The sequence below is a fragment of the Oncorhynchus gorbuscha genome, linkage group LG13 (genome assembly GCF_021184085.1).
Source record: "Oncorhynchus gorbuscha isolate QuinsamMale2020 ecotype Even-year linkage group LG13, OgorEven_v1.0, whole genome shotgun sequence".
In the NCBI taxonomy this organism is placed as follows: domain Eukaryota; kingdom Metazoa; phylum Chordata; class Actinopteri; order Salmoniformes; family Salmonidae; genus Oncorhynchus; species Oncorhynchus gorbuscha.
In genome coordinates this window covers 50,193,919-50,255,779 of record NC_060185.1, presented here as the reverse complement: position 1 = coordinate 50,255,779, position 61,861 = coordinate 50,193,919, and the positions used below count along the sequence as shown (strand labels likewise).

The 61,861-nt window shown below is 43.0% G+C and overlaps 4 protein-coding genes across 5 annotated transcripts in view; 3 read left to right on the top strand and 1 right to left on the bottom strand.

The window, feature by feature from the left end:
* Positions 1 to 1,826: 1,826 nt before the first annotated feature.
* Positions 1,827 to 15,791, bottom strand: LOC123993102 (porphobilinogen deaminase-like). The gene is made up of 14 exons (XM_046294885.1): positions 15,610 to 15,791; positions 15,358 to 15,411; positions 14,813 to 14,885; positions 13,865 to 13,914; positions 13,606 to 13,661; positions 10,896 to 10,973; positions 10,206 to 10,283; positions 10,028 to 10,103; positions 9,773 to 9,886; positions 7,980 to 8,018; positions 6,012 to 6,131; positions 4,330 to 4,383; positions 4,136 to 4,222; positions 1,827 to 4,000 (listed from the first exon to the last, which is right to left on the bottom strand). Exons 1-14 carry the CDS (start codon positions 15,634 to 15,636, stop codon positions 3,827 to 3,829), a joined length of 1,080 nt encoding a protein of 359 aa, XP_046150841.1. The 5' UTR covers positions 15,637 to 15,791; the 3' UTR covers positions 1,827 to 3,826.
* An 8,497-nt stretch (positions 15,792 to 24,288) lies between these two features.
* On the top strand, positions 24,289 to 34,561 carry LOC123993100 (coatomer subunit delta-like). Its single transcript, XM_046294884.1, has 10 exons — positions 24,289 to 24,610; positions 25,785 to 26,048; positions 26,324 to 26,503; positions 26,611 to 26,816; positions 29,987 to 30,148; positions 30,311 to 30,476; positions 32,094 to 32,241; positions 32,377 to 32,485; positions 32,741 to 32,945; positions 33,095 to 34,561. The coding sequence occupies exons 1-10, from the start codon at positions 24,608 to 24,610 to the stop codon at positions 33,182 to 33,184; spliced, it is 1,533 nt and encodes a 510-aa protein (XP_046150840.1). The 5' UTR covers positions 24,289 to 24,607; the 3' UTR covers positions 33,185 to 34,561.
* A 4,050-nt stretch (positions 34,562 to 38,611) lies between these two features.
* Positions 38,612 to 46,537, top strand: LOC123993099 (latexin-like). Of its 2 annotated transcripts, none has more exons than XM_046294883.1 (8): positions 38,612 to 38,630; positions 40,097 to 40,305; positions 44,397 to 44,561; positions 44,984 to 45,046; positions 45,244 to 45,418; positions 45,498 to 45,634; positions 45,901 to 45,963; positions 46,063 to 46,537. In XM_046294883.1, the coding sequence occupies exons 2-8, from the start codon at positions 40,144 to 40,146 to the stop codon at positions 46,180 to 46,182; spliced, it is 885 nt and encodes a 294-aa protein (XP_046150839.1). In that variant the 5' UTR covers positions 38,612 to 38,630; positions 40,097 to 40,143; the 3' UTR covers positions 46,183 to 46,537. The 2 variants fall into 2 exon arrangements, with proteins under 2 accessions (XP_046150839.1, XP_046150838.1); XM_046294882.1 differs by lacking the exon at positions 38,612 to 38,630 and adding an exon at positions 39,254 to 39,418.
* Positions 46,538 to 59,356: 12,819 nt separating this feature from the next.
* LOC123993096 (inositol-trisphosphate 3-kinase C-like) overlaps positions 59,357 to 61,861 on the top strand; it is an 18,185-nt gene continuing 15,680 nt past the window's right edge. Inside the window, exon 1 of the mRNA XM_046294878.1 lies at positions 59,357 to 60,677. Within this exon, the coding sequence (XP_046150834.1) occupies positions 59,451 to 60,677 (1,227 nt within the window). The 5' untranslated portion in view covers positions 59,357 to 59,450. The remainder of the gene's footprint in view (positions 60,678 to 61,861) is intronic.

Sequence of the window (61,861 nt, the reverse complement as noted above, 5' to 3'; positions counted from 1 at the left end):
GGCCGCACACAAGCCTAAGTTCACCATGTGCAATGCCAAGCGTCGGCTGGAGTTTTTTTATTTTATTTTACTAGGCAAGTCAGTTAAGAACAAATTCTTATTTTCAATGACGGCCTAGGAACAGTGGTGTAACAGAGTGGTGTAAAGCTCGCTGCCATTGGACTCTGCAGCAGTGGAATCACGTTCTCTGGAGTGATGAATCATGCTTCATCATCTGGCAGTCCGATGGATAAATCTGGGCTTGGAGGATGCCAGGAGAAGGCTACCCTCCTACCTTCCCCAATGCATAGTGCCAACAGGGGCTGTTGTGCCTGACCTCACTAATGCTCTTGTAGCTGAATGGAAGCAAGTCATCGGGGCAATGTTCCAACATCTAGTGGAAAGCCTTCCCAGAAGAGTGAAGGATGTTAAAGCAGCAAATGGGGGGGGGGGGCAAATAGCTGATTTAGATGTCCCATTAAGCTGATGGTGAGGAACTGCATGTCATATTGCCGCCAGCCTATACGACCGGAAAAAGGGATCTGACAAGGAGCCATGTGGAAACTGCAGGGAGTAACTTAAAGTCAGTAGACAATTAAGCCTTGTTCATACTGCAGGCCTTAATGCTAAAATCAGTTTTGTTTCTCAAATCCATTTTGGAATACTGACTGTCCAAATAGCAAGTTTCAAGTGACAATATCGGATTTGTGTGTTTTCAGACAGCAGTCATTTGCTTACTTGGCTATGCTAGTTGGTATAGCAATTAAGGGTGTGTGGTCAGTGGTGTAGGCTGATTGGTGGTGGCGCTCGTGCTTCCTATCACTCAGAAGTTATGTTGCAAGCTAAGGTGATAACAATGCCTGCCATGGACGTTTACCAGTTGCTTTGAATGTTAAAAAGCATAGTGTAAGAACACTTTGAAAGCCTCAAAGGATAAGATTATTCAAGTTTCAAAACGAGTACTTTTTGGCTATCCACAGCAGTGAACTAGCTAGCCACAGCAGTCAACTAGCTAGCTGGTTAGCGGTTTAGCTTTCAAGCACATTCACTAATTTGTTTGTAAACAATTAACAAGCTAGTTAGCTACCACATGTTCTTGTCAAACTGTCAACAGATGTGAATCGGACATGCAAGAAAATATTATTTGAGTCACTTCAAACTGCCAATGTGAACAAGACGTTTCCATTGTCTGATGAACCTGCTGTGGTAGCCCCCACCACTTCTGTTGATTTTTAGCTTCGGTGGCCAAAGTTATCTTAAGTTTGTAGTGGCTAATTAAAGAAAACCTAAACATGGATTAGCTTCTCCTAGGCCAGATCACTTTCAGGGTAAGGAAATTTGTAAAATAGTGAACTTTCCCTTTAAAGCTACAATCAGCAGTTGAAACAATAACAATGTGTTTTCCCCACGCCTGTTTTGGTAAAAAGCTGAGGGATAGGGTTGTAACCACTCTCAAATTCATAGACAGAGCTATGGATGCAAAGACTGACCATCCATGATATTACAATTATGGTTTTACCCATATTTTGAGGCATGTTTGTTGATTTTTACTTTGTTTACAAACATTGGAGTGAAAAAAGCTTATATTATGGTTTCTAATGGGGTACGACAGTTGAACTAAGCTTGTGAGGCATTTCTAAGTTATATTCTTCAACAATCAATGGGTACATTTAATTAACTCAGAAGTCCCAAAATGGTTGAAGCGCTTGCAGATTGCTCCTTTAAGACCCGAGAAGAACGAAGAGGATTAAGAAAATGAAAACGCTTATTTGAAAACTCTGCTGCTCCACCAAACATTGGTTGAATAATAAACTACGAATCAAATGAAATACTTTCAATGTACAAGCTAGAGAGTAACAAGTGGCTTTAATTGAGGCTGCCTCCTTTTAATGACACAGAATTAACGAAGGTGGCAAAGCAAAAGCATCACCCTTTCAGATTGCAATACATTTCCACATTCTGTCATATCATGCTGAATGCTGCAATATTGAATGACTAGATGGTATGGCAAGTATCATTTGACCAGCGTCTCCTTAAAATGTCTGAGCACAACAGCGGAAAGCAGAAAGCTGCAGAAACAGAAATATGGCACAACCACCCTCTCTACGCCTTCGAGTATCGATAGTCAAGACAACATAACGCCACTTAATATAACACGATGCAACATAATTGAATTCTGCAAAAATATAAGTTAGAGGGCTCACAATGGGGCGACACCCAGGAACACCTGTGCATGTTCAAGGGATACAAGGGAAAATGCCTATTTGTAGTTCAAGGTAATACGTTTGTAAGCAAAGCTATACACACAGCAGCCATATAGACAGAAACTAAAGTAAGGCACAAAACTATGCTATCTGACAGCATAAGGTTTGTTAACAAATGCCACAACATATCTAAAAGATAGCCTACAACTATAGTATGGTCAATTAATTTCTCTATTTTATTAATAACACACACACACACACATAGTTACCATATGAGCAATATCTAGTGGGATGGTTATGGAATTCTTGTTCAATTCTGAAGTCGTGGAGTGGTAGGCTGGATCAAGTACACACAGTGAAAATACCACACCTGATCTAGGATCAGATTTGAACATCATGAATAAGACCACATGGCCGGGGAGTACCTGGTCAGCTCTCCTACTCTGAGACGCTTCATGAATACAGGCCCTGTTTTGAAGTATGCGGAGGACGTTTGTTGGGTGTCATTTTACGCTGCTTTTACGTTCTTCAAATTGGTACAGCAAAACATTGTAAGCAATAAAAATCCTCCCAGGATCAAAACACATGAAACTTATGTGAACACGCTGAAAGGAAAATGCCACAAGTATCCAACATTTAGTTTTTGTACGGCATCCAGTGTTTAGCGTTTGTTTATAGGCAGCGCTTTCCTAATTGTCTTGCCATAGTATTCCATCGATCAAGGGAAATAAAAAATATATATACACGTAATAATAATATTGGCGCTGGTGTTGTAGACAGGTGGCCTTAGACTTGGTCTGATAGTAATCATAGGCTAGAGTTTGTCACTGTAGCTTGCATGTTCTGGGTCTGTTAAATAGACATCACTAATATGTCACACACGTCATTCACCAAACAAGATTATCAGAGCTCTGTTGATGAAAGAGGTAGCATGATCCCAACAACAGTTAGAAATGGAGTCCCTCAACGTGTGTACAGGTAACTGCCAAAATAAAGGAAACACAAAGTGTTTTGAGAGGGCGTTGGGCCACCACGAGCCAGACCAGCTTCAATGCACCTCTATTAGCAGGAGGCGACAACCTTCTTCCACGATAAATTCCATCATTTGGTGTTTTGTTGATGGTGGTGGAAAACACTCTCAGGCGCTGCTTCAGAACCTCCCATGTGTTCAATTGGGTTGAGATCTGGTGACTGAGATAGCCATGGCATACGGCTTACATTGTTTTCATGCTCATCAAACCATTCAGCGTACATTCGTGCCCTGTGGATGAGGGCATTGTGATCCTATGGCCTGCCCAGTATTTTTATACATGACCCCTAAGCATGATGGGAACCTAATGACTTAATTAACTCAGGAACCAAACGTCTGTGGAAGCACCTGTTTTTAATATTAATATACTTTGTAGCCGTCATTTACTCAAGTGTTTCCATTATTTTGGCAGTCACCTGTACATTAATGTTCTGGCGCTGAAAGCAGGCTAAATCAAACTCTAAATGAAAACACATACTATTCGAACCCAGGTCTAGTGGTGCTATTCTATATCATGAGTCTTCAGTCAGGCATGTGTGGGCTTTAATATTAGTATGGACTACCGGTAAGTGCAGGTTACACCTCCAGACCCAGCTGGGGGCACAGAGTGAGTTTATCGCGCATCGTTGAGCTCCCTGGCCACGGTAAGGATCTCCTTAGCCCCTTTACTCAGCAGTAGATTGGCCAGGTCTAGACCTAGCTTCTCAGAAGCATCCTGGGCCGGGCCTGGCATGTTGTTCGCTGTGACGCCAACTCGCTGGACCCACTCATCCACTCGCTCTTCCACCTACCACAGAGAAAAGACGGCTTAAATAAACTAAATAAATATGCCCTGAGAAGGGAGCCCCTTGGTGAGCTGACACGTTTAATGAGAAGAGGTTCATTTGTGTTCTGACTGGGAGTGAGAAATCAGTAGTCGGACCTTATTGTCTGAAGCAATGCTGGTCTGCATGGTCTCCTTGAGGCTGTCTGAACCATCCAGGCTGTACACTGCACCCGTCAGGTAGAGCTGGGGTAAATAAAAAACAACAGTTGCAAAAGGCACACACGCAAGAACGCAACCATGGATATGCGATGACACACGCATGCACGTTAGCAAATGTCATAAGCCCTCACCTGAGAGCCCTTGACTTCAGTGTGGACAGCAACTGGTACACTGCAACCCCCCTCCTACAACAAACAAAAGTGATTACACTGGAGTGTAGACAGTCAAATATAATGGGACATTCAAGAAAACATTGACATTTGGTTAAAGGGGGTAATCTGCAGTTGCTGCATACATTTTTTTAAATGACAAATTCATGAAATAAAATGAAATTGTATTTGTAACATCCTTCGTAAACAATAGGTGTAGACTAACAGTGAAATGCTTGATTACGACCCCTTCCCAGCAACGCAGAGACAAATAAAATTGAGAAATAATATAAAAGTTACAACAAGTAATAATAAATACACAATGAGTATTGATAACTTTGCTATCTATATACAACCAGTACCGAGTCGGTGTGCAGGGGTATGAGGTAATTGAGCTAGATATGTAATAATAATATTAATACGGTATAACTAGGAATAAAGTGATTATTCAATGGGACAGATAATAAACAGTAGCATCGGTATATGTGATGAGACAAAAAAATGGTCAGATCGTTAAATAGTTAACCAATAGCTACCTGGACTAACTATACTGAACATAAATATAAACGTAACGTGCAACAATTGCAAAGATTTTACTGAGTTACTGTTCATATAAGGAAATCAGTCAATTGAAATAAACTCATTAGGCCCTAATGTGTGAATTTTACATGACTTGCAGGGCATAGGCCCTCCCACTGGGGAGCCAGGCCTTGCCAATCAGAAAGAGTTTTCCCCCACAAAAAGGGCTTTATATTACAGACAGAAATACTCCTCAGTATTTTTGTTCAGTTTATTGAGCAGTCTTATGGCTTGGGGGTAGAAGCTGTTCAGGGTCCTGTTGGTTACAGACTTGGTGCATCGGTACCATTTGCCGTGCGGTAGCAATGAGAACAGTTTATGACTTGGGTGGCTGGATGCATGAAGTTTTGGGGCCTTTCTCTGACACAGCCTGAATGGCAGGGTGTTCGGCCCAGTGATGTACTGGTATACTGATGCACTGTAATGATTTATACCCATTTATTATTGAGGAATGTAATTTAGAAATGCCTCATGAGCTTAGTTCAACTGTCGTACCCAATCAGAACACAAAATATAACCGTTCTACTCCAATGTTTGTAAACATTGTATATATATATATATATATTTAAACACTGTATTGCCTATAAACATGTTTAAAACTATAATTTTTAAATCTTAGATGGTTAGTCATAGCTCTGTTTACAAATTTGTGAGTGGTTACATTTCTCCAGACCCCTCCATCAGCTTTTTACCAAAAAGAGGTGGGGTGTACGCGTTGTGATTGTTTCAACTCCGGATTGCCCTTTTAAGTACTGTTTATGTGACATAATTTTAAAGTCTACCATTACTTTATTATTTTTTTTAAATGTAAAGACTTCTACTTTCACTTGAAATTGTACCTCAAATGCCGGTTTCCTAGGCAAAGATTAAGCCTCGTCCTAGACTAAAAAGCCCTTTCAATGATGATTCTCCGTTGAGCATACTTTTTAGTCCAGGATTAGACCGAGGCAAATCTGAGTCTGGGAAACTTGTCCTATACGAGTATCAACATTAAGTAGCATCAACAATTCACTAGCAGCCAACAATTCACAGATACACTGGACAAACACTATAATAAAACATCTAGGAGACAGAGTGAGACTTGCCAGTCGTCTGAGGAAGGCTCGCTCTGCTATACAGCGCAGGACCGTGTTGGGGTCGTGCAGAACAGACACCATCTCCAGGATGTCCTTGTCCTTGGCCCGCACCTCAATGGCAATAGCCCCCTGGAACACAGCCAAGCATTGGACCCTCAGTCAGTTAAGACCACGCTGAAAATTCTTACAGTTGAAGTCGGAAGTTTACATTCACTTTAGCCAAATACATTTAAATTCAGTTTTTTCACAATTCCTGACATTTAATCCCAGTAAAAGTTCCCTGTCTGAGGTCAGTTAGTATCACCACTTTATTTTAAGAATGTGAAATGTCAATATCAGTAGAGAGAATGATTTATTTCAGCTTTTATATCTTTCATCACATTCCCAGTGGGTCAGAAGTTTACATACACTCAATTAGTATTTGGTAGCATTGCCTTTAAATTGTTTAACTTGGGTCAAACATTTCACGTAGCCTTCCACAAGCTTCCCACAATAAGTTGGGTGAATATTGGCCCATTCCTTCTGATAGAGCTGGTGTAACTGAGTCAGGTTTGTAGGCCTCCTTGCTCACACACGCTTTTTTAGTTCTGCCCACACATTTTCTATAGGATTGAGGTCAGAGCTTTGTGATGGCCACTCCAAAACCTTGACTTTGTTGTCCTTAAGCCATTTTGTCACAACTTTGGAAGTATGCTTGGGGTCATTGTCCATTTGGAAGACCCATTTGCGACCAAGCTGATTTCTGGGATGTTGCTTCAATGTATCTACATCATTTTCTTTCCTCGTGATGACATCTATTTTGTGACATGCACCAGTCCCTCCTGCAGCAAAGTACCCCCACAACATGATGCTGCCACCCCCATGCTTCACGGTTGGGATGGTGTTCTTCGACTTGCAAGTCTCCCCCTTTTTCCTCCAAACATAACGATGGCCAAACAGTTCTATTTTTGTTTCATCAGACCAGAGAACATTTCTCCAAAAAGTATGATCTTTATCCCCATGTACATTTGCAAACCGTAGTCTGTCTTTTTTATGGCGGTTTTGGAGCAGAAGCTTCTTTCTGAGCGGGCTTTCAGGTTATGTCGATATTGGACTTGTTTTACTGTGGCTAGAGATACTTTTGTACCTGTTTCTTCCAGTATCTTCACAAGGTCCTTTGCTGTTGTTCTGGGATTGATTTGCACTTTTCATACCAAAGTACGTTCATCTCTATGAGACAGAACGCGTCTCCTTCCTGAGCGGTATGACGGCTGTGTGGTCCCATGGTGTTTATACTTGAGTACTATTGTTTGTACAGATGAACATGGTACCTTCAGGCATTTGGAAATTGCTCCCAAAGATGAACCAGACTTGTGGAGGTCTCCAATTGTTTTTCTGAGGTCTTGGCTGATTTATTTAGATTTTCCCATGATGTCAAGCAAAGAGGCACTGAGTTTGAAGGTCGGCCTTGAAATACATCCACAGGTACCACCTCCAATTGAGTCAAATGATGTTAATTAGCCTATCAGAAGCTCCTAAAGCCATGACATCATTTTCAAGCTGTTTAAAGGCACAGTCAACTTAGTGTATGTAAACTTCTGACCCCCTGGAATTGTGACACAGTGAATTATAAGTGAAATCTGTCTGTAAACAATTGTTGGAAAAATTACTTGTGTCATGCACAAAGTAGATGTCCTAACCGACTTGCCAAAACTATAGTTAGTTAAGAAAGACATTTGTGGAGTGGTAGAAAAACAAGTTTTAATGACTCCAATCTAAGTGTATGTAAGCTTCCGACTTCAACTGTATACAGTGCCAAAAGGGGTCTCGGACGAAGGCCTGGAGATAATGGGTTAGCAACTATGATATACCCTTTCAAGGTAAAATGTTCAGTTTTAATAACAGTTTAGCGTTTTTTGTTATTACACAATGGAATAAGGACCACAGGTATAGGAGCTAAAGTTGTACATTTCTCCTTCATAAAATAAATCTACCCACCTGTCCAACAGCGTACATACAGTCCTCAGGGCCCAGGATCTTCAAATGCAAAGACACAAATTAAAGATACTATGAATTCGTAAAGTTTTCAGACCCCTTGACTTTTTCCACTTTTTGTTACGTTACATCCTTATTCTAAAATGGTTTCAATCATTTTTCCCCCCTCATCAAATCTACACACAATAACCAAAAATGACGAAGTAAAAACTGTTTTTTATTTTATTTCTGCAAATGTATTAAAACAAAAAAACGGACATATCACATTTACATAAGTATTCAGACCCTTTACTCAGTACTTTGTTAAAAAGCAGCTTTGTCAGCGAATATAGTCTTGAGTCTTCTTGGGTATGACGCTACAAGCTTGGCACACCTGTATTTGGGGAGTTTCTCCCATTCTTCTCTGTAAATCCTCTCAAGCTCTGGCAAGTTGGATGAAGAGCATTGCTGCACAGCTATTTTCAGGTCTCTCCAGACATGTTTGATCGGGTTCAGGTCCGGGCTCTGGCTGGGCCACTCAAGGACATTCAGAGACTTGCCCCGAAGCCACTCCTGCATTGTCTTGGCTGTGTGCTTAGGGTTGTTGTCCGGTTGGAAGGTGAACCTTTGCCCTAGTCTGAGGTCCTGAGCACTCTGGGGTAGGTTTTCTTCAAGGATCTCACTGTACTTGGCTCCGTTCATCTTTGCCACGATCCTGACTAGTCTCCCAGTCGCTGCCGCTGAAAAACATCCCCATAGCATGATGCTGCCACCACCACCATGCTTCAAAGTAGGGATGGTGCCAGGTTTCCACCACACATGACGCTTGGCATTCTGGCCAAAGAGATCAATCTTGGTTTCATCAGACAAGAGAATCTTTTTTCTCATGGTATGAGTGTTTAGGTGCCTTTTAGCAAACTCCAAGCAGGCTGTCCGGTGTCTTTTACTGAGGAGTGGCTTCCATCTGGTAACTCTACCATAAAGGCCTGATTGGTGGAGTGCTGCAGAGATGGTTGTCCATCTGGAAGGTTCTCCTATCTCCACAGAGGAACTCTCTCTGACTCTATCAGAGTCACCATCGGGTTCTTGGTCACCTCCCTGACCTCCCTTCTCCCCCGGTTGCTCAGTTTGGCTGGGTGGCCAACTCTAGGAAAAATGTTGGTTAATTACAAACTTCTTCCATTTAAGAATGATGGAGGCCACTGTGTTCTTGAGGACCTTCAATGCTTCAGAAATGTTTTGGTACCATTCCCCAGATCTGTACCTCGACACAATCCTGTCTCGGAGCTCTACGGACAATTCCTTCAACCTCATGGCTTGGTTTTTGCTTTGACATGCACTGTCAACTGTGGAACATTATATAGACAGATGTGTGCCTTTCCAAATCATCATGTTCAATCAATTGAATTTACCACAGGTGGACTCCAACCAAGTTGTGGAAACATCTCAAGGATGATCAATGGAAAAAGGATGCACCTGGCCTCCATTTCTGGTCTCATAGCAAAGGGTCTGAATACTTATGTAAATAAGGGTTTTCTGTTTTTATTTTTAATACATTTGCAAACATTTCTGAAAACCTGTTTGCATTTTGTCATTATGGGGTAGTATGTAGATTGGTGAGAAAAAAAGATGTAATCAATAAGGCTGTAACATAACAAAATGAGGAAAAAGTCAAGGGGTCTGAATGCTTTCCGAAGGCACCGTATACAGTAGGGCTTACATATTTTCTATAAACCACATACAACTGAATCTTTATGCATTAAGATAAATCTTGGTATGGACAAGGTGTTGTGAAGTGGAATGTTGTAAGTAGCTACCTGGCTGACTCGGCTCTCCCAGCCCATGCGACGGAGTCCAGCTGCAGCCAGAATAATGGCAGAGAAGTCGTCCTTTTCATCCAGCTTCTTCAACCTCGTGTTAAGGTTTCCTCGCTGGAAAAAACCCCACTAAGGAAACAAACTCACAACCCTCTACAGATATAGTCATTACTGATATGATGTGCATCCGATTTGAAATGAAGATCCTGTTTTGACATTTCGCTATACTGTGGGTGGCGGTGAGTGAAAGGATACAATATCTTTAAACTCAAGGTGGGGGAATCGTTTCTTTAGCTGAGCAGCCCGTCGCAGCGAACTTGTGCCTATCACACTATAAAAATAAATCAAGATCAATGTCAAGCCACTCCTTTAAAAAAGATAGGAAAAGAATCTTCAAACAGTGTCATGAGTAAAATTCAACTGTGTTTCGTACCTCTTGTCGGGCAGGGTGTCGAGGGATTTGCCCGTGTTTTTGGGATGCAAGACCACTGCATCATGGGGGTTCTCCCGCCTTAAAAGAACAGGAAGCAAAACAAATATATATATTTAAAATACCTTTATTTAACTAGGCAAGTCAGTTAAGAGCAAATTCTTATTTTCAATGACGGCCTAGGAACAGTGGGTTAACTGCCTGTTCAGGGGCAGAATGACAGATGTATACCTTGTCAGCTCTGGGATTCGATCTTGCAACCTTTCGGTTATTAGTTCAATGCTCTAACCACTGGGCTACGCTGCCACCACTCAAAACAAATATTTACCATTAAAATATCGGAGGCTAATTCATTCCACAGTTGTGGTGAAGACAATCCTACTTCAATAGTAGATATTCAGAAAGTGATACACTCGAGTGCGCTCGGAGTATTCAAAATAAATGTCTACACACGTAGCTAGGCTAGCTAGATCATGATTTCAAATCTATATTGTCAATGAAATCTATGTGTAGGAACCTGTATACTATTTAAAAGAAAGATCTTTAAATATATTACAATATCTGAGTTAAACTGATAGTGTTTCACACCAAACCAGTGTAACGTCTGAACACAAACAAAAGAAGCCCAGATGAATTAGGACAGTGTGTTTTTTCTCTGTGGATCCTTACAGAGGCACTATTGTGTTGACTTACTTTAGCACAGCTCCTATGGTAAAGCCAGGAGGCAGAGCCGTGGGCAAATCCTTCAAAGAGTGGACCACCAAGTCTACCCTATAGGAGACATAGTACAACAGAGTCATTTATTTTGCAAAACTTCAGAGCGAAGACTCTGGACATTAACACCGGCACAAATCAAAGTCTTGAAGACATCAATGGTTTTGTCTGAAGTGTTGAAGCTACTCAAAATGTATGCCATTAAGTTGTAATAAAGAAAGTACTTGGACAGTAGTATCTTTCCAGGTTCGGACTAATAATAATGTAGCCTACAGTTTGAATGTACAGTATGAATGTACAGTGCTTAGTGAATGTCTACACACCCCTTGCACAGTCTCCACATTTTGCTGCCTTTAAATTACATATGAAAATGTATTAAATTATATATTTTTTTCCTACAGATGTGCACAACCTACTCCACATTTCCAAAGTGAAAATATTTTCAAAATGTATAAAAAAAAAAAAACTAAGATGTCTTGATGGCATATGTCTTTACACCCCAGAGTTAATACTTGGTGGAAGTACCTTTGGTAGTAATTACAGCTGTGAAAGAATTTAAATCAGATTCTACAAACTTTGCACAACTCTTAGGGCAACATTTATCCACAGTTAAAATTTGTCAAGCTCAGTAAATTTGGTTGGAAGTCATTGATGGACAGCAATATTCCAATCTTGTCTCAGATTTTCAAGCAGATTTACGTAAGGACTGAGACTGGACCATTCAGGACTGGACCACTCAACAACTATTGTAAAGCCATTTTGATGTGTCTTTGGCATTACAATTGATGTAATTGTCCCGCTGAAAAATAAAACTATATCCCAGGATTAGGTATTCAGAAGACTAAGGCAATGTTTTGTGTATAACTTTTTATCTGGGCTTTTCTCCTTTCATATTATATATATTTTTTTTCTCCCCAATTTTAATCTTGTCCCATTGTTTCAACTCCCCAATGGGCTCGGGAGGCGAAGGTTGAGTAATGCGTCCTCCAAAACATGATCCGCCAAACCGTGCTTCTTAACACCCGCCCGTTTAACCCGGAAGCCAGCCGCACCAATGTGTCGGAGAAAACACTATTCACCTGAAGACCGAGGTCAGCCTGCAGGCTTCCGGCCCGCCACAAGGAGTCAGTAGAGCGCGATGAACCAAGTAAAGCCCCCGGCCAAACCCTCCCCTAACCCGGACGACGCTGGGCCAATTGTGCACCGCCCGATCACGGCCGGTTGTGAAGCAGCCCGGGTTCGAACCTAGATCTATAGTGGCGCCTTAGACCACTGCACCACTCGGGAGGCACCATTCATATTTTTTTCTCCTGAAAAACTCCCCAGTCCCTGCCGGTGACAAGCATACCCATAACCTGATGCTGCCATCACAATACTCAAACGCATATGATCAACAATATTGTATTTACTCCACATTACTGACCTGTATGACAAAGTGAAAAAAATGAAGCCTATATTAGAAAACCCACTTCAAATCATCCATTCTGTTTGCAACAAGGCTGTGAAGTAATACTGCAAGACAACACTGCCAAGAAATTGACTTTTTGGCCTAAATTAAAAACTACAGGCTTAGGTCAAATCCAATACAAACACAACACAGAGTCAAGCATTGTGGTGGCAGTATCATGTTGTGGGTATGCTTGTCACCAGCAGGGACTGGGGAGTTTGTCAGGATAAAACAAATTATGAAAGGAGCAAAGAGTTAAACCTAACCCTAACCCAGGTAAAACGTTAGAGGAAAACCCTTCTCAGTCTTCTAAAAAGCTAACCCTGTGATAGAGTTTATTTTTCAGTGGGAAAATCACAGAATTTTTGGTCAGACACACCAGAATGGCTTTTCAAAAGGTGTCAAGTGTTCATGAGTGGTCCAGCCTTAGCCCTGACTTGAATTTGCTTTAAAATCAGATACAAGGTTGGAATATTGCTCCATCAATGACTCCCACTCAAATTTACTGAGCTTGAGTCATTTTGACAAAAACAATGAATAAATGTTTCCCTAAGAGTCGTTGGTAGAAAAGTTGGTAGAATCTTATTCAAAATCTCTGGCTCCCCAATGGTGGAACAAACTCCCTCACGACGCCAGGACAGCGGAGTCAATCACCACCTTCCGGAGACACCTGAAACCCCACCTCTTTAAGGAATACCTAGGATAGGATAAAGTAATCCTTCTCACCCCCCCTCCCTCCCCCTTAAAATATTTAGATGCACTATTGTAAAGTGGTTGTTCCACTGGATGTCATAAGGTGAATGCACCAATTTGTAAGTCGCTCTGGATAAGAGCGTCTGCTAAATGACTTAAATGTAAATGTAAAATGATTCACCGGTGTAATGGCTGCCAAAGGTGCTTCGACCAAGTATTAACCCTGGGGTGTGAAGACATACGTTATCAACACATCAACAATTTTCTTATTCATTTTGATTTAACTTTGAAAATGTGGAGTAGGTTGTGTAGCTCGATAGGAAAGAAATCAAATATATTCCCATTTGAGATGACATTTTAAGGCAGCAAAATGTGAAGACTGTGCAAGGAGTGTGTGGACTTTCACTAGCGATTGTGTATTACAAGGCTTATTCACACACAAGAGACCACTATAATCACCATTCTTGACAACATTTCTCTTGACAACACCCAAGCCTGACAAGTGGATCCAACTGAAATGCCAGTTCCAAATGACAAAATTAGACTTACTCGTTCCTCTCCAGAGCAGTCTCCAGTTCTTTGGTGAAAAGGCTCTTCTCTCCGATCTGCATTTAGAAAGCAAATAGGTTACTAACTGTTAACCCCATAACATTTTCAGTTCAGACCATAAGTTTATATGTACACGATGGAGAAAACACTATATTTTAATGGCAGTGGTTTTTTGCACACTACTGAGTCATGTAAAATGAACAATTTGGGCAACAATTTAGTTCTCATGAGGCACGCTTTAGTATATAAATAGATGTACCTTTGATAACGCTGTGTCAAGGATTTTGTCCCCTGTTGTTGTCATGCCAACTGAAACAGAAAGACAATGACATCATCAAAGTGACAGTCATTTAATTACTGTATTGTACATATCTTATTGGTGATGCATCTCTATAGTCAAATGAAAAGTACTGCACTATAAGTAACACAACATACAGGTAACTGCGAAAATAAAGGAAACATCAACATAGCGTGTTTTAATAGGGCGTTGGGCCAGAACAGCTTCAATGCACCTTGGCATATATTCTACAAATGTCTGGAACTCGATTGGAGGAATGGAACACCATTCTTCCACAAGAAATTCCATAATTTGGTGTTTAGTTGATGGTGGTAGAAAACGCTGTCTCAAGAATCTCCCATAACCCTTAGATTGGGATGAGATCTGGTGACTGAGACGGCCATGGCATACGGCTTGCATCATTTTCATGCATTTTCATGCTCATGAAACCATTCAGTGACCGCTCATGCCCTGTGTATGGGGGCATTGTCATCCTATGGGTGCATAGCCATGGTAGCCCAAATATTGCCTAAATAATGGCCAAGCCCAGCCTTTTTATACATGACCCTAAACACATCTGTGTGGAAGCACCTGCTTTCAATATACTTTTTTTATCTCTCATTTACTCAAGTGTTTCTATTATTTTTCCAGTTACTTGTATATACTCTATAAAACCTTTTTTTCAAACATTTAGAAAAAAGGGTTCCAAAAGGTTCTTCAGCTGTCCCCATGGGAGAACCATTATTGGTTTCAGAGAACCCTTTTGGGTACCAAGTAGAACTATTTTGGTTTCCAAGTAGAATCCTCTGTGGAAAGGCTTCTACGGGGAACGGAAAAGGGTTCTCCTATGCGGACCGCCGAAGAACCCTTTTTAGGTTCAAGATAGCACCTTTTTTTTCTAAGAGTGTATTGCGGGACACCTGGACTCACCTATTTCTATGTGGACATCGGGGTACAGTCCCTTCAGCTTTTCTGCAACGCTGTCCGTCTGAATACAAGCCAGCTGAGGAAAACAAACAAATGAACAGAAATCAATTGGATTACATCATTTGTGTGTCTGCATTTTGGATGGTTGGTTTCTAGCTAGTTCACTTCTTGGATAATATTGAATATCATAGGCTATTCAAGAAGCAAATGTTCAGCCGTGAGTTACCAAATCAGTGGGACATGAGCATAAGAGGCTGTAGTAAAAGGCTAGAAATTACTGGAGTCGTGAACGATCTATCTCTGATGCAGGAGGTGCAGACGTCCCTGACTGCTGTATCAGAGGGAACAGAGAGGGGAACCTTATCTGATAAGGAGTTGCCATGCTCTCTGCCCCCTCATTCAAAAGCTGTTTCGCCATTCCAAAGTGTAACTCTACAGTAGTTTCACTGACACTGGGAAAATAGTTCAAGTGAGAAATGATATTACCTGAAATCAACAACAACAACAAAATGCCATTTGGTTCCACTCAACCACCAACGGTATCATACCTGGCTCTTTCGGGTTCCAATTCGTATGACCCGGCTAACTTTCCCATTCCCATCCTGTTGGGAGAACATGAAAGCAATACATTTACAACAGACATTTTTTCCAATAATGGAGTTTTTAAACTTCTACTTGTAGTTGCAGTTCATGGAGGTTATTCCCTTCGTATTGTGTCAACTCCTTTCACTATAAACCACATATAACTGCTCCATACAATAACATTTATATAAGCTCTGCTTGAATTGCTTTCCTCTTACCCTGATGTACTTATAAGGTCCATCCATAGTTCTCAGTAATCCTTAGCTACTACAAGCAGAGCAGCACGTTGTGTCGTCTGTAGAGCTGTGAAAACCTACTGTGTCTATGTGGGGAGCAGTGGCAAGTCATGTAGCCTAGCCCGAGAGATACGGAACAACTATGCATCTTAACTTCCTACACCCCCATTTCCCTGGTCCTAGCTGATAAGTCAAGAGTGCCGATTCATTGTGTCAGTTATTATGAGCAGGGAGGGGTAGTGATGGACTTTAGAAAGATAATTTGTTTTAGGCATTTTCCAAATGGTTACGAAATTGGCATGTACTGTATGTATGTGGAAAGCAACAATGTGAAAAGAGTTTTCTGTTTAAATCTGATCCCGTTCAAAGCTGGCAACCTTTAGGTTTTATAGGAGAAGATAGGAGTCGACCGACTGGATATTCCAGGCGCGTAATACAGCAGCTGTAGAAACTCTGACAGGCAGCAACATCATATTATGCTGTTATTTAGAGTTAGTTTAATGAATGAACGCACATCATTTGTACTGCAGGAACTGTCAATCTGCCATTTAGAAAGGGACAGCTAAGACGTAACATGACATTAGCTTCTAATCTACAGGTTGTTGAGGCAGATATTATTTGTAATGAAACCCTTTGATATGTGAGATGTATTGTCCAATGGTAGAGCTCCGAGGTGCAGAAAGGCGCGTGAGTGAACCAATCAGAGCGTTCCGGCTTGGTTGTAAAAACGGCGCATGGCTCACTGCGCGGAATATTATCAGTGAGGTATGACTGTTAATGCAGAGTGCTAGCTAACAAGCCAAGTCTCTCACCTGGGAATTCTCCTCTCTCGACATCTCAGTGTAGCAATAACGATCCGCGAGTATTGTCTTTGTCAGTGACAATTGTTCGCGACATGCAATCCATGAGAATATAGCTAATTCCTTGTTAACAGGGATGAAAATGGCATTTGTAACTAGGGTAATTTATTTTTAAATGTTTGTATTATTCATAATACAAAAATCAACTTACATTGCTACATCGTCTAACAAAACAAAACACAGGTATTAACAAGAAAACACTAAAACATACATACTAAAAAAATATCAATAAAATATATATTTTTAATTAACAATTCTAGTGCAATTGTATTCATTCTGAAAAAAATCGAATTATAAGGATTCAGGAAGATGTTATTATTGTTGTTATTAACTAGGGATAATGTCTTAACAAGTGATTAAATTCAATCAAAAACATGTGTAATTTTGGTATAGAATTCTGTACTTTTTGTTTGCGTAGAAATTATTTGGCAACAAGAATAAGAAAAATCACTATTATTTCAATGGTCTTGTTATCATTGCAAAAGTAACATACTGTATCCTTCGTGTTAAAAACATTGGTAGTGTTCAAAATGATAAATAAGTATTCTGCAAGGTTTTCCCAAAATGATGACACAAATTTACATTCAAAGAACAAGTGAGTCAGATTCTCACCTTTTTCACAGAAAACGCAGATATCAATAGGCACAAATATGGACAACATATAATTACATGGATATATCTTATGTAGAATTTGAAAGTGTACTTCCTTACATTCTTTTGGTATACAATATTTGCAAGGCCTTAACCAAGCTTTTTTTCCAGACAGTTGGTTCTGTCACGTCCTGACCATAGAGAGTCCTTTTTTTCTATGGTAGAGTAGGTCAGGGCGAGACTGGGGGGTTAGTCTAGTTTATTATTTCTATGTGAGGTTCTAGGTTTGTTTTTCTATGTTGGTGATTGTGTATGATTCCCAATTAGAGGCAGCTGGTAATTGTTGTCTCTAATTGGGGATCATATTTAAGTAGCTGTTTTTCCCACCTGGGTTCATAGGGTATTGTTTTGAGTTAGTGCACGTAGCATCTCTGTTGTCACGGTTCGTTGTTAGTTTATTTGTTTATTTGAACTCAACATCGCTGCGCCTTGGTCCGATATTCATTCCAATGAATGTGACAAGTTCTGTGAACGGAAAATTTGTCTTATATATTTACTACAACAAGCTTTCTCAAGTAAGCCCACGCCTTCCAAACTAAGTTCTGGATCAGATTTGTGATCATTACCAAAGCTTAGATTAGTTTTCATTAGTGTAGTTAAACCACTGGGAATGGCTTTGATCACAGAAATAAACTCTGAAAGGTATTGGAAACTCATTCAATGTTATGAATTGTTCATATGTAAGAATATTACCCCTGAGTAATGTCTGCTTTCAACTTACACTCTCAAAAACGTAGATCCCCTGAACACACTCTCCAGATCCCAATCACCTGAATTCTGACCACCTGTTCACACACCTGTATGTCATTTACACACACTATTTGGTTCAGTTCTTTGCACCCCATCAATGTGAGGTATTGTTTGTTTTTATTACAAGGTCTACTTGGAGCGCCGTCCTCACCAACGACGCCTTTTTGCCTTTTCCCTGCCTGTCAGATTTCCTGTCGTATACCTCTTGCCTGCTCTCCAAGACTTCATTAGCCTTTTCGCTGCATGTACTGTTTCCATTTTGGAGTCCCTGTGTATGATCTTCTGTCTGTCCCTGGACCCAGCTACCTGCCTCTTCCTGGGGTCCTTTGCTAATAAACACCTGCTGCGCCTTGCGCTAGAAACCAGCACTCTGTCTCCCATCGTATTCATTACACCCTGTTGTCAAAAACATCAAGAACAACGTCAACATTCCTCTTCCTTACAGTTATGTCTGAATTATTTCACAAAAGAGCTTTTTGCTGGGAAAAATTGTGCAGGAAACATATTTTCCAGGCCATTAAAGCTTATTGGTGAAACCTAGCCAATTTAGTGGGTAATCTTTCAGGAATATAATTGCGTTTCAGTACAAATTGAAGGAACGAAATACCATATTGAATCAATTTTGATCAAACATCCTTTCAACCAGTTGATCTTAAATGTTATTTATGTCAACAAAACCCAACACTTCCAAACTGCCTTCAGCTCTTCTATTGGAGAGGACTGGTGGCCCGTTCCTGTAGGTTCATGCTCTACAACATCCGCAGAGTACGACCCTGCCTCACACAGGAAGCGGCACAGGTCCTAATCCAGGCACTTGTCATCTCCCGTCTGGATTACTGCAACTCGCTGTTGGCTGGGCTCCCTGCCTGTGCCATTAAACCCCTACAACTCATCCAGAACGCCGCAGCCCGTCTGGTGTTCAACCTTCCCAAGTTCTCTCACGTCACCCCGCTCCTCCGCTCTCTCCACTGGCTTCCAGTTGTAGCTCGCATCCGCTACAAGACCATGGTGCTTGCCTACGGAGCTGTGAGGGGAACGGCACCTCAGTACCTCCAGGCTCTGATCAGGCCCTACACCCAAATAAGGGCACTGCGTTCATCCACCTCTGGCCTGCTCGCCTCCCTACCACTGAGGAAGTACAGTTCCCGCTCAGCCCAGTCAAAACTGTTCGCTGCTCTGGCTCCCCAATGGTGGAACAAACTCCCTCACGACGCCAGGACAGCGGAGTCAATCACCACCTTCCGGAGACACCTGAAACCCCACCTCTTTAAGGAATACCTAGGATAGGATAAAATAATCCTTCTCACCCCCCTTAAAATATGTAGATGCACTATTGTAAAGTGGCTGTTCCACTGGATGTCATAAGGTGAATGCACCAATTTGTAAGTCGCTCTGGATAAGAGCGTCTGCTAAATGACTTAAATGTAATGTAAATGTGACTGACTTTTTCAGTTTGTGAGACTTATTTTCCCAGATGAAGTAAAGAAAGGTCTTATTGATCTCTTTACAAGTAGAGGGATTCACAAATAAAGATAATGAGGGGTACACAAAGCGAGACAGTCCCTCTGCCTTGGACAGAAGCACTCTCCCATGTACAAAAAGATCCCTTTGTAGCCAATTCTTAAATATATTTAGGGTTTTCTTAATTTTAGGAGAGAAATTCATAAGTGTTTTTTTTTGACAGATGTATTCCTAAATATTTAATACAGTCCTTTTAAAGGAATATTTTCTATTTCTCGTCAGAGTCGTATAAACATGTGATTTCACCTTTAGAAACATTCAGTTTGAATCATAATGCAATAGAGAATGCAGTGATCGCATTAAGGGCAACCTGGTCTTGGTCTCTTAAAAACAGTATCATCAGCCAGTTGGGAAATGTTGATTTCTTTGTTAAAAATGGTTAAGCCGTACAGATTTGCAATATTCAGAATATCTAGACATAGAAGTTCCACAACCAAAATGAATAGAAAATGGCGAAATTGGTCATCCCTGTCAAACACTTCTGTTGATACTGAATCTTTTGGATGTATTAAGGTTAAGTAACGCAGAACTATTTATGTGTTTGTAAAACATGCGAATGACTTTAACATTTTCACCAAAGCCAAAAAGTTTAAGTGACCTGAAGAGAAATGAATGTTCAATTGTGTCAAAGGCTTTACAGAAGTTCACAAATAAGAGAACCACATCTGAGTCAATTGCATCTGAATAATCTAGAAGGTCCGAGACTAAATGAATGTTAGAGCATATGTGACGGCCCTTCATAAATCCTGTTTGAGTCTCATTTATAATGGTACATATTCCTTAAATCTTTTGGCATAAACCAGAGCAATCAATTAGTAATAAATATTTAATCAAGTAATTGGTCTCCTTGCCATGGCTAGCTAGCATGCCTGCCGTCTTCTGTTGAGGCTTGGATATTCCATCTGCTGCCTACTGTGTTCTAGGGTACTGTGTAACTAGGGTACTGTGTAACTAGGGTAAATTCTGCCCTTCTGACGTCACGCCATGGAACGTCATTTAACTTCTTTGTACTTTGGCTGCGTTCACGAACATCTAAAAATGGTACTTGCAAATGTGTTCTTGGTCACACACTGAAACCTTTTGGAAACAGAACCTAAACTCAACAAAAAAAGAAAAGGCAGGTCCTCACCAGACATCACCGGCAACAACGTCGCCTATGGGCATAAACCCACCGTCTCTGGACCTGACAGGACTGGCAAAAACTGCTCTTCACTGATGAGTCGCGGTTTTGTCTCAACGGGGGTGATGGTGGGATTCGTGTTTATCATCAAAGGAATGAGCGTTACATGTACTCTGGAGCGGGATCGATTTGGAGGTGGAGGGTCCATCATGGTCTGGGGCGGTGTGTCACAGCATCATCGGCCTGAGCTTGTTGTCATTGCAGGCAATCTCAACGCTATGCGTTAAAGGGAAGACATCCTCCTCCCTCATGTGGTACCCTTCCTGCAGGCTCATCCTGACATGACCCTCCAGCATGACAATGCCACCATCCATACTGCTCGTTCTGTGCGTGATTTCCTACAAGACAGGAATGTCAGTGTTCTGCCATGGCCAGCAAAGAGCCCGGATCTCAATCCCATTGAGCATGTCTGGGACCTGTTGCATCGGAGGGTGAGGGCTAGGGCCATTCCCCCCAGAAATGTCCGGGAACTTGCAGGTGTCTTGGTGGAAAAGTGGGGTAACATCTCACAGCAAGAACTGGCAAATCTGGCGCAGTCCATGAGGAGGAGATGCACTGCATAACTTAATGCAGGTGGTGGCCACACCAGATACTGACTCTTACTTTTGATTTTGACTCCCCCCCTTTGTTCAGAGACACATTATTAAATTTCTGTTAGTCACATGTCTGTGGAACTTGTTCAGTTTATGTCTCAGTTTTTGAATCTTGTTGTGTTCATACAAATATTTACACATGTTAAGTTTGCTGGTTTTCTTGTTGGTGTTTTATCGATTTAAAGTACATTTCACTAGAATGGACTTTTTTGTGCATTGACAATTTATGAGTAAAATGTGTGCAGTTGACCACTGTCTTCTTCAAGACCAATGTCATTGAGCTATAAAAGAAAGGGTCAAGACTGGAGAGCAAGCTACTTTCCAAGCCCAATCCTCTTTTCTGAAATGTTGGATTATCTATCTAGCCTATTTCTAGTTTTTTTCTCTGTTCAGGCCATAGAGATAGTAGTAGTTATAAACTGTTTAAGCATGGACATTACCATTGAGGGCTTCCACCATTTAAAGTTATCATGATTCGACCTTGTTTTTTTCCGAGTTCCAAGTTGTCTTGAAAGCACCATAAATCCAGAGCATGCCAGACTTTGATTACAAAATTTGCCCACGAAGGACCGCCTCGGCACCTTTCTGATCAAGTAAGTACAGCACAACAAAGTGAGTCCAAAAATGTCTTATATGCAGCTGCATACATTATGTAATATACCAGAGAGATATTTATACTGTAGCTAAGAAATTAATACTAAGTGTATGTTCTGTTGTAAGCTGTTAGTTGCCTGTGTGCTTCACCCTAGTAATGTTGTATATTTTCACCTCTTCATTTCACCTACTGTTCTGACGTTGTAGTGCATGTAGCCTATAACCTTTTTTAGAGAAATGTGATCATCGAATATTGTTAAAGTGCTGAACAAATTGTTCTGAATTCTGTCTCTGTACATTTCAAAAGTGCTGAACAAATAGTTATTTTGATTATGTCATCCTAGCTCGCTCATTAATGTCTTAATCAAAATTATGGATCACCTCTTATCTGCTTGTCATCCCCTTATGCCATAGTTTGTAGATCTCAATTGTCAGTAGAAACCACATTTGTTTAAGCAAGTCAGCCATATCAGCCATGTTTCTTTTAAAGGCAGTAAATTAGACTGAATGAACTGTTTCGCTGCCAGACAAGGCTCCGCTGATAGCCAGGTGTATCAGTGGTAAGGTGTTGAGACTGCTGTTCGGACATCTTTATGTACAGTTGGCCCTAACAGTTTGTGGGCATCGTTTGTCACTGTTTTCATGCGATTAATGTATTGTTTAGTGTTGTGTAGTGGCTTTGCTGGCATGCATCCCACATTTTTTTGTTTTTGTTTGCCACTGGCATCATGTGCAAAAAGAGGGATACATGCTCCAGTAGTTCAGAGACGGAACCTGGCGAAGGTGAGGATGAAGTACCTGCGGTGAGGACCGCCGAGTTCAGTCCTCATCCTGGGGAGAATAAGGATGATTCTGGCTGAATGCGAGTGAGATTTATAGAGTGAATGAATCCTTGCATTTTGGCTGATCCATATGTGGTGTCAGATTGGGTGGAGAAGAGGTTGGTGAAGGTGACTCGGAGTGGACTCGTGATGATTTATCGTGTTTCCTTCGCCCAGAAGGAGCGGGCGCTCTGGATTACACGATTAGGGACAAGATTTGCAACTTGCTTTGCTCTTCGGAGCAGGGCGCCGTTGAAAGGAGTGATAACGGGGTTGCATTAAGTGTTGAGGAGGAGCAGTTGAAATGGAAGATTCCCGGTGTCTGTAACGCCCACCATTTGGTGAGACGTAGATCCGGTGGACAGCATGGGGAAACGGAGAAGACATTATCTGTCATGTTGAGTAAACCAGATTATGTCAAGGTAGGAAGTGTCAATTTCCTGTGAGAGTTTTTGTTCCGACAACACACACACAAAAAAAAGTGTTCTAGGTGTCAAGTTTATGGGCATGTTGCAGCAGTGTGGAGGGAGATGCCTCAATGTGAGAAGTGTGCCGGTGGGCATGAGATGAAGGATGTGTGGTATCGGTGGAGAAAGTTATATGCCTCAGTTTTGGGGGTGCCCATGAGGCTGGCGTTCGGAGGTGTCCGGTGAGAGAAAGGCAGATTGAGGTAGCCAGAGTTATAGTAGTACAGAAAGTGTTGTATGCCGAAGCAGTGAAGAAAGTGGTAGAGAAAGATGGGTACAAGGTGAGGGATCCTGAGAGGATTTGTGTGAGTAGTCAAAGACCAAGAGAGAGTGATGGGAAGAATATGTGCCTCAGTAAGGTGGACTTTATAGCATTTATAGCCATGGCTGTTAATTGTATTGCAGAAGTGGATCGAAAGTCACGGAAAATAGAGTTTGCTGTGGCGAAGAAGTACTTGGGATTGGGGGATTTACTGCAGAACAGTTGTATAGGGTGTTAGTGTCATGTACTCTCAGACCATCGGTCTGGAGTAAGACTAGATATGGTTAAATAGTGGAAATGGGGTGGTGGATTTTTTTAGAGTGCTAATAGTTGTCAGGGCAAATTTCCTTTTCCCCAACTTGTATTACCACATCAAATAATTGAATGTTGGTAGTACATGAATTACCTCACGGACCAGTACAGTAGGTGGCGTTGTATGCATTTACAAGTTGGATGTGATCCAAAGAGTTTTATAACTAAACCAAGGTAGTCATTTCCAATGGGAACAAGTGCGTCATCGTGGGAAGAACAAGTAAGGAGGTGGGCAGAAACAAGCATGAGCTAGTGAGATCCTATTGGCGCGTTCTAGCATGTATCTGCATATTTCCGTTAGGGAACGCTTACTCTGTGAAGTGCACACGTGCAATAACTCAATTCCCCTTTGCACTCCTTCTAAATAACGCAATTTAAAAAAAAAAATACATGTTGTAAAGGGTAAAGTCTACAAAACTTACTCCACTCTGTTCATAACAGATTTTAGTGTTGGGAACAGAAAACTGTATTGAGCTCAAATGTTTCATCGATGAGAAAATGTGCAGAATCTCGGCCAAAATCCACCTGGTTCCATCTTCTCCCACTGCTGGCCAGTGGGCTTCCTCTCACTACCATATTTGTAGTGAGATGAAACGCCAAGCGGATGCTTCACATTTCTACATCCGGTGAAATATCGGTCTCGTTCTATCTGTGCTCGATCTCTTTGGTTCAAGCACACATCGCGCAACTTTTGACGTTCTGAAGTTTTCTACGACAAAGCGAACGAGTGGTTTATCAAGGAAGCAACTCCGCTGGTTGGAGACGTGGCTCTGCTTGGCTGCCATATTGAAGTAACTCACAGTGAAGCACTACAAGCAACAAGCAGTTTAGCTAGCTATCCAACTATATTTTCTTTCTAAAGGCGCTTTAGATTTACTGGAACTCGACTGAGCAAACACCATCGGAGATTGAAGATCGTTTTCCTGACCATCTGAGATTTTAGATTGTTTTCCTAAAGAGAGACCAACAATGGTGAGCACAGTCACATTTCAAGTCTTTTCCGCTTAGCTTAATCATAACAACAAACGTTAGCTTGCTACCATTAGCTAGCCCCTTGGCACAATGAATTGAGAAGCAAATCAAACTTCACTTGACAAACAACCACAAAGGTAGCCACTCAATGTTATTTGGTAACTTATTAACTATATAATGCTACTATTACTTAGCAGCGTTGTAATGTAACGTATCGATGTTAGTAAGCTAGCAGTTAACTAGCTAACGTTACCACAAATGTCAGCTACTAGTGCTTGGTGACAGTTCAGTTAGCTAACGCTAGCTGGCTAAGTTTACTAGGTAACTAGCTAGCTACAATTTAACTAAGTTAGCTAGATTGATCTTTACATTTCACTGGTTGTCTACTTTTGGCTGTCTGCTAACTGTGTTAAGCTGGTAACGTTAAATACTTGGCCGTGGTAGGCTAGTTAACTAACTAGCTAACATTAGTTATCGTGATATGTCAACAAATGGATCTTGGCTGTATGACATTGTGATTGATTTGCATTGCGTAATCTAGTAAATTTAAGTCTAGTAAATTAAGTCATTTGGATCAATGCGTTATCGTGCCTTGGTCCTGGTATTCTGTGATGGTAAGTGATTTTTCACATATAGCAAATTGTAGCCAGCATATGCCCACCCTATCTTTATACTTGTTTACACACTGAACTTCACTGGGGTCAGAACGCAATCATGGTTACATTAACACAATAAAGCTTGTGTGAGATATAGGTCAGAAAACGTACCTCAATGTAGGGATGGGATATGCCACTACTCCAAATTTTACCTTTACACCCTGATAGATCAAGAAAATTGAAATACTGCTTTTTTCCCCCCTGGGAAACTACCCTTTTGTCCTCATGCTAGCTAGCTGTAGCATATCCCGTCCCTGCATTGAGGTACGTTTTTCGACCCATATCACACGCTGGTTTCACGGTGTCTTAATGTAACTGTGATTGCTTTCTGACCCCAGTGCAGCTCCGTGTGTAAACAAGCTTAAGGATAGGGTCAGAATCTGCTTTCTAATTAAATTGGCACATAACTACCTTTCTTGGCCCACATATTTGTACCACCCTGTCTATCACGCTGTCATCCATTAATGGAGACATCCCACTTCTTAACGGATGTTTGTGATTCTCTCTGCTCGCTGCAGGTGCTTTTGGCAGCGGCGGTGTGCACCAAGGCAGGCAAAGCCATCGTGTCACGGCAGTTTGTGGAGATGACCCGGACGCGTGTCGAGGGCCTGCTGGCTGCTTTCCCCAAGCTCATGGGCTTGGGCAAGCAGCACACGTTTGTGGAGACGGAGAGCGTGCGCTATGTCTACCAGCCGTTGGAGAAGCTCTACATGGTGCTGGTCACCACCAAGAACAGCAACATCCTGGAAGACCTGGAGACGCTGCGGCTCTTCTCACGCGTGGTATGATACGATCCGACGCATCTTTATTGGTCCATTACACAGAGGTTTTGCAGCCATAGTATCCAGGACCCCCACACACACACACACACACATGACAGGCTGGGAGCAGCACAGGGGATAACCCTACGCCATAGCAGCCCATTTCTGCTTACGAGTTCAGAGTTTATCCATCCCACCAATAACTTCAAATGGGATCATATCCCACTAGATACTAGAACGGTATTATGACTTTTGGTTTGATATGGAAGCATTCAATTGTGTTTTTCTGTTTTCAGATCCCAGAGTACTGCCGTGTGCTGGAGGAAGGGGAAATCTCAGACCACTGTTTTGACCTGATATTCGCCTTCGACGAGATCGTGGCCCTGGGCTATAGGGAGAATGTCAACCTGGCCCAGATCCGCACCTTCACCGAGATGGACTCTCACGAGGAGAAGGTGTTCCGGGCAGTCAGAGAGGTGAGACACTTGTTGCTAAAACGCCCATAACGTCCAGAGGATGTGTGGCATTAGCTTATAGCAACCACGATTTAAAACGTTCCCCCTCATCTGCTCGGTCCCCACAGACCCAGGAGCGAGAGGCCAAAGCAGAGATGCGGCGAAAGGCTAAAGAGCTGCAGCAGATCAGGCGAGACGCCGAGCGCTCGGGGAAGAAGGTGCCGGGCTTCGGCGGCTCCGGCAGTGCCGGGATGAGCAGCATGTCCTCAGGGTCCATCATCACAGACACCATCATTGAACCCGAGAAACCCAAGATGGCTACCGTCCCAGTCAGGTACGGAAATTATGGAATTTCGGTGTTGAATTTGATTGTGTGTATAATTGTCTTAGACTGTGCTCCAATACACAGTGATTGGCAGTTAGGGCCCAGTTTGTCCTGATAATGTGACCAGGGTGGGAAATTGTATTTTTGGTCCAACAGCCACAGTGGCAGTTAGATGATAAAATCGACCAGCCACCTCTTTTGTGTTGTTTCTAAAACAAGAAATGTATTCGTAGTAAGAAGTAATGTGGTATATTGCTCCATTCAATTTCATTTTTGTGACCTAAGTCTTTTAACCGATGTATGTTAAAAGCAATCATTTAGTTAAAATAGTGAAACAAATAAACTGTTCTACAACTGAACATTAAGAATCAACAAAGTGCCTGCCCTGCCACAAAATGCTGAGTGAAACGGCTTATTTATTGTTATTAGGTCAGAGCTCTGACACTGCCATTTTTTACAAAGAGTATATAAGTTTATATTTATGAGAACACAAATAAATTGAGCACAATTAAAATATGTGTTTTAATGATAAGACATGACATAAAGTTTATGAATAAAATGGTTTTGGAGTGTGTAACCCAGACACATTTGAGTCATTAGGTGAGACAAATGTTCAGCTGCCTCTTCAAGGGGGGCCATTACCATGGTAACGGTTATTGAGAATCTCTGCATCTGTGTTAGTAACAGACAGTTGCAGCAAAATAATGTTGGAAAAACAACTTGGCGTTTGAACAAAAATGATGTAACTAGACAAGAAACACTTTAGTAGCCTTTCGTCAATTCAACCAACTTCTACTGGCCACCAATGTGGCTGGTGAAAGACATTCTTTCCCGCCAATGCCCAAAATTCTGCCCGCAATTGGCGGGTGTTCATTTCTCACCCTGAACGTGACCTGACTAGGGCTGTTGCGGTTACCATGTTACAGCGAGTCATGAAGGCAGTCAAATTCCACATGAACATTTAGTCACGGTAATTAGGCTTCTCCAAGCTCTGATGCTGGTCATCAGCGGCCTACCAAACTTGCTAACAGCCTGGTACTCGGCACTCTTTTGTCCCTCTAATCACTCTAACATCAATGCAAATGTATTTCTAAAATCTAATCAAACAGTTAATGAGAGCCCATCCGCTCATGTTGTGCAACATTTCTATAGGCTATGCAAATAGGGAGAAAACAGTGTGATGGCTGTTAATAAAAAGAAGAGGATCAGCTTTCTATAAGCTAGGCCTTTTATTGATTTCTCAACTTTCCTAATATTAAGCACATTGCTTATATTTAGATCAGGAATATGGCCTAGCTGGCTGCCATGAAAATAAACCACTGGGAAATGCGTCGTCCGTTCGCTATTTAAGCGCAAAGATGACATGTATTTATTCCCCGCTGCCCCTGTTTCGATACAGGTGCATGTTAATGGTCCATTCTAACAAATATCACACACACATTATTATTTAGTATATGTAAAGATGAGATTAAACCAAGAATAGTCTGATGGGTGACAATATTAGCCTATCACTTGTGAATGATATATTATCACTTGTGAATGATGCTCAGCATAAGAAACAATGCCTTTGCCTTTTTCTTCTGGCTTCTTTCGAACCATAGTCGCACACCTTATGTAGCCTAGCCTATAGGCCTAAATGTTTTAATAAGGTTTGTATCACAAGTAAAGTGGCCAAATAACGTCTTAAAAATTAAGCACAGGAATCCCCTTTACAAGGGGTGTAGAGCCTAACTGGCATATATAAGCAGCGCATGAGTTTCAAGTTTGGTGAAGTTAATTTTCACCATAAAAATGCACCTTTATAATAATAGCATTACATGCATAATTACATTTTTCGGTCACTTTTGATAATGGTGTTTTCCCAGGAAACGTTTGCGCTTTTAGCCTACTACCATGCGCACATTACTGTGCTTATAATGTGAAGAAATAGCCTAATAGTTTATCAACATTTTAAGCTAAATGTTCTGATCTGTTGTGTCAGCCACATTGCATAATTTTTATTTATTTTGAAGCTAGTGGTTGTATTAATTTGGGATCTATCGCATTCCATAACTGTCCCAGACTGTTTGGAATACTTATTTCTCACACAAAATAGGTCGACGTTTGTACTATGGGGGATAGTAGATTGACTTTGGCTAGTGCTTTTGCTGTTCGTTAGGCCTACTCATCTTGTTGGCTGACGAAAAGTAAATGTGGACAGTTCATCCAATATCTTCAATATGCATCTCGGAATTGGATAAAAGCGTGTGCAGTTGCGTCCCCGATGTCGGTCTTCACTTGTAGCCTGTGAGAAATAGCCGACCACGTGACAGCGAGCCATGTGAGTGAGAGACTCTTTGGATTGCGCAGCACACTCTGGGAGCAGGGCACAACGCACAAGTCCAGGCCTTTTTTTAAAGGAATGGATTTTTTGGGGTGCGTTACGGCCATAAAGGGGATGCCTCCGTGAAATTCGAGTCATTATCAAGTGCTTGAGAAATTGTGAATTCGACTTTTGCGCAAAAAAAAAAACAAAGCAGAGCTCATGCTTTTCAAGCAACTTTTTTCAAATCATCATTAGTCTCATCCTGCAGCCTTACAATGTATTAAAAATAAAAACATATAGTCCAACTAAAGTTACCTGAATAACTCTAAATTAAACATATAGGAGTACCTATTTCTTTGTTAACCGCTCAACACAGAATAGTGCGCGCACTCCCTCAAATCGTTTGAGAAAATATATTTTATTTAGCTTTGTTCAATTGTATTCTTCATACTATAAAATAATGCCATGGAATTCTAAGCAAATCTTGTCTGCTAAATGAACTAGTGTAGCCCACAGCCATTTGGCATAGCCACATAAGTACCTTTTCTTCTGAAATAGACTGCATTTTCTTCATGTCATACTTCTTTAGACCTGTCTAATATAATAATGGATTTATTGGGAAGGTGTAGTAGGCAATATTACATGGATTTATTAGACTTTTTTTAAATGGCTTATTAATAGGTGGAAGCCAGGAGATCCTAAATGTGTTTATTAATTAACGGTCAATTACTGTGAGACCGATAGTTATTTGCTTGACAATCACCGGCTGACAATTTTGGGAAAGCCCTAGACCTGACTAGCCCTAGACCTGACCGTGAAAAACTCTGGGCCACAGATACAGATGCTGGTACTGACGATCGTGTGTCTCCCACAGGCCGACTGGATCCAGCAAAGCCCTCAAGCTGGGCGCCAGGGGGAAAGAGGTGGACAACTTTGTGGACAAGCTCAGGGGTGAGGGGGAAACCATCACGTCCAACACAGGGAAAAGGCCTTCGCTTGCGTCCAATGTCCTACCGCCACCAGTTAATGTGGAAAGGTACATTATTCCTCTTAAGTTTTAATCTTTGATAGTAAGCCAAGGTTTATCTTGCATTCAATGTCTGTGCATGTGCTTTACCATTGACATAATTCCCGTGTGTGATTGCAATGTGTGTGATGATAAAACCTCAATCTTGACACCTGTGTATGTTTTCCTCAGTGTCCACATGAGAGTTGAGGAGAAGATCAGCCTGACCTGTGGACGTGACGGTGGTCTACAGAACATGGAGCTCCTAGGCATGATCACCCTGAGAGTGACCGACGACAAGGTCAGCCGCATCCGCCTGATGGTCAACAACTACGACAAGAAGGGAGTACAACTGCAGGTGAGTTGGTCAGATCCTGACTGACCCATGACATTTTGTAAAGACTCCTGGATGGTGTCCAGTAGGGCACAACGTTGTGGAAAAATCCAGTGTTCTTATTTGACTAGTAACCCCAGCACGATTACAAAATGTTTCTCCCCGTGTGCTCATTCTGAACACGGCCTAATGTATTCGAAGATTTCTGTAACTATTCATCCCATATTAGACATATGTACTCTACCGGTCAAAAGTTTTAAGACCTACTCATTCAAGGGTTTTCTTTATTTTTTTTACTGTTTTCTATGTTGTTGAATAATAGTGAAGTTGTCAAAACTATGAAATTAAATAACACATGTAATCATGTAATAACCAAAAAGGTGTTAAACAAATCAAAATATAATTTGATATTTGATATTATTCTTCACCTTGATGACAGCTTTGCACACTCTTGGCATTCTCTCAACCAACTTCATGAGGTGGTCACCTGTAATAATTAACAGGTGTGCTTTGATAAGTTCATTTGTGGAATTTATTGCCTTCTTAATGTGTTTAAGCCAATCAGTTGTGTTGTGACAAGGTAGGGGTGGTATACAGAAGAGAGCCCTATTTGTTAAAAGACCAAGTCCATGTTATGGCAACCGCTCAAATAATGCTTGGCTATGAAAAGCCAACTGACATTTACTCCCGAGGTGCTGACCTGTTGCACCCTCTACGACCACTGGGATTATTATTATTTGACACTGCTGGTCATCTATGAACGTTTGAACATCTTGGCCATGTAATTATAATCTCAATCCGGCACAGCCAGAAGAAGACTGGCTACCGTGCTTCTACGTCTGCATTGCTTGCTGTTGGGGTTTTAGGCTGGGTTTCTGCTGATGTAAGAAGGGCTTTATAAATATATTTGATTGAATAAGCAAAGAGAAATGACAGTCCAATACTTTAAGACGAGAAGGTAAGGCAATGTGGAACATTTCCAGAACTTTGAAAGTTTCTTCAAGTGCAGTTGCAAAAACCACCAAGCGCTATGATGAAACTGGCTCTCATAAGGACAGCCACAGGACAGGAAGACCCAGAGTTGCTGCTGAGGATACGTTCTTTAGAGTTACCAGCCTCATATTTCAGCCCAAATAAATGCTTCAGAGTTCAAGTAACGGGCACATGTCAACATGAACTGTTCAGAGGAGACTGCATGAATCAGACCTTCATGGTTGAATTGGTTTCTTTGCAGCAAAAGGCAAAGGGTGGCTTCTTTATGATTATTTTTTATTTAACCAGGGAGGCTAGTTGAGAACAAGTTCTCATTTACAACTGTGACCTGGCCAAGATAAAACAAAGCAGTAAGACACAAACAGAGTTACGCATGGAATAAACAAACAGTCAATAATACAATAGAAAAAAAGTCTATATACAGTGTGTGCAAATGAGGTAGGATGAGGGAGGTGAAGAAGAAATCTCAAACACATTTTTTTGTTACTCCATGATTCCATATGTGTTGTTTCATAGTTTTGATGTCTTCACTATTCTACAACTTGGAAAATAGTAAAATAATATATATAAAGTAGGTGTTCTAAAACTTTTGCCCAGGTAGTGTATGTCCACTGTGTTGGAATTGATTGTATCTCCCCTGGTATTTAGACACATCCCAACGTAGATAAGAAGCTCTTCACTTCAGACTCTGTGATTGGTCTGAAGAACCCCGAGAAGTCTTTCCCCCTCGACAACGACGTGGGGGTGCTGAAGTGGAGGCTCCAAAGCACAGACGATGCCCTCATACCTCTAACCAGTGAGTGTCATTCCAATGCCTTTCTCCACCCGTCGTCCTGCCGGCACCATCTTCGATCTGCAATTACTGTGGTAGGATTTATTCAGTGTTAACGACAGTATTTTTAAATGTCATTGTGCCTCGTTTTGCCTGTAGTAAACTGCTGGCCTTCAGAGAGCGCTACTGGCTGCGACGTGAACATAGAATATGAACTGCAGGAGGAGAGCCTTGAACTGAACGACGTAGTTATTGCTATCCCAATACCGTGAGTACATGGGTGATTAAAAATGACTTTTCTTGTAATGTGTTGACTGTATAACAACCTTGCTGGGTTTTCTTTTGGCCGGTTTCCCAGAGACCGATTTTTAAGCATAGCCCTGGAATAAGAAGTATGGGTAATGGAGTTTCTCCATTGAGCTGGTTTTTAGTATAAGACTATGGTTCATTTGTGACCAGGTAAACCAGCCTAAAGTTTGATGGTTGCGTTGTTTACAGTATATGGTTGTATTTCCTGGTGCAGATCTGGAGTTGGGGCACCCGTGGTTGGAGACGTGGACGGAGAGTATAAGCACGACAGCAGACGGAACGTTCTAGAATGGAGCCTACCCGTCATAGATGCCAAAAACAAAAGCGGCAGCCTGGAGTTCAGTGTCGCCGGGCAACCCAGCGACTTCTTCCCCGTCAACGTGTCCTTTGTGTCCAAACGCAATTACTGCGACATACAGGCAAGTTTCATCTTTTTTTTTTTTTTTTTTTACTTCGAAGCTTACTAACTATGGCCATTTAGGCCTACGGTCAATGATGGAACACAATGCTCTTGCGATTCCCTGCATTTCACTCGTTACATTGATTCTTTCCCCTCCTATTCCCTCAGGTTGCCAAAGTGACTCACGTAGAAGGAGACGCACCAGTGAAATTCTCTTTAGAAACTTCGTTCCTCGTCGACAAATACGAGATCCTGTAAAAAAACAAAATATATACGTCAAAGCTCCAGAGAAGACAAAATAAATACTCGCCTGCCTGCCTGCCCGCCTGTGGAACATTTTGAGACTGTACACATCAACAGGATCCAGCCCTTCAAAAGCCCTTCCCGCGGTGGAGCGCAGTATTGGTGTATTTATGTTTGTATGATAGAGAAAAAGATCTACAGTGTGTGTATATATAGAGTTCAATTTAACGGGCAGCGAAACATGCTGTTATTCGCCGAGGAGAGGCTTGAAGTCAAAACACGAGGACTAAAGGGGCAGCAGGGAAGGGAGATGGGTGGTGCGCTTGGTTAAGTGGTGGGGTAGAAACCGTACTAGCTACAGACAGGCATCAGGGACATGTTCACTAGAACACAAAATGGAAAAAGATAAGCACTGTTTTGCAACAGAAAACAAAATAATATATTTTCTCATTTTGAGGAAAAATAAAATTAGCCTTTCTAATTGTATAAGTCCAGGTAGTCCCTCCCTGATTCAGTCAGTTTTCTTCCATTTGGGGCCTAATGAACATGACCCTGTTGTGTTGGCTGAGGAGCTAGTCGGTATTCAGCTGGTTCATCTTCCCTGCTATTGAGGTTGAGTAATTAAAATCATCCCCACCTCCAAAAGAGTTATGCATCCTCTACCAGAGACATTTTGTATTTTATACATTGGACCAGATTTTGAAGAAAGTGGGACTGCCTAGGTGGTCTTTAATGGTTTTGTTTCATAACTGCAGGTTCACTGCAAATCCATTTTAATGGCACCTGTTTACCCACTAAAGGCATTTTTTTCCCTCATTAGATTGATTAATCTCAATATGTAGCTTTAGGTATTGGCTGTGGTATTGAGAAACTGTTAAGATGGAAAAGAGTAAGCAGCCAATTCACAAGGCAAACCACTGCGTTTGTGGCTATAGAAGTTCTCAAAAAAGTAATCATTTAAAAGCTCCATAGCAAGCTCGCCGTTGACTATTTACAAACGTATCAGTTGTTGAAAAGGAAGAGCCGACCAATATACTGTGGTTCATATCAAACAACCATCAATAGAGGGAATACTTTGGTCCTACTGCGAGGAGGACTCTCCTGCCCGTGACACCACCTCCTCCTTGATGACTCCAGTCATTTACTCCCATAATGAACGGATGATCTTTAAAATCCACTTAATCAAAAGGACAACGTGTAGTGGTTTCATATGTTTTGGTTTTGATGTTTTGTTTGTATTCCCAGAATTTCAATGCGGTTGGTTGGATAATGGGGTTTGAAGACGGCTAGATGGGACATTTTATCTGTAAAGAAATACAGATGGGGAATCATAACATTCCAGTATAAAATGTGAAGCAAAACATCTTTAATTGATTAAAGTGTATTATTCAACTTTGCGGTCTTGGGTTTTTTGGTAGTTAATGCATTGCAATGATGTTAAAGACCGTTTGGTTGTTCAGCAACAAAACTGATGCTTGCGCAACTATGGGGCAGAACAAAGGTTATGTGAGCTACATGGATCACTCCAATATATTGGTATCACTCCACAGCTGAGGGATACATCCGAGGTGAGGATTTACAGAGTTACTCCCATCTACCTGTGTCGCGGCTGGGGTCCACCCCTATATATAGACCCCATGGCCACGACACATGTTCTCTACATCATTTTTGAGGCTCCTCTAGCACCGTAGAGGATTAGAGTGATCCATATAGCTCACATAATCATGGTTACATACGTAACCTCCGTTATGTTTCCCTACATTGGAATACCCGTACCAGATTTTGTCGGTGCTAGAGGGATCTGAACAGCCAGCGGCGAAGTCCCAGCGAGGGGCTGTCAGTGGAAGGGGTGTCCAGGCACAGTCCCCGGAATGGGAGGCAATGCCCAGGACCGCTGAACCAACCGCAGAGGGACGTGCCACATTTACCCGATTAGTACCTAGCAAAGGTGCAAGAGGAAGCCCAGCTGGGCGCAATACAGATATCAGCGAGGGCACTCCTCTCAGTAGAGCCCAGGTTGCAGCCACACCTCGTGTTGAGTGTGCCACCACAGACCCCACCGCCTGCCAGCCAGGCGGTATGCTGTCATAATTGTGTCATGATCCCGTGAGAGAGCCTCTGCTTTGATAACCCAGCCCCCAGGAGACTCACCATAGTAGACAAAGAGCTGGTCTGTTCTCACTGACTGTGTCCGCTCCACATAGGCAGCCAGTGCCCGCACAGCATGCAGGCGCGAGGCCCAGACTCCCCCGCTACTGCCGGGGGTTCGTAAGCAGACAGGATAAAAGGGATGTTCACATGCCTGTCTGACAGAACCTTTGAGGGGAATGAAGGGTTAGTGCTTCAGTATTTTATCCTAAGAAGCTGGCCAGACACAAGAAAGAGTATGCCCATGCTGGTGAGGGACTACTGGACATAGAGACAAACTCACAATGCAGGAAGAGGTTGACAACAAAGGCGACAGGGTGGTAGTGCTAGAAACTCGACGCCTAATGATTCTCGTTTCCATGCAGGGCACTCTGGGATCAAAGCCAGTCTCAGGAAAGACAGAGACTCAGTATTCTGGCAAAACATGCACCCAAGAAATTAAACATTGTGTGGCTGTGTGCAGTATATGTAACGCTAATCTACCTAAGCAGCAATAGGAAACGCTGCAGCCACATGACGTACAGTTGAAGTCGGAAGTTTACATACTACTTAGGCTGGAGTCATTATAATTCATTTTTCAACCAATCCACAAATTTCTTCTTAAAAAACTATAGCTTTGGCAAGTCGGTTAGGACATCTACTTTGTGCATGACACAAGTAATTTTTCCAACAATTGTTTACAGACAGATTATTTCACTTATAATTCACTGTATCACAATTCAAGTGGGTCAGAAGTTTACATACACTAAGTTGACTGTGCCTTTAAACAGTTTGGAAAATTCCAGAAAATTATGTCATGGCTTTAGAAGCCTCTGATAGGCTAATTGACAACATTTGAGTCAATGGGAGGTGTACCTGTGGATGTATTTCGAGGCCTACTTTCAAACTCAGTGCCTCTTTGCTTGACATAATGGGAAAATCAAAAGAAATCAGCCAAGAAATTTAAAAAATTGGCGACCTCCACAAGTCTGGTTCATCCTTGGAAGCAATTTACAAACGCCTGAAGGTACCACGTTCATCTGTACAAACAATAGTACGCACGTATTAACACCATTAACACCAACGCAGCCGTCATACCACTCAGGAAGGAGACTCGTTCTGTCTCAAAGAGATGAATGTACTTTGGTGCGAAAAGTGCAAATCAATCCCAGAACAACAGCCAAGGACCTTGTGAAGATGCTGGAGGAAACAGGTACAAAAGTATCTATATCCACAGTAAAACAAGTCCTATATCGACAACCTGAAAGGCCGCTCAGCAAGGAAGAAGCAACTGCTCCAAAACCGCCATAAAAAAGCCAGATTGTGTTTTGCAACTGCACACGGGGACAAAGATCATACATTTTGGAGAAATGTCCTCTGGTCTGATGAAACAAAAATAGAACTGTTTGGCCATAATGACCATCGTTATGTTTGGAGGAAAAAGTGGGATGCTTGCAAGCCGAAGAACACCATCCCAACCGTGAAGCACGGTGGTGGCAGCATCATGTTGTGGGGGTACTTTGCTGCAGGAGGGACTGGTGCACATCACAAAATAGATGGCATTATGAGGAAAGAAAATGATGTGAATATAATGAAGCAACATCTCAAGTTAAAGCTTGGTCGTAAATGGTTCTTCCAAATGGACAATGACCCCAACCATACTTCCAAAGTTGTGGAAAAATGGCTTAAGGACAACAAAGTCATGGTATTGGAGTGGCCATCACAAAGCCCTGACCTCAATCCTATAGAAAATTTGAGGGAATAGCTGAAAAAGCGTGTGCGAGCAAGGAGGCCTACAAACCTGACTCAGTTACACCAGCTCTGTCAGGAGGAATGGGCCAAAATGCACCTAACTTATTGTGGGAAGCTTGTGGAAGGCTACCCAAAACGTTTAACGTTTAACTCCCAGGCTTTTGAAAAAAAAGCAAAGTCTTGACTCGGATAATGGGCCCCAGTTCAGTCAAGTCAAAACATAGCTTTGTTTTTTGCAAATGCCTGGGAGTTCCACTATGTGACCTCGTCACCCTACCACAGTCAGAGTAATGGTTAGGCGGAGTCAGCAGTGAAACAGCAAAGACTCTCATCACAAAGGCTATGCCGGAAGGCACAGATGTGTGGCAAGCCATTTTGCCGTGTATAAATACTCCCACAGAGGGCTTCGGCGGCAGTCCTGTACAGCGCTGAATGTCTCTGTTGCCAAAAACTGCCAAGCTCCTCGCACCAAAGGTCATTAATGATGTTCAGGCACACAAACTTGCATGTCAGGACAAGTCAAAACATTACCATGACGATAATGCAAAAAATCTGCCTGTAATTTAACAAGGCCAAGCTGTCTGAGTGCTTCTGGCACCTCAAGCCAAGTATGTCACATGGATTCTTGGCACATCAGCGCAAGGTCATGTGAAGTGCAAGTGAAAGGATCGAAGGAACCATGGGAAGAATATCCTCTGGATGGTGTGGGCAGGACACACGAGGAGACGGGGAAGTCCCCGCCAGGTCAGTTATCTCTGCCGACCGTGCCTCCACAATTTCAGGAGGATGTGGAAGAGGAAGGAGAGGCCCTGAGGCTCCCAGAGGTGCCAGGAGAAGCCCTGAGGATCCAAGAGGTGCCCAACGTACCAGTGCGCCACACTAGGACAAGGGCTAACATAAGACCCTTAAGAGATTTTTCTATATTTTTTATTTCACCTTTATTTAACCAGGTAGGCAAGTTGAGAACACCTTTATTTAACCAGGTAGGCTAGTTGAGAACACCTTTATTTAACCAGGTAGGCAAGTTGAGAAAAAGTTCTCATTTACAATTGCGACCAGGCCAAGATAAAGCAAAGCAGGTCGACACATATAACAACACAGAGTTACCCATAGAGTAAAACAAACCTACAGTCAATAATACAGTAGAAAAATAAGTCTATATACAATGTGAGCAAGTGAGGTGAGATAAGGGAGGTAAAGGCAAAAAAAAGCCATGGTGGCGAAGTAAATACAATATAGCAAGTAAAACACTGGAATGGTAGATTTGCAGTGGAAGAATGTGCAAAGTAGAGATAGAAATAATGGGGTGCAAAGGAGCAAAATAAATATATAAATACAGTAGGGAAAGAGGTAGTTGTTTGGGCTAAATTATAGATTGGCTATGTACAGGTGCAGTAATCTGTGAGCTGCTCTGACAGCTGGTGCTTAAAGCTAGTGAGGGAGATAAGTGTTTCCAGTTTCAGAGATTTTTGTAGTTCGTTCCAGTCATTGGCAGCAGAGAACTGGAAGGAGAGGTCGGCCAAAGGAAGAATTGGTTTTGGGGGTGACCAGAGAGATATACCTGCTGGAGCGCGTGCTACAGGTGGGTGCTGCTATGGTGACCAGCGAGCTGAGATAAGGGGGGACTTTACCTAGCAGGGTCTTATAGATGACCTGGAGCCAGTGGGTTTGGCGACGAGTATGAAGAGAGGGCCAGCCAACGAGAGCGTACAGGTCGCAGTGGTGGGTAGTACATGCGGCTTTGGTGACAAAACGGATGGCACTGTGAGAGACTGCACCCAATTTGTTGAGTAGGGTATTGAGTAGGTGGGGGGGGAAAAGGGTGTTGATGTAAATAGGTATTTTCAATGTGGTATTAAAATGGTATGAGGTGCTCGAGAATTCTATATGAAAAGGAAGATGTTCAGGTAATGGGCATAATGTCAACCCAGAGATGGCGCTAGTGGGGCACCTATCTAGGATAAACCGGTGCATTATGAGTGACTGATTAGTATCTCATGACCTGTAACCCTTTGCAATTTATCTAACCCTCTGACGTGAGCTATTCACACACATCTTAACACCAATGTTATTCTGGTGAATATCCAAATGCTACCCACCCTCGGGTGTTTTTCAAAGCGAGTTTGCTAATCGGCATCTCACAGCCCTGGATGAGCCAATGTTTTATAGATGCAGTCATCAGCAAAACAGTGACGCATACACCATCGCACAACAGGTTGAAGTCAAGCGGGGTTCCCAAATACGAATGGGGCAATACAAGGCATCCATATTGCCATAATATCACCATCCCAAAACGAAATCAATTATGTGAACAGAAAAGGCCAGGTGGAACGCGCAACTCGTTCATTCTGCAGAACAGGTGGCTTATTGGTGAGTGTTGCCTAATAATTTAAAGTAAATTTGCCATTGCTAAAGCAACTTAAGTTGTCCTAATGGTCCTCTCTATGTAGATGTATGAACTTCTTTACTGGTCAAGACACAACAGAGCGAGCCAAATAAAACATGTTTGTACTCAATCTCTGACACTCGCATCTCTTGTCTTTTTTCGTAGCTTTTTTTGTTTGCGGCTTTGTATGCCATGGTATGGCGTTGTGTATATATGAAATACAAACAGCCAAGGTCGTGCATGAGCACTGAGGCTGAGAAGAATGGTTATCTCCTACTGGCGTGCTTATGACGCTCGTACAATTGTTTGATAAATCACACTTTTTCTATGCGTGCGAACATTCTTTCGCATTAAAAGGGCATTATCATTTTCACAATTTCATATTGTTATTGTTATATTGTTATTGTTATTGAGACCTAATAGTGTGAAATATCACGTTTGACTGCACTCCCTTTTAAATATACATCACTTTTCTGGGGGACTGCTCTACTCAGTGTTACATGGGTAGGCCTAGATGAGACCAGAAGAGCAGTTTGTTTAGATAAATGCCAAGAAAACAGAACAGGCAGCGGCGCTGGACAGTGTCAGTTTCCTCTCACTCCCAACCTCTCTTACGTAACCCTGAATTGGATGCCTATTTACACTCCGCTTGCCTTCCTTAGGACTCCGCAATCCTCTTTGGCATTAGTTTTTCTGTTCTCGGATCTTAATGTGGAGTATGGGCTGGACGCTGCTAATCCTTCTGGTTGTTCTGACCGTGGTCCACGGGAACCCGACCGTGACGGTCAGAACTGGGTCAGGACCAACAGTGGGGTTCGATCAACACCCAAACAGTGTTCCTCTGGGAGAGGACATACAGACCACTACAGAGGTGAGTGAGCTACAAACCCCTAGAATCCTCTATTCCGAGAGGAAGCACATCAGCACAGACTCGGGAGACTTGCTGTATAGGCCTACATAACATGGAGAACGAGTCTCCAGTTTGTTTTGCTTGAAAATACTGGTTTGACTTAACTTTGTCCAGCTTCTTGCTGTGATGCACATTGGATAGTATTTCACAACCCGAGTTGTGTTTTCCAGTCGAATCCGGATTAGATCAAATTCAGGAAACCTAAAATGAACACATCAACCACATAACCATCTGCTAAGTAAACGAAGGAACAATGACCCCCTGGTGAAATGGTAGTATTAGGTCAATCTTATTTAATCATCATTACAACATATGCTGTACATAGTACAAAACCAATTAATATACATGCCCAAGTTAGTCCAAACTTCATAAAAACTGCTAGGCTGTGGGACAAGTCTGTTTGCTGGAGAGCAAAGGCTGAATGGAAATAGTCATAATAAATACTTTAGGACAGTGTGGTGGGGGGGACAAGGGGGTGAATCAAGGGAATTCACTTGGTCCTCTCTGATCATTTGTAGCATTTTGAATGCACATATGATCTAATAAACCCACCTTATTTTAATATCACGTTTATTTAACTAGGCAAGTTGAGAACAAATTCTTATTTACGATGATAGCCAAACCCTAAACCGGATGACGCTGGGCCAATTGTGCGCCGCCCTATTGGACTCCCAATCGTGGCCGGGTTGTGATACAGCCTGCAATCGAACCAGGGTATGTAGTGACGCCTTAGACCGCTGCGCCACTCAGGAGCCCTTGGCGAGGCAGAGTATGTTTGCAGTTGATTGAGCACTGTGTAGGTTTGTGTGCATCTGTCAAGCATTCCATTGCAGTACTGTAATGTTAATTTTTAAGGGGGTAGACGAGCTTTAATACTGCAGATTGATGAAAGCTACAATCTATGTAATTGTCTGCATCATTTCAAATTCCCCATTTTCTTTATACATGCACACATACATACCAGTCAAAAGTATTGGCACACCTACTCATTCAATGGTTTTTCTTTATTTTTACTATTTTCTACATTGTAGAATAATAGTGAAGACAAAACTATGAAATAACACATGGAATCATGTAGTAACCAAAAAAAGTGTTAAACAAATGTATTTATCAGATTCTTTAAAGTAGCCACCCTTTGCTTTGATGACAGCTTTGCACACACTAAGCATTCTCTCAACCAGCTTCACCTGGAATGCTTCTCCACCAGTCTTGAAGGAGTTACCACATATGCTGAGCACTTGAAGGCTGCTTTTCGTTTACTCTGTGGTCCAACTCATCCCAAACCATCTCAACTGGGTTGAGGTCGGGTGATCTGATGCGGCACACCATCACTCTCCTTCTTGGTCAAATAGCCCTTAAACTGCCTGGAGGTGTGTTGGGCCATTGTCCTGTTGAAAAACAAATGATAGTCCCACTAAGCGCAAACCAGATGGGATGGTGTATCGCTGCAGAATGCTGTGGTAGCCATGCTGGTTAAGTGTGCCTTGAATTCTAAATAAATCACAGACAGTGTCACCAGCAAAGCACCAAATATAAAATGAACACTTTTTTTTGGTTACTACATGATTCCACATGTGCTATTTCATAGTTTTGATGTCTTCACTATTATTCCACAATATAGTACAAATAAAACCCTTGAATGAGTAGGTGTCAACTTTTGACTGGTACAGTACATACAAATACATATCTTAAACAATTTTTTCCTTCATTACTTTCTAACCCTACCACCCCTAAACTAATTGGAGTAAACAACAACTCTTAGGCTTCTACTTCCAGCTTATACATACTATATACATTTTATGGACAGTCTATTTAACAATAGTTCTATTTAGTTTGTTTTTACTCCTGTCCTTCCTCAACCTCTCCCATCTATTTCTGATGTCCATCCGGTTAGATCTTTATTTGCCATTTCTTTCACAAAAGTTCATAACCTATATACGTTTTATGCACACCGTATGTTTTACATTTAGTTATATTGCTATTAGTCCCAACCTTCAGCGCCATTCAAACCCTCTGTAATGTGTTTACAATTCATTGATTGTGTGTGTTGTCCATCCTCAGCTCTTCCACTTCCCCTTCTTGGCAGGCAGCTGTCCTGTTGATGAGCTCCTCCTGAGTGCCAGGCAGACATGGCTGGTATCTGCTATACACCATGGTGGACTCTCCTTTCCCCTGGACACAACCCCCCCCCCCCCCCCCCCACATCAGTTCTCCAGAAAGGATCATAGACTGAGCAATAACTTTAGTCCAAATAAATTAACAGAAAAAATGAGCAAATACAAACTCAATTCAATATCACTGAAAGTGCATGGCTTGATATCTTGGCCATTTTTATGACTAATTGGCGTCTTGACATCCGACTAGAGGAGCCAGCGCCTTACAGGACTGGAGCTCTGTGGCGTAACCAAACATGTCATTCAGTGGAATCTGGGGTGAGGAAATGGCGATTGACCATCAAATGCACAGTGACTGGACAGACGTTTAACCTATCCTGTCTTAGCAGAAAGAAAAGGGCATAGGAAGTATGAGTAGGACAGTGCTGCACTCACATCAGCACACATGTTAAAGTAGCCCTCCGCCCCATCCTGCCCACTGATAACCCCATGGCGACGGTTGACCCCGGCGATGACTGTCCCTTGGAACTCATCGGGCGCCACAATTTCTACTGACATGATTGGCTCCAGCACGGCAACGTTGGCCTTCTCCATGGCTACCAAGAGGGGGACATGGATGGAAGGAGAGAGGAGACATTGAGTTGGTTTGTCAAAAAGCTGAGAAGCATGGAAAAGGTATAGAGGGAAAAATATGCAAGAACAATGGGGGTGTATTCTGGTTAGTTGACACCCACCTTGTTTAAGAGTGCGCCCCCTGCACGGATGAAGGAGATCTCAGTCGAGTCCACCATGTGATGCGCCGTCTTCCAATAGGACCTTGACGCCTGAGATCTTGTGACCAGTCAAGAGGGCCTTTCTGAATCACTGCAGGAGAGAAGGGATGTGATGGAGAAAGTGACAGTGGTGTGCAAACTACGACCCGCGGGCCCATTAAATCTGGCCCACGTGAGGTTTGAGTAAAGAAAATAGAAATTATAATGGACCTATATATTCAAATGAATGCCCTCTCTGTAGCCCACAAATTGATTTTTGACAAACTAAATCGGTCAAAATACAAATCTGTGGGTCTCTTGAATTTTTCAATCCCGATGTGGCCCTCTCAAGTCAAAAAGTTTACCCACTCTTGCGGTATGAGATTAGAGGTCTACTAGAATTTCAACCTGAATAAGATACAGGATTTTTACAATCGTAATTACACTTACTGAAGGGCCTATGTGATTCAGACTACAGCCAGGCATGCACACCTTCTCAACAGCCGGCACAAACTGTTTGGGGATGTTGGTTCCAACAGTCTGGTCTTCAAACTCTACTTTTGTGTAGTTTTCTTGGTCCAGAGGTTCAAGAACTCCTATCACTTTACCGTACTGCCCAGAACCACCAGACTGCTTCTTATGGGTGAAGTCAAACCTGCAGAGACAAGCACATAGCCAAAATCAGTAACCAATTTAGAGGATTTTCATTAAAGCATTGGTAGGTAAAGAACTGCCATAGTTGCCAAAACGATCAACTCACATTAACATAGACAAACAAAGTAGCTATATGGTCATTTGCCATGCTTTTATATTAGTGAGAAGGGAAATGTGTGGCCTGTCTCTTTTACAGGGCGGTACTAACTGAATTATTGGCTTGGGAGGAAGCAGGAAGTTCTCCCCCTGCATGTGGCTGTTTCTCCAGCTGTCTAACCGCAACAGCCTCAACGGGCAGGGAGTTACAGCCTTTTCAGGCACACTTTCTTCCTCTCTGACACTTCGACCCTCCCCTTACTCACTATAGTTCTCTGTATCCTCCCTCTTTCTCCTTATCTAGAACTAGGGCAGGACTCGACTCCCTGCACCAGCACACACAGAGGTCAAAGTCCCATCGTGGCAGACTGACTCTCCCTACCTGTCCTCACCCACCCTCTTTGCTCTCATTCCCCTTCTCTCCGGTGCGGATTAGGGGGAAAGCGAGGTGGTGGAGGAAGTGATGACGACTGGCGTGCTGAACCCGAGTCACTACCCTGCCCGCCGGGCAGCCACGGTTGTCCAACACTACCTGAACACCCGCTACGGCTCACCCTACAGGTGGATCTTTCTCAGCACAGTACACAGCGGCAGCGCGGAGGTAGGAGTGGAGGTGGAGGATCAGCATACCTTGGGGAGTGCGTTGGGCAAGGGGCAGTTAATATTGCAAGGCAAGGAAGGATCCTTGGAAGGGGATGGATACGGGAGGTCTGTGCGCATAAAAAGTCAATTCTCAATACCACATACAGTGGGGGGATTTTTATTTATTTTTTATTTTACATTTTGTAACTAGGCAAGTCAGTTAAGAACATGTTCTTATTTTCAATGATGGCCTAGGAACTGCCTTGTTCAGGGGCAGGATGACAGATCTTCTAACCTTTCGGTTATTAGTCCAACGCTCTAACCACTAGGCTACCTGCCGCCCCACTTGAGGGGGCGACGGCTTTATGGAACATAGTTCTGTTTGCTTACATTTTGTCTTAAGTGGTTAATTTCTGCTCTCTCTCTCTCCCCGGCTGTCAGGATGTGGCAGAGATGGGGAGGAAGTATCAACTGGAGCTTACCATGCAGGAGATGATCAGTAACGTAAGATCCGATTCACATTCTCAGTGACGCACTATTGCACAGAGCAGCCGTGTGAATAAATACACGGTGTGTTAAGTAACCTTGTCTACACTGCCATGGTGATAAACACCTGTGTTAGGTAAATTCCTTTCCCCAACTCTCCTTTCATATTCTCACTTTCTCCTCAAATACCTCACCCTTTCCTCTCCCTATAAAAGGTTTCGGGGCAGTGCTCTGCGGAGCTCTTCTTTCCAGGGGGAGAGGGGCAGAGTGCTCCCCAGGTCCAGGCCTCCTGTGAGGGACTGCATCAAAGCAACACCACGGCTCAGGAAGAGGCCTTCTACCAGCAACACAGAGCCAGCAATAACCTAGTGTCAGGAAACAATATACCAGGTAGATATAGAGCCACAAACACACACAACTGACTCCCCCATCTCTCTTCTGACTGTGACGTTTGTGGTTTCTTTGACAGACAGCTACGGTCACATGGAGCCCAGCATGAAGCCCTTCTGGCAACTGGGGGGCGTGGCCTCCAGTTTCATCATGCTGAGGGAGTCCAATGAGAGCACGCTTTACAACATGGCCCAGGTGGCCAACTTCACACAGCTGGTGAGCAGCCAAGAGGTCGGTTCGACCGTACGTTACTGTGCAGTCGGGCATCAGATTGCTAGATCATATATGGTTAGCTGATACGTTAAACACCTATCCGGGCGTGGTATGATCAGGCATGTGTCTGATGTAGTCTTGAGAAGAACCTCCGTGTAACCATGGAGATATCTGCCCAAATTCCAAATGGACACTTAACTCCCCACCCATTCCTTTCCATCCGTCCTTCTCACACAATTGGTTCCCTGGTTCTGTCTGTCCCTCAACAGGAGACGGAGAAGGACCAGCTGAGGTTCAACTACCACGTCCTGCTGCACGAAATGATTTCCCAGGTAACTAAAACGTTCTGCCATCGGTCTGAACAGAACTCCGACGTCATGTTTGTTAATACAAAAGGTGCATTCGTTGTATGTGTGTGGTTTTACGCGCAGGAGATAATCCACTGGAAGCTGCTAGTCACCTGGTCCCCAGAACAGGGAGTTCAAGTCCTGCAGACTGAGCTGCAGCCAAAGTGCCACCACTGCGAGGCTCCTCCAAACACCACCAACTGAGATACACGGGGGGAAAACGCTCCAGAGCCTTACTGAAGTACTGCAGGGAAGAGTACAACCCATCTCTTTCTTAGGCCTTGAAGGGTAAAAGCCACCTTCTACCTGCTTTGAAAAGCTGAGCTTTACACTTCACACTTGTCTTGGCTTCAGTAATTATGTTTACCTTCACCGCCACTACTGCTTCAGAGGAGGTGAGAGGGCACACGTCAATGGCCTGCAGCTATATGCCGAATGCACTGTTTTTACTGGTCAGCTTGTAAGACTCTTGGTAAGCTATAACAATGTGTTTCAACTTGTTGTTCATATACTCCATTGGCTCGCTTCACTTCGTCAATAAAGCTGTCGCTGTACACAATGTCATGCTTCTGAGAGTGGCTCATTTGGACATTTGTTTTCCGTGTGTTTTACGCGCGGTACTTACCGTGACCGCACTGGTCACGCTCTCCCTGAAGGCTACCTTGGGCTTTCCCATCGCACAGGGCCAGTTATTTTTATTTTATTTCACCTTTATTTAACCAGGTAGGCTAGTTGAGAACAAGTTCTCATTTGCAACTGCGACCTGGCCAAGATAAAGCATAGCAGTGTGAACAGACAACACAGAGTTACACATGGAGTAAACAATTAACAAGTCAATTAAAAAAAGGGCCAGTTATACAGTGAGAGAAAGTAAGGTCCGCTTGATTTACCGCACCGAAATGCCATTGAAGGTTCGAGATGTTTGGAACTCGTAATGCATTCTATTATCCTTCAGGACAACTTATGAAAATATACAAATAAGATGAAGCCAAAACGCAAATGCTGTGGCCTGAAGGATCTTCAGATTGCCGGAGAGCGGAGCACTGGACTAGTAATTGTGAGTAGATCTCCAGGTGCAGCTCTCCCATACCAGAGATGGGATTGCTTGCTTTCTGTGTCAAAGCGGACCCTGAACGTGGTGTCTTCTCTGGTGAAGCGGTTGATGCCTTTAGAGAACTTATCCGTGTCATTCTGATCCACAGGAAGAGGGAGGATGAGGTCATACAAGCTCATATACTCTACTGAAATAGTATCGAGCCTTGGTGTGGTCTTTTTGACTCCTCATACTACATCGAATGTGAGAGGGCCTTGTTGGACGGCTTCATAGACATGGAGATGACAGCCTCTGGTATGTGGATGGATTCCTGTGGGAGAAACGTGTTGAATGAAGCTCAAAGTCATAACATTATGCACACACAGGCAGTGCACAACCGATTGCATGTTTAAATACATGTTAGTGAGTGCTGACTGGTTGTTTATCTAGTTTGGACAATGGCCATAGGGATGTACCATGGAGAGGTTGGCGCTGGTCCGGGAGGTGAAGGTGTCTCCGCTGGCACAGTTGATCCCAAATGGCATATCAATTAATTCAAAGACTGCTGTGTCATATTGAATAGTGTTCACTGTCTAGGCACAGAGGTCATACTCATCGTTGAAGGTTGTAGTTGTTGACCTATGTGGGGTTGGGCAGATAATCCAGCACTGTGTTCAATAGAGGCTGAACCCCCTTTGTTCCTCAGGGCAGTTCCCACCAGCACGGGGCTGAAGAGGCGCTGCACTGTGGCCCTGCCTATGGCTGCCTGTGGGAGGAGAGACGGGAGAGGTCAGGGCCCCGGGGGGCAGTGTTCACAGGTCATAGCAGGAAAGATGACTGAGGCGTAAAATCAAATGACATCATTTGTTGCGATATCCCAAAACATAATGAACAGTCACACACACACCTTAAGTTCTGGCACAGTGGGGATCCTCTCTTCCAGAAACATCTCTTCCAGGGTCACGTCAGCATTAGCCACACACTCCACCAGCTCCTGTCTGCAGCCTCCACACGGACCTCCGCCGGGATCTCATCCAACCGGATATTCTGTTTGCAGGAAGCACAGAGGACTGAATTAATTTTAAAAAATGTTTTCCAGTAAGAGGGTTTCCAGCGATGTAAATATTTCAGATATGAGATGGTAATGTAAGTCTTCTCTAAATGCCTGCCACGATCATATTCTCCATTCTCTTACCCGAATGGGCCCTTGAAGTACATGCTACGCTCCTCTAGGAAGTCTATGATGTCCTTCGCGTCCACCCCCCCCAGACCGATGGGGATGTTCACAAAGGCCGCATTATGGTTCAGCTTGGTCCTGAAAGCGGGAACAGAGGAGTCGTAACACAGAGCTAATGGAAAACCAGACTCGTCTTGTCTACTCCACAGTATCTGTATATCTGCTGACCTCATGAGAGCCAGTTTCATCATAGCGCTTGATGGTTTTTGCGACTGCACTTGAAGAAACTTTCAAAGTATTTGAAATTTTCCAGATTGACTCACCTTCATGTCTTTAAAGTAATTATGGACTGTTTCTCTTTGCTTATTTGAGCTGTTCTTGCCAAAATATGGGCGTGGCCTTTTAACAAATAGAGCTATCTTCTGTATACCATCCCTACCTTGTCACATCACAACTGATCGGCTCAAATGCATTAAGAAGGAAAGAAATTCCACAAATGAGCTTTTATCAAGGCACACCTATTAATTGAAATGCATTCCAGGTGACTACCTCATGAAGCTGGTTGGGAGAATGCCAAGATTGTGCAACGCTTGTCATCAAGGCAAAGGGTGGCTACTTTTGAAGAATCTGAAATATAAAATATATTTAGATTTGTTTACTAATTATTTGGTTTCTACATGATTCCACCTGTGTTATTTCATAGTTTTGATGTCTTCACTATTATTCCACAATGAAGAAAATAGTACAAATAAAGAAAAACCCTTGAATGAGTAGGTGTTTCCAAACTCTTGACTGGTACTGTACACTGAACAAAAGTATAAAAGCAACATGTAAAGTGTTGATCCCATGTTTCCTGAGCTGAAATAAAATTAATTCTCCATACGCGCAAAACGCTTATTTCTCACAGATTGTGGGCACAAATGTGTTTACATCCCTGTTAGTGAGCATTTCCCCCTTGCCATGATCATCCGTGCACGTGACAGGTGTGGCATGTCAAGAAGCTGATTAAACGGCATGCTCATTACTCAGGTGCACCTGTTTTTGTCACACAACACAATGCCACAGATGTCTGAAGTATGCTGACTGCAGGAATGTCCACCAGAGCTGTTGCCAGAGAATTTAATGTTCACTACTTGGCAGTACGGTGTTGCAATTGTGCTGGAAATCACATTCCCAATTCCCCGGAGTGCCTGGTTAGGGTCAAGGAGTTTAAAGTGGCAAGGGTCAGAGCTGTACAACAGGTCTCTTACATGGAGGCACGTTAAATAGTTGAAGGAGCGAGTGGAGCTGAAGATATGGCAGTGGACAGCCTTTGGAGATTCAGAATGTCGTTCAAACAGTTGAGGGAAGCTGATATGCTGATCGTAAAGAAGGTGGATTTTTGTGGCGTTTATTGCGCATGTGATTAATTGTACCGCCCAACTGAACAAGAAGTCCACAAAACTGGCCATAATTGTATCTGCTGCTGAAAAGCTATTGGGTCTCCAGTACATTGCAAGGAATACTGTCCGAAAATTCTCTTCCTTCTCAGGTCCCATAGCCTGTGTGGATCAGAGTTGACATTTTAACCTGACTAAAGAAGTACACTGATTTTGTTTCTTTGTCTTTTGTTAATTATTTGGAATCAATATTAGTGTCGTCTAAAATCTCGTACACTACCCTGTACAGTGACGGCATGCACCTCTAACGTATGTTTGCGGACCACCATAATACCATAGAAGAGGAAGAACAAGAACAAGAAAAGCAACTTAAAACACTCCATGCTTAGTAAGTATTTTGACATTCTCTTCCTCTATCAGTTGAACAAACACACACATCAAACCGATAGATAAGCTGCATTCACATCCCCTCCACACCCAGATACAGATAGATATCTCACTAAGACTCTTGTTGCCAGCCTAACAAAAAAGGATAAACAACAGGTTATTGGCAGACACCTGACTGATGGTAAAGTTTTCATTTTAGTTTATGGAGACAAATCTGATACACCTGACTGATGGTAAAGTTTTCATTTTAGTTTATGGAGACAAATCTGATACACCTGACTGATGGTAAAGTTTTCATTTTAGTTTATGGAGACAAATCTGATACAAATCTGATAGTAGTTGTTTTCTGTGGTGCTTTATAGCCCATTTGATCTCTTATTGATATCAGGGGTGATAACATCAAATCTAAACTTTGGCTCTCTAATCATCAGTATACTATTTGACCATGGATTTCATGTGTTACAATATCTGTAGCCTATATGTATCTTATAACATTTATTGTGATCATCATAGTGTGTATATCCTAGTGTGACATGCGTCACTTAATGTCAATCAGTTCCAGGTGCTGCCTGTGAGTGTGGGGCGGTATTTTTTTGTATAAATGCCCGCAGTTAAAGCGTTTTGAATCTATGCGACATGGCGGCAAATTCAACATTCAAGAAACATTTGAACAGTTTGCTACTACAGCAGGTGAAGGAGTTTAAAGCGCATGGAGATATGGACATTATTGGAAAGAGAGGAAGAAGGAAAATATCTCAGGGTAGAGAGAAGCGGTGTGGTGGGGAAGATTGGTGTCTAGTACAAAAAAAACATACTCGCTAACTCAAAAGTTTACCCCTGCGAGAGCGAGGATGAATTACCAGCAGGTGGCAGGTGCGGTGAAGACCACAGAGTTCAAGCCTCATCCCAATGATGATAAAGATGATTCTGGCACAGTCAGAGTGAGATTTTAGGAAAGAATGGATCCTTGCCTACCGGCTGATCCGTATGTGGTATCAGGTTGGGCGATGAAGAGGTTGGGGACTGTTGACTCGGTGAAAGTAACTCAAAGTGGACTCGCGGTGATTCTTTGCATTTATTCACTCCAGAGGGAGCGGGTGCTCCACATCACATGCCTCGGGACAAAAACTGTGACTTGCTTTGCTCTTCGGAGCAGGGCGCAGTTGAAAGGAGGGATATCTGGGGTGGCATTCAGTGTTAAGGAGGATCAACTGAAATGTAAGATTCACAATGTCTGTAATGCCCGCCGTTTGGTGTGATGCAGACCTGGTGGAGAGTGTGGTAAAACAGAGAAGACTGTCTGTCCTGCTGAGTTTTGATGCAGAGTCTACCCGACAAGGTCAAGTTAGGATGTGTCAGTTATCCCATGAGAGCTTATATACTATACTATACTTTTTGTACTGAACCCATTATGGTGTTTTAGGTGCCACGCCTATGGTCCTGTTGTAGCAGTGTGTAAGAGGGAGATTTCTAGATGTGAGAAGTGTGCAAGAGGGCATGAGACAAAAGATGTGAATAAGTTGTGTGTGTTAACCAATGGTGCTGGACATCAGAAGTGTTTGGTGAGAGAAAAGCAGGTTGATGTGGCCATTATCAGAGTATTACAGAATGTGTCATATGCTGAGGCAGTGAAGGAAGTAGTTAAAGGAGATGGGTGCAGGGTGAGGGATCCTATGAGGCTCCCTGTGTGTTGGCTAAGACCAGTAGAGAGTGATAGGAATAACATGTTCTTCAGTAAGATTGGTTTCTTTGCGTTCATAGCCATGGTTATCAACTGTACCGCAGAAATGGAAACATAAATGGCAGAAAATAGATATTGTGGTGGCTGCTGCAGAGAAGACTTGGGTGTAGGAGATTTTACTGAAGAAGAGTTACAAGGTGTGTTGAACGATAGTGTCCCGTCCTCCCAGGCTGCTGGCCTGGTGAAGGATCCAATAGGGCCAGATAGTGGAATAGTGATGAGGTTTTAATGGGTGTAGGGTTAGTTGGTAGGGCCATTTTTCTTCACTTTTTACATACTTTTTCCTTTCCCTTTTTGTGTCACAAAGTGTAGTGAATTCACACTCCAGAACATTAGGCGGAAACCAGTGGCGGTCGCTAAGGGCAGGACGGCTCATAATAATGGCTGGAACGGATTGAATGGAATGGCATCCAACACATGGACACCATGTGTTTTCTGTATTTGATACCATTCCACCTACTCCGCTCCAGCCATTACCACGAGCCCATCCTCCCCAATTAAGGTGTCACCAACCTCCTGTGGCAGAAACACAGGGCTAGATAAGCGAAATAGATGAATAGGGGGGCTTGTGACCAGCCTCACACCCCAGTTCAGTAGGTGGTGGTATATGCACCTTTCAGTTGGTTGCGATCCGCCAATTCAAATTTAAATAAAGAAGAGTTCAGCTGACCTGTATACCAGCTACAGGTTTGTGTGCTCTTGTGCTCTCCCGCTATCTCTCTCAGAATGACCTTCTTGATCCAAATCAGTCAGGTTTCAAGACTAGTCATTCAACTGAGACTGCTCTTCTCTGTATCACGGAGGCGCTCCGCACCGCTAAAGCTAACTCTCTCTCCTCTGCTCTCATCCTTCTAGACCTATCGGCTGCCTTCGATACTGTGAACCATCAGATCCTCCTCTCCACCCTCTCCGAGTTGGGCATCTCCGGCGCTGCCCACGCTTGGATTGCGTCCAACCTGACAGGTCGCGTGGCGAGAATCTGTCTCCTCACCACGCGCTCTCACCACTGGTGTCCCCCAGGGCTCTGTTCTAGGCCCTCTCCTATTCTCGCTATACACCAAGTCACTTGGCTCTGTCATAACCTCACATGGTCTCTCCTATCATTGCTATGCAGACGACACACAATTAATCTTCTCCTTTCCCCTTCTGATGACCAGGTGGCGAATCGCATCTCTGCATGTCTGGCAGACATATCAGTGTGGATGACGGATCACCACCTCAAGCTGAACTTCGGCAAGACGGAGCTGCTCTTCCTCCCGGGGAAGGACTGCCCGTTCCATGATCTCGCCATCACGGTTGACAACTCCATTGTGTCCTCCTCCCAGAGCGCTAAGAACCTTGGCGTGATCCTGGACAACACCCTGTCGTTCTCAACTAACATCAAGGCGGTGGCCCGTTCCTGTAGGTTCATGCTCTACAACATCCGCAGAGTACGACCCTGCCTCACACAGGAAGCGGCGCAGGTCCTAATCCAGGCACTTGTCATCTCCCGTCTGGATTACTGCAACTCGCTGTTGGCTGGGCTCCCTGCCTGTGCCATTAAACCCCTACAACTCATCCAGAACGCCGCAGCCCGTCTAGTGTTCAACCTTCCCAAGTTCTCTCACGTCACCCCGCTCCTCCGCTCTCTCCACTGGCTTCCAGTTGAAGCTCGCATCCGCTACAAGACCATGGTGCTTGCCTACGGAGCTGTGAGGGGAACGGCACCTCAGTACCTCCAGGCTCTGATCAGGCCCTACACCCAAATAAGGGCACTGCGTTCATCCACCTCTGGCCTGCTCGCCTCTCTACCACTGAGGAAGTACAGTTCCCGCTCAGCCCAGTCAAAACTGTTCGCTGCTCTGGCTCCCCAATGGTGGAACAAACTCCCTCACGACGCCAGGACAGCGGAGTCAATCACCACCTTCCGGAGACACCTGAAACCCCACCTCTTTAAGGAATACCTAGGATAGGATAAAGTAATCCTTCTCACCCCCCCTTAAAATATTTAGATGCACTATTGTAAAGTGGCTGTTCCACTGGATGTCATAAGGTGAATGCACCAATTTGTAAGTCGCTCTGGATAAGAGCGTCTGCTAAATGACTTAAATGTAATGTAAATGAGGACAAGAGTGGGGACAAGTGTGGCCTAATCCAAATCCGTTGTAAGTGCTCTTGCGCCTCGAGTCCCCATATCCCTCCAGATCCGCTCTCCGTCGTCCTGAGAACGCCTTCCTCAACTATGCACTTTTCTAATTGTTGTTGAAATCTGATATTGAATCTAACTATTGCAAAAGTTGTTGCTCAAGCGGTAGCGCAGAGCGCTGCGATTATTGCTTGTTGATTATTAATGGGGATATTGAGAGCATTCTTGCTACTACAGAAAATAAAAAATAAGCTTGCTGCTACAGAACAGAACAAAAAACACTTTCTATTGCAATATGTCATATCATTTCCATGCTCCACCCCTGATGCGAAGAACCTGTGTTTTGCTCATGTTTAGTAGTATTTAGTATTTATCCGAGGACCTCACCTTGTTAAACAAGGTGGCGCAGCGGCTGCAACCTTCAACCTGTTACATTAGGCTAACTTGTTAATGTGTTCATTGTTAATCTTTTCGTATGACCATACTAGGTTATTGTGTGGTGTCTGCTTGGTTGCTAAATGTATCTTACCATCAGTCATCTCTGCAATTTCCTCCATGCGCAACTATATGGATTGACCAGTTTCCCTAAAAGGACATTGTATGTGACCTAACATCCCTATCCGTAAGGGGTGTGTCAACGCCTGACTTGACAGGAAGGAGTTTCTACTGTCATGCTGCTCTCGTTCTGTCTGGATATTATAGTCAGGCTGCATGATTATGAGTCAGTTTATTGCATTGACATGACTATTCAAATCCACATGTGGAAAAACTCCAGCCTCTTGTCTATTGTGGAACCCAGGTCAGCAGGTCACATTGCAACACACAGTTGATCCATTTCTCAAACGCCAGCCTGAGAGGCTTGTAGGAAGTCATCAAAAAAGGCAGTGACTTTGTCATCTGCCATAGAATCACAGTGTTCCTGAAATGTCATCAACAGTGGAAAATGGGTGTGTCCTCGTACCTCCAGTCTGGTGTCAATCACTATCAACAGATAGGAGAACAATCCATAACATTTTAGCAACAAGTCTAGCGACCATCAATCCACACCTTGAGTGTCACAAACAGAACACTGGAAATGGTACGTTACAGAAACTCAAAACGTCCTAAACATTGTGTTGATCAATTTCAAATATATATGAACTTTAGTCATATTACATTTCCCCGTTACAATGTGTGGTGAAAGACTAAATATCATTAGTCCTGCCTTTTTCTGTTCTGTTCACTTTTCTTAGTGATTGCAACACTGGTGAGTCGTAATGTCAGAGTCACAAACTAGAAACTGAGCTAACCCCAATCCGATGTCTAGATTCTTTCTATTCTGTAGGGCAGGGAGGGACAACTGGCGGCCCGCGGCCCAATAAAAAATAAACACTTTTTTTGGGGGGGGGGGGGGACTCAGTCGGGGTCTCAACTTACTGTTGAGAGTTAGAGTAACAGAATACACAAAGTGCAATTTAGAACATTTATGCATCAGCAGTCACTTAATTTGCCCATGTCGTCTAAATATTTTTAGATTGGTAAGTTTGCCTAGCAGCCAGCTATCAAAACTCGTAGTAAGCATGGTCGATTTACCCACTGGGGTGGGGCCCATTGATCACCAGTTATCATATTGAAAACGGCGCCACCCTATTGCAAAATGTGTAGAATTGCAGGAAAGTAGCTGTAAAACGGTACGTTTCACTCTGCCCAGTGGCAAAATGAGTAGAATCGCATGATATTAGTTATAAAACTAACTGCAGATTCACACGGACAGCTGATAAAACTGTGAATTTGCACAACCAAAGAATTTCTACACCAACTGTCAGAAACCGTCTCAGGGAATCTCATCTGTGAGCTCGTAGTTCTCACCAGGGTCTTGACCTGACTGCAGTTCGGCATCATAACCCACTTCATTGGGAAAATTCACTGGTATGCTGGAGAAGTGCGCTCTTCACAGATGAATCCCAGTTTCAACAGACAGCGTGTGTGGTCGAGTGTTTTCATTTATTTATTTATTTTATTTCACCTTTAATTAACCAGCTAGGCTAGTTGAGAACAAGTTCTCATTTGCAACTGCAATCTGGCCAAGATAAAGCGTAGCAATTCGACACATACAACAACACAGAGTTACACATGGAATAAACAAAACATACAGTCAATCTTACAGTAGAACAAAAGAAAACAAAAAGTCTATACAGTGAGAGCAAATGAGGTAAGTTAAGGAAATAAATAGTTCATGGTGGCGAAGCTAGTGAGGGAGATGTGAGATGTGAGATGTGAAGTCAACGTTGTGAACAAGTGCCCCATGGTGGCGGTGGGGTTATGGTATGGGCAGGCATAAACTACGGACAATGAACACAATTGCATTTTATTTATGCCAATTTGAATGCACATAGATAATGTGATGAGATCCTGAGACCCGTTGTTGTGCCCTTCATCCGCCGACATCACCTCATGTTTCCTCATAATAATTCACAGCCCCATGTCGCAATTCCTGGAAGCTGAAAATGTCCCAGTTCTTCCATGGCCTGTATACTCTCCAGACATGTCACCCGTTGAGCATGTTTGGGATGCTCTGGATGGACGTGTACGACAGCTCGTTCCAGTTTCTGCCAATATTCAGCAACTTCACACAGCCATTGAAGAGTAGTGGGACAACATTCCACATGCCACAATCAACAGCCTGATCAACTCTATGTAAAGGAAGTGTGTCGCACATGAGGCAAATGATGGTCACATCAGATACTAACTGGTTTTCTGATCCACGACCCTACTTTGTGACCAACAGATTCATATCTGTATTCCCACTCGTGTAATCCATTGATAAGGCCCTAATACATTTATTTCAATTGACTGATTTCCTTATATGAACTATAACTCAGTAAAATCTTTGACATTGTTGCATGTTGTGTTCATATTTTTGTTCAGTGTAGATATGACGAGATGCTTGTGCCACCGCCCTAACAATGGGATCCGTTGCCCACAGAGCGGAACGGTAGACTGTCAAGATCCCGCCTATTCCTCTCTTTAGATTGGTGGATACATCTTCTTTTAATACTTTAAAAAAATATTTGATGAGGAGTGTTGACGTCAACCACCTGTATTCAGTGGAGAGAGAGATGCATAGATCGTCTAACATTTCAACAGGAACAACTCCGGTATAAAGTTCCCGGGATATGTGTCACACACATCACACTTATATCAGTACACTCATAACAACCTAAGCATTACAAAACTTCTAATAGGTCAAATAAGCCTTAGGTATCAAAATAGCAATATATTTTGTATCCTGACTAAATTTGACACTCTCATTGCCCCCCCCCCCATACAAGAACTCCTCACTTGCTTAATAAATAATGATCTGCTTAATGTGGACAGATTTTTGGAGGAGTAAACCCTCTTGCTTCGACTCTTCCTCTCTGCTTTAGGTAGGCCTAGACCAGAGTTGTATACTATGAAGCAAGCTAGATCTACTCCGCGTTTTCTAAAGTTAGTCAGCTTAAACTAGCTTTACATTTCAGCTCAGGCTTCATCTGTCCTATGATGGAGGATATTGCTCATCCGCCTGGCGCTTACTCTAGCCTCTACGGGACGGTTGAGCTAATGTGATTCACATGACGTTGTAAGTAACAAGAACCTTTCCCAGGACATAGACATATCTGATATGGGGAGAACACTTAAATTCTTGTTAATCTAACTGCACTGTCCAATTTACAGTAGCTATTACAGTGAAATAATACCATGCTATTGTTTGAGGAGAGTGCACAGTTATGAACTTGAATCAAAAAAACAATTAGGCACATTTGGGCAGACTTGATACAACATTTTGAACAATAATGCAATGGATCATTTAATCAGTTTAAAACTTTGCACGTACACTTATGCCATCTAGTGGACAATATTTAAATTGTGCCTCGAGTCCTAAGTCATATAATGACTTGCATTTCAATGATGGAACAAAACAAAAAATAAAATGTTCTTTGCATGATCTTTTACCAGATCTAATGTGTTATATTATCCTACATTAATTTCACATTTCCACAAACTTCAAAGTGTTTCCTTTCAAACAGTATCAAGAAAAAATGCATATCCTTGCTTCAGGTCCTGAGGTACTGGCAGTTAGATTTGGTTTTTAGGCTAAAAAAAAAAAAAAAAGGTTTGTAGGCTTGTAACTGCCATGCTGAGACAATTCTGAAACATCAAACCATGTGTGAGTCAATGCCACATTTTCATTTGTGCCCAGATCAAAATGAAAGACAAGTTTAGGTTTTAATTCAGAAATGGTGTGAAATTGCCTTTTTGAAGTGCAGTCTTTATTTAATTACTGATAGTCAATGCCGTCTTTAGTGTGCTTATCCCCCACTCCTATCAATAAAATAATATAATTTCCATACAAGTTTTACTGTGTGTGGAGGTTCAAATGCATTCTGTCATATTTAAATGTGTGATAGGTATTTTAACATAAAAAAAGGTTTTACAAACAAAACAACATTTCATGAATAAACTATTGAATCAGTCATCTTCCGCAAACGATGGCGATGACTATGCAATCTTTGCGAGATGGAGGGTATCTGATTTCATTGGTCCTCAACTTGTGGCTCAGACTCTTCATTCAGGATAAATGGAGTTAGCCCGCCCTGGAGCAGGTTAGTTCTGAAGGATTTGTTGCCATCGAAATGTACCTGACTGAAAGGTGAGCCACTTTCGTGGTACTGGTTATCCCGAGTTGAACTCGAGAGTGGACCAAAGTTATCTCGGTCAAATTATTTGCATGATCAATCATCCATCTGCAGTGGCAGTACAGCATTTACTGCGATGCGGCCTCCACAGATGTCAGAGCAAACATACTTTTTATGCTTCGCAGAGCTGCTGTGAAGGAAGTTGCCAAGGAAGTGAGTTTGTGTTTATACAGGACCTCACGCCCCCACATACCGTCAAACAATTATGTTAACGCGGAGCAAAACAGACCACTTCGCATTGTCACAACATTTGAGGCACACAGCAATGTTGTATGGAGGTAGATTTGGCCTCCGCATGCCGCCAGGGCCTCAGCGAATTGCGTGACGCCCGCCATACGAATCCTCAGACCAAATGTTCAGATCATGCATACATTGGCTTTAACTCTTCAACCCTGATTTGTAGAATAGGGCTCTGAGCTCTGGCATAAACCATCCATCTCAAGCCAAACAAAACAGACTTGAGGCAACAATCCCAAGGCAAGAAACATGAGCAAAGCTTTCGCCTCAAAAGGCACAGAAAAACAAAAAAAGCGTTCCTGTTTTACAGCCAAATTCATTTTTGTTCACCCGCCACACAGACACAAATGTCACTTATCTCTTTAATGAAAGCAAAATGGTGTACCTTATGACATTGTTTGGAGTGGTTTATTGAAATATCACATAGATCAGACCAAATGGAAAGCAGTAGACTAGCCTATGTTGTGTTTTGGCAAAATATTCTAAAACTGTTTTCATCTTGTTTTTTCTTGCAGATATGGGACATACAAACATGTTCCTATAATTGTCATTCATCATTGGCAACAATGAGTGGAGCACGTGACTCATGTGTTACTTTGCTGCACAGTGCGAATTGTTTCAAATTTGATACATCTTGGAAGGTGTGACTTGTGCGCTACTACTACCGTGTGCAGAATGGGTCAAACGTGCTGTGGTCTCTCGTACTCCACCGCCGCTCCAGGCAAAGCGAAATGGAAACCAACAGAAACACCCGAACGACTCCCTATCCGCAGATTTACCCGTGAGGAGCGAAGGTGTGACCGGTTTTACAGGAATCGGATAAAAACGAAGCAGTTGCCTTCGCCAGGCACAGGTCAACCAGAGGTAGGGCTGGTAATCGGATCTGGAAATTCGGAAACCCTTCGTGGTAACGGGCGAGGGAAGTTGTTGAGAGGCCAGACTGAGTCGGAGGTTGTGGACCACACCACCCCGGTCGCCGAATACACATCTGGAATTCATTATGAAAATATTCAGGCTCTCGACTGTGACACTGTGAGCAAGGGAGCGGCCGACTCGTCCTTCGATGCGACGGGCTTGGAAACACGGTCCAGAGGATTCGACAGAACTCGCTGCGCAGTTACGGAGCGCAGCGGCCCAGAAACAACAGGAGAAGACCATGTCTGGAATGCCCCGGCGAGGGCCATGGAAAACAAACCATTCGGATTTGATAAACAGGGTGGGGTTGCCTCGGAGGTCAGGGGGGATTCGGGGGCTGTACAACCGGATGGTTCAGTCCATTGGCGCACATCTGGCAATGAGAATTTAAGACGGACCCTGACATCCCTGAGCTTGCGTTTGGACGAACCTCTGACAAATGGCGTGTCAGAACCGATAGGGTATGATTTACTCCACACAGAGGTAGAAATGACCACATCTAACTTTCTCACTGCTTCCCGTGAGCCCGAAGCTGTCAGGAAAAATGATCAGAACGGTTGTTCAGTTGAGTCGGGGAACCAGGAGGACCCCTCGATCAACTCTCCAATACAGCCACACGGACAGGTCCAAAGTCCACTAGGCAGCCAAAGTTTCCCCGGTACTATCCCAAAGCTTATTATAACCAGAGATCTAAGCCCCAGTTGGACCCAGGAAACACTAGATCCAAGGACCATGGGACTCGGAGTCGGTGGATCATCGCTGGGCCCACACGCCGATGATGAGTCCCCATGCTCGGACAGTGGCTGCGGAGGCTCCCCGGCGCTAATGCGCTTTCACAGAAAGCTCTCCAACTCGTCCTCTGCCGGCTGCTTGTCCTCCGCCTCGTCCTTTGAGGAGTCCGAAGATGACTTCAACGGCAGCGACATCGAGCCCAGCCTGTCCCCGGTCATAGGCAACACGCTGGGCAGCCCAGACGAAAGCACGGGGGTAAGTGTGCTAAATATATATATATATTGTGCGATAAATGCGGTGGTCTACTGACTAGAGTTCATCTTCTATTTAGTTGCATACAAAAGCACACAGTAGTATTATGTTAAACTCCTTTGCTATAATCGGTCCTGAATGTTGGCTGGAAGTGCCAAAGATGGGCATATATATACATACATACATACATACATACACACAGGCCTATTTACTCTCTGCACACAAATAAATAAAGACTCCCGGTGATTTATTGGCTAAACTCTCTTTATTTGTGTAGCTTGCAGTGTATTCACAGTTAGTCAGCACCTCTACACGAGATCATTTGTCTGGGTGTATGCCAGCTCGTGCTTTTTATTAGGCTACTTTCTGTACACACACACACACACACACACACACACTTCCATGGTACAGTTGTATGCTCTCATGCTATTGATATAAGGCCGAGTCTTTTTTTTCTTCTTCTTTCATTTATGAGATGCACTATGATTAAAATGATGTCCTAATGCGCAGAGCAGACCTTCACTGGTAATGTGTGTCCCCGGCACCTTGATGACTTACAGATTGCATGTCAATAAAACAAACGCACTCAGTGTTATTTCCTCAATGTCAGTGTTTGTGTCAGACCTACTGACGTCTCACTCGGGTCACAAACACAAAGCCACCAAGGCCATGTGCTCCTACCGCAGGGGGTGTGGTGAATATTAGGTCAATGGCTGCGTCAAGGGTATAATTTGTATTTGATCATTAAATGACCCTTGGAACCTGATGGAGTTTGGAGTGCATATTGTGCTTATTGTATTTATGCATAGATCAGAAAGGATCAGTTAAACAATATGATGGAAATCGGCTGGCCTATCAGAGGACCAGGTTAACTTTTGGTGTCTCTTACATAATACTCCTACGCCAATGAATAGGGCGTTTTATTGGAGATCGGTGAACCTTTGACTCCCGAGTGACTCTTTACCCATGACCTCCAACCACTATGACCCTTGACTGTGATTATCGCTCGGCTCGATTAACGCAGGGTCATTTTCTGAACCTCGAGCTGTTCTTGTTTCGTCCCATGTATGATGCAGCTCCAACCTTCTTACAGTGGTACATTTATGGCGTTTCCCTCCCCAGTCGGAGGCCTTTGATGCGCCCTGACCAGAAATGCTTGGAATGACATGAGCTCAAAAACAGGATGT

What these genes read in the sequence shown, in the direction of transcription:
- LOC123993100 (XM_046294884.1), top strand. An exon ending in CCACCAGTTAATGTGGAAAG is followed by an intron (nt 30,149 to 30,310) that starts GTACATTATTCC and finishes TGTTTTCCTCAG; the next exon opens with TGTCCACATGAGAGTTGAGG. An exon ending in AGAAGGGAGTACAACTGCAG is followed by an intron (nt 30,477 to 32,093) that starts GTGAGTTGGTCA and finishes CCTGGTATTTAG; the next exon opens with ACACATCCCAACGTAGATAA.
- LOC123993102 (XM_046294885.1), bottom strand. Translation starts at nt 15,636, where the DNA reads ATGGATGGACCTTATAAGTACATCAGG. An exon ending in GTATGTACGCTGTTGGACAG is followed by an intron (nt 6,132 to 7,979) that starts GTGGGTAGATTT and finishes GCTGTGTTCCAG; the next exon opens with GGGGCTATTGCCATTGAGGT. An exon ending in GCATTGCTTCAGACAATAAG is followed by an intron (nt 4,001 to 4,135) that starts GTCCGACTACTG and finishes TCTCTGTGGTAG; the next exon opens with GTGGAAGAGCGAGTGGATGA.
- LOC123993099 (XM_046294883.1), top strand. Translation starts at nt 40,144, where the DNA reads ATGTGGAGTATGGGCTGGACGCTGCTAATCCTTCTGGTTGTTCTGACC. An exon ending in TACACAGCGGCAGCGCGGAG is followed by an intron (nt 44,562 to 44,983) that starts GTAGGAGTGGAG and finishes CCCGGCTGTCAG; the next exon opens with GATGTGGCAGAGATGGGGAG. An exon ending in TGGCCAACTTCACACAGCTG is followed by an intron (nt 45,635 to 45,900) that starts GTGAGCAGCCAA and finishes GTCCCTCAACAG; the next exon opens with GAGACGGAGAAGGACCAGCT.